General features: G+C 39.4%; 1 protein-coding gene and 1 long non-coding RNA gene across 4 annotated transcripts; one reads left to right on the forward strand and one right to left on the reverse strand.

Annotated features, from left to right (window-relative positions):
* Nucleotides 1-26,675: 26,675 nt before the first annotated feature.
* LOC110938038 lies at nt 26,676-29,393 on the reverse strand. 3 transcript variants are annotated; one of them, XR_004890881.1, is made up of 4 exons: nt 29,032-29,393; nt 28,460-28,864; nt 27,045-28,182; nt 26,676-26,976 (listed from the first exon to the last, which is right to left on the reverse strand). It is a non-coding gene; the product is annotated as an uncharacterized LOC110938038 (long non-coding RNA). The 3 variants fall into 3 exon arrangements; XR_002591164.2 differs by having other exon boundaries at nt 27,045-27,297; nt 28,034-28,864; XR_004890880.1 differs by having other exon boundaries at nt 27,045-28,864.
* Nucleotides 29,394-56,284: 26,891 nt separating this feature from the next.
* On the forward strand, nt 56,285-56,845 carry LOC110934202 (ethylene-responsive transcription factor ERF017). Its single transcript, XM_022177385.2, has one exon. It carries the CDS (start codon nt 56,285-56,287, stop codon nt 56,843-56,845), a length of 561 nt encoding a protein of 186 aa, XP_022033077.2.
* Nucleotides 56,846-72,089: the final 15,244 nt, after the last annotated feature.

Below are 72,089 nucleotides of genomic sequence, written 5' to 3' on the forward strand. Positions count from 1 at the left end.
CCTTCTGATGCAGCACGGGATGCGTTTTGGGCTGCAAATGCCGTTGGGGACCCATACAACCCGAGGATGTCAAAGGCCTCACGACTTAAAGACCCTCTGGTGCGAGTGATGCACCATGTGTTTAGCCACACTATATGCGGTCGCATGGACAGTCTTGGTAACTGTCCAACACCAGATTTGATTTTTCTATACACATTGGTTGAGAAGGCACCCAACAACTTAGCGGCGCGAATGGCTGAATACTTTGTGAAGTGCTCAGGGAGGACTTCTAACAGTCAAATACATGGCGGTCAGTATGTGACCGAAATTGCGTACAACGAACACCTTATGACTGAGGAGGTACTTCAGGGTCTCACTCTGATAACCGAGGGGGTTCATGTTGACATCAGGCCACTGAAGGCGATGGGGGTAATTGTTGAGACTGATCACGGGGATAGGTTGAGGGGGCTCAACAACGAGGTCTGGGACCCGTTGCCCCCACTCCCAGCAGAGGAAGAGGAAGAGGGTGTAGAGATGCAGGAGCAACACGGACCACACACACCACCGCACCACACACCGCCACACCAGCCGCAGCACCATGAGTACTACCAGCATCAGGATTGGCCTGAGTTTTATCAGCAGTTCCAGCAGATGCGTGTTACGCAGGAACAGCATGGTACGTACATCGACCAGATTAGGACCAGCCAGGACCAGATCCGGGCTAGTCAGGATCAGCTCAGGGCCACGCAGGATCAGCTGAGGCATAGCCAGGAGAGCTTATACCAGGGGGTGAGTGCCGGATTTTCGTACCTATTCGGGGAGATGCACCATGCATATCCCGACTACTTTCAGCACCCTCCACAGTTCCCACCGTGGAACCCACCTGGTTATGGTGGTGCGGGCCCATCCTTCACGAGAGACGATGACGGTGACGACGAGTAGGAGTTGGTGGTGATGTTCGTTGGTGGTTTTTATTATTATTTTAGTACTTGTCATTTCGGGTGTTCTTTTTGCTTAGTATGTCGAACACCCTCGGATTGTATTGTATTTTCAAAACACTTTACTTTATGTTGTGTCTTTGTTTGGATTGGTAGTATTTATGTACATTATGGTTTATTTGTGTTTATTCTGTTACTGTTCTGTTTTGCTGTGCCATATGACATACTTGCAGATTTTGGCCATCAAGTCTTTGACCGGAGCATATGACAGACACAGCTTTGGAAGTCTCGATTCATCAGATATCATCTTGAGGGGAGTACTATTATCCTTTTTCTCTATATTTCGGGTTTCGCATTGGGGACAATGCGAAGTTCAAGTGTGGGGAGGGGGTTAACTTTGTTAACTTTGTTTGTCCTCATATATATATATATATATATATATATATATAAAAAAATCAGAAAAATCATTCAAAAATACCTGTATTTTGTATATATTTTAGTAAATAAACCGGTTGGTTGTGTTTTAGAAAGCTTCGGACTTGATAAAAACTCGATAAGCAAAATATTTTTGAAAAAGGAAACCGGAAAGCGTGACAAACAAAGAAAGACTTACATGATAGTTTTCACACTTTTACCCATTCCATCCGTTACGTGAGCATATTTGAGCCTATTGTTATATATTTGTTCATTTCGGATATAGGAGTGAGCCGGATGTTATGTGTAATATAGAACTTGTCACTAGTATGCTTGTTAAAACCATGAACTTGTGGATTTGTGTAAAAGTGATAGAGGCACTTAGATTACCCCTTTGTTGTAAACCTTGTTCTTTGTGTTGTGCTCCTCGTTCACCTTATATTACCCTTTAGGATTAACCATGTCGAGCCTTCCCGTTTACCTTTGTTTACCCATATTATCGCCCACTTAGCCAAATTTAGCCTTTGTATGTTTTAAACCCTTTTTAGTGTTGAAACTCGGACAAAATAATCGTTTAACTAGCGTTTGTTTCAGTTTATTGTATAGTTAGATTAAAAGAAAACACCCTAAAATAGGGTGAAGTTGATAAAATCGAGCAATTTTGAACACTTAAATGTTAAAATTTCGTTGATAAGCTCGATTGCGCAATAGTCGCCTTTTTAAGGCATTTGTATGTATAGTTGTATACGTTGTTGCTAGTTAAACGCTACTACCGAGTTTTAACCATTTTCGCCACTTTATATGTCTACTTCCATACCCTTCGCCCAAGCCTAACGTTACAACCCGTAAAGACCTCTTGATTTACACTTATTTGCATGTTAGTTGGTGGAGACGAGATCTTATGACAAGCTTATGATATTGCATGTTTCATTGACGAGGCATTGAGTGTTTGCACATACACATTATATGTATGTTTCATAAATAAAACCGAGTGTGTGTGAATATTGTGAGTCGCGTGAAGATTAACATGTTGAGTCGATTAAATGTGAAGTCACGGCTTTTTGGTTGTCGCTTTATAATTGCATATGCTTGTTGGGTTTGAGTCTTTTGATGTTGTCTTTCGACAAACCGGCTAACCGTTTATAGTAGTTTTCAATAAAATAGTGTGTAAATTATCGTTCTTGTTTGCTTCCGTCTTTTATTGCTTTTTAGTTCAGCTTGCTTGAGGACAAGCAAGGTTCAAGTGTGGGGAGATTTGATATTCGCTAATTTACACATATTTTAGTCCCCCGTTTTACCCCTATTTTATGCGTTTTCGGCCGTAAAACCGTCATTCGGATACTTAATTATCTACATCTTTGTTTACAGGCCTAAAACAGCATACGGGACAAGATGATAGCAAAAACGAGGACTTTCCGGACAAAACGACGAAGCTACGAAGATTCTGTGAAGAAAACTGACCTGGGCGTTTGGAACGGTCATGCGACCTCATGCACGACCGTGCATATCCGGTGATCCTGAATGACCCGGCAGTGAACGAGGCGTGCAACTCCGCGTGCAAGGCATTGAAGGCCAACCCGAAAAGGCACGGTCGTGCCTTATGCGGAACGGTCGTGCGGATCCGACGTTTAAACAGGACCTCGGAACTGAACGACCGAAAGACAAGGCGTGCAACTGGATTTCGGTGAGGAACGACCGTGCCAGCTGAAGAACGCCCGTGCGTGTCCGAAGACCAGTCAACGATCTGTGACGTCATGCAGTATGGTGGACCACCACCAATAATTGCTTAAAGTGCACGGTCGTGCGATCGGAAGAACGACCGTGCAACATGGAAAAAGCATAAAAACAGAACAGAACTATTCTATTCGGAACTCTGGAATTTTGGAGAGCTTTGCAGGCGATTTTGAGGCTCCAAAGGCTTCTGCTTTCACTCGGATTCAAGCCACATTACCCGGTTTTGCTCATTTACTATCCGGATTCTTAATCTTGTGCTTGTTTATGGTTGGGTTTTCTAATCTTTCCATGTTTTTGTTTATCTTTCAAGCATTTAGATTAATATTTATGTATTATTGTAGCCTTTGGGCAAAAACACAACAATCCCTTGCTTGATTATAACCATTAGTATGTTAATCTATGTTTGTAATGACATTTTGAAGTGTTTTCTATGATTATCTTTGATGATTAGTTTGCAACCTTGTTATTGATATTGATTTCTTGATTATAAGTAATTGTGTTGGATGATTGGTGCTTGGTTAGGTAGGATAGTTGCAAAATGAAGCTTATTTAATCATGTATTAGTAAACTTTTAATTTGGTTAACTAGTTTAACTTGGTTAAAATGTGGGCACCATGATACTCTAACGGGTTAGTGGTTTAATAAAATGTAATTATTGTTAATCAAGAAAGCTTGCCCTCACGGAAGGACTCTAACGGGTTAGATGGTGTTGTTATGAATTCTTGCCATGATTTGTTAGCTTAGTTAGTAGTTTCGGCCAAAATTGCTATCTTGGTGAATTTATGCGTAAGATTTGTAAAATGAACTTGATTGTGATTTAATCTAGTTTATGCTTGTCTCGGTGGTTGCATTGTGTTTATCGGTGTTGCTTTCCTTGATTAAGTGAGGTTAGAAAACTCCTAACGGATGACTAACTTATTTTTAGGAGATTTTTGTAGACATTAATCAATCGCGCGTTAAAGAACAATTTTAGGTGGTTAAAGTGTGTTTATCATTTTAACTTTCCGAATGATTGTCATGTTAGGATTCCCGAAAGGGATACTAATTGTCTTAAATTGGAAAATTGACCGAATGCTTCTAGTGCCAAAACCGACTTAGTTGACATGCTTTGGTTGTGTATTAAGCAAGGCTATATATATATAATTTACTATGTTTTATAAATATTTGTTTATGCTTATGTTAGTTTAATTAAAACCAAAACAACGTATGTTTTTACCGATAGTTTAGCGACAAAGGTCTAGTATTATTTCTCCGCCCATTTCCGTGGATCGATACTTGGTTCTTACCGATACTTTACTACATATATGACGGGGTACACTTGCCTCTTTCGTGTGTGTTTTGATGTAAAAGTAATAATCACTTTTATAAATTTAAAACCAATTCGTGTGTAATTTCATTGTAAAAATATGTATAGTCGCGCACGTACCAGTCAACTTACCCATGATCTATCCGTTTAATAACATAAGTTTTTATATACTTTATTTTAAATTTTATAAATAAAATTTTTTTTGGAATGTTACAAGTAATATCACCTAAGTCAACCATGTGAGTACATTCTCTTTTTAAATCTTTTTGTAAGTACATTTTTAAGAGTCAAAATGTTTTACCAAAACCTCAAGTGTTTTCAAATACAATTACAGTGATTAAGTCTTTGTAATTCTACAATTGCTGCCAGTATTAGTATTATGGGGTATGTATACAGTACTTGATAACCTTCACAAGTGGGCACGGGTATCCAATGTGTGATATGACCATAGTCACAGATCCGTCGAGTGACACGTACTGACCGAGTAATTGTGTAGATATAAACATTGTAATCGCCCTTAATACTGTAATGTGTAAACAACTGATGCTTTACCAAAATGGAATGTACTTGCCAGTATTTCTTGCTGATAAAATGTTTTTAAAACGCGTTTCAGGTAACACAATGTGAAAGCCAATAGAAGCCAGCTAGAGAGCACTGAAGGCTTGGAAAAGTGGCTATAAAAGTTACCTAAATAAAAAGGAGTTTTTGTTTTCAATAATTAGGGTTTATCCCTACAAATGTACTGACAAATGAACTTGGGTTTTATCCCAAAGATTTGTTATAAAAGTTTGGTGTTTAACTCTGATAAAAATATTTCCTAACTACGGTCCTGATGTATTCCGCTGCCAAATTAATAAACACCAATACCACCCATCTGAGCTCGCGGCGCCCGCTTCCGGGGTAGGGGTCGGGTGTAACACCCCTTGTTTTCGAATGTCAAAGTCAAAGTCAAAGTCAAAGTCCAAGTCAACTTTGACTTCTTTGACTGTTAAGGTTTCTTTTTACCTTTTTTTGTATTATGTGGAGTAAGTGTTGTCTAATGAAATGATCGAATGTTCAATCAATACGACCGATTTACGACTGTGAATAGTAGGAAGTAACAATGCGATAAAGTTAATCAATCAATAACCAAGCTAATCGATTCATCAATCGAACTCGAGACTCGAATTATGCAAACTCTGGTGTTATTATACGTGTGTGTGTGCCTTATGTGTTACTTGTGCGTGTTTACTTATATGTTTGGTGTGGTATTCAAGCGAATCAATCAAAAATCGAATCGAAACTCGAAAAGCAATCGAACTCAATCGAAGCCGACATCGAAACGTGACTTATAGAAGATTGTATGTTAGATATAGTAGCTGGGACTGAAAGTAATTTGACTAGGAACTCTATCGTATTCGTATCATCGTCCATCGAAATCGAAACATCGAAAAACGTCGCGAAATACTCAAAGTGGGTCGCGGATCGAACAGGAGGCATCTGGATCGAACAGGCCAGCCGATCGGCTAGCATCTTCCTAGCCGATCGAGCAGCCCATTCGATCGGAGCTCCTGGCCGATCGGCTGCCACTTTCCTCTTTTGGAGCCTATAAATAGGGCTGTCATTGTCACACTTTCCATTTTTGGAAAGCTCTGACCGAACCAGCCTTCTTCTTCACCTTTTCTCAGATTTCTCTCAACTCCGGTAAGTTTTCACTCTAATTCTTGTACGTTTTTTATCACTACATGATTCTACACCTTTCTATCTTTCAAAACTTGATTTCTAACCGTGAAATCACCAAGATCTAAGTGTTCTTGGGTGATGTCATCATGGTGTTCTTGAAGAACACCAAACTTTGGCCACATTCAACCATGAATAGCTTAGATCTGACCGGTTTCCACATAAACAAACTAAGATTTGTAAGAATCTTAATATTTTTATGAATAATTTCCAACTTTCTTCAACCTTTTACACTCAAAACCTTAAAAACCGGTAGAAACGGAGCTTGAACCGGCTAACTAATCATTCTAACAGTTAAGAGGTTCAAGATTCGGATTCTATATACAAGGTTTACCGACGATGGGTTAAACTCTAAACCGACGTTCCGAACCGTTCACCGGCCGGGCTTGGGTGATTCCTGTCCGAGCCGAAGAAACGAGTAGGAACGGAGGATATCATAGTTCAACTCGTTATCAAACTACCTCGATATGGCAACAAGTGATCAAACAGCCAAGTGTTAGACGAAAGGCCAACCAGGTCAGAAATGCTGGCCGAACGGCTAGGCTGTTCAAACAGCCCAGCCGATCGGACATGCCAGCCGATCGACCGGGCCAGCCGATCGGCTAGCACATGGTCTCACACTTTTCAAATTTTATGAAGTATGCTATTGACGAAGTGATGTTCGATCGAATGCGCTACTCGATTGGTAAACATTACTCTTCGGATCATGAGATACTATGCTTCAACACTTAATTGTTTTTACAACTCGTTCGTAGTATGGAGTGCCAGCCGATCGAACAGGCTGTTCGATCGAGCGACATCCTGTTGAGCATCACTCTAAGGTTCCCAGCCGATCGATTAAGTCGGCCGATCGAACGGACCGTTCGATCGATCGACCTGAAAGGTAAGGACATTTTTGTGTTCTCATATACTACAACGAAAATTTCAAAAGTTCAAAATCCTCAAACACAAACACACCAGAGGAAGAAACAATCCACTCGAATGGCCCAGCCGATCGAGCCTACCGGCCGAACGAACAGGACTGTCCAATCGGACATACTAGCCGACCGAAGAGGCTGTTCGATCGAACCTGCCGTCCGATCGACCAGCCTATTCGATCCATCCACATTTGTTTGCATTTCCACGTTACTCATTGTTGTGCTATCGAACTATTCAGGCTAACCTTACTCTCAGTGCTCCCTTCAATCCATAATCAATCACTGTGAGTATACTCGATCCCTTTTTGCTCTTAGCACTTTTGGGTGTTACATACGTTGCTTATATCAAAACACAAATGATCACACTACTCAAACTATTGAACGCTAACCAATATGCATGTAATACGTGACTTAATGAATGCTTGTTGATTGTGTTTACACGTGGAATGCTGTCTACCTGCCTTAACGACGTAGTACTATAGTTTGGACTCAGCACCCGTTCACACGGGGGTTGTTAAGGACAATTACTTGCATGGATTACGGTGGTAATCATGTATTGCGAACCGTCTCGGACGGTCAACCCGCAGTCATTGGTATTGATAGGTCCATGTCGATAATTAACATGCTTCGTTTTCCGCTGTGTACGTGCTGGTTATGCGTAAACTATTCGAACTCTATATGCTACTATCAAACTTGTATGCTCACCTTTACATTTTATGTATTGACTTTACTTTAACGTATGTGACATGTAACTAGGATGCTTATTTGCTAGGAAGCGAGGCTAGAATAAGTTTCTAGAAGCCCCCAACAAATAGTTGTTTGCCGAGAACAAGCGTCTGGGGCATAGTTGTCTGTAGATCTTGTCCTCTGGCGTTACAACCAGAAAGTCAACAGAATAGGGGTCTAGAAGCAGATAAACAATTGCTGTAATAATATTCGAATCTGAGTTGTCGGAACGGAATTTCTTGTTTGGATGATTATTTGTAATGACATGTTTGTTTATTCGGGATACGGTATGGGACGTATCTTTAACTGAATTATATAAATAGTTGTTATGAAAACTTCTGAACAATCTGTTTCGCTCAGTGCCATGCCCCGATGATTCCGCCATCGGTTGGGGTGTGACATCGGGGGCTGCGATAATGGTGGTGGTAGTGCGATAGGGATGGTGGTGCAGTGGTGGGGATGATGATGATGGTGGTGGTGCGGTGGTGGGGGTGGTGGTGGTGCGGTGGTGGTGGAAGGTAGTGGTGGTGGTAGGATATCTACAGGGAGAGAGAGAGAGAGGCAGTGTGTGAAATGTGTGAAATTGTTTTTATATATAATATTAAAATCATTATGCATCAAAGACTTGTTCATTACGATCTTGTGCATATATGAGTTATAATTTTGGACTCAAAGGGTTACAAAAAGTAGCTATAGGGATTCAGGACATTAAACATTCTGATTTTGGACTCAAGTGGTTAACACCCCTAAAACACAGGGACTCAAATGGTAATATTCTCTATAATAAATGGAAGGTTCTTTTGATGAGATGTCATTCACAGGGTCGTACCGTTAGGCTTATTAAACTAGGCTACGGCCTAGGCTACCCAAAACAAGGGCCTCCAATTTTTTTCTTTTTATATTAGTTGACTTGTTTTTGGTTCATTTAAACAAAGTTTCTAGTCCAAAGATATAAGATTTTACTCCAGAAGTTTACACTTTCCACGCACGCTTCATGCCAGAATCCAGAAGCAGCGACACAACACACCAACCCTCGTTACTTGCGATGCCTTTTGAGTAACCGATGTAAAAGTAATTGCAGATTGGGTGAAATCAGGGCCGGCATTAGGGTAATCAAACGCTATGGTTATTCAGTGTCTCAAATCTCAATCTCAATTGCAGATTCTCAACAGGTAATGACTAAATTCATCATCTGTTAATCTGTATGTGTGTATTTATATATTGAGCAACCCTAAAAAATCATGAATGATTTACTCTATAATATTTACGATTTTGATTTGGTATTGTCGATTCTGTTGATATTTTTTATAGGATTCTCAAGTTTTCAAGAATAAAAAATGGGATTGGATGATTGGTGATTTGTATTGTTGATAAGCTGGCTTCGAAGGCACTACTCAGGTTAATTATAGAAAAGGGTTGATTTATTGATTTTCTTTATACCAATTCAACAAGGCTCTGACTTTCTAGTTCACTTAGGGCCTCCAAAAACATTGGACCTACTCTGGTCATTCATACAAGAGAATTCTTTATTACGGTGACATGTAGCTCTACTTAAATTATTTTTCATATATTTAGCCACGTAGCAAGTTTTGAGAGACTAATAATTCGTTAGACCTAATTTTAAATTTCACCTGAATCTTTTAGGATCCATACTCATATATTTCATTAGACTACCCATTTCTCATTCCTAACTTCCAATTTCAATCGCTTCTTTCTCTCCTTGTGAAACCCTAATTTATTATCCTTGCCATTGCAAGGTCTCTCGCTCCTAACTATTTTTCATCCAAGTTGTAGCACATTTCTTAGTGGTTTTACAATGCGCTGAAACTGTCCAAACTTTAAACTCCTTCATCGGTGCACTAACAACAAACAACTCATAGAAGAAGACGATCACGTATTCTTACGCATGTTCTTCCGTTTCCATCTAAACTAGTTTTTTACTACCGCCGCGTTGCGGCGAACGTCTTTTGTTGTTTAGTCTATGTTTACATGTGTTTTGAATCACTACAAGCGCGTTGCGCACGGAACCGCTGACAACAATAAAAAGAAAATATAGAAAAAAAACACTAAAAGATAGCCAAAACAAAATCAACCAAAGAAGTTATATGGTAATAATGTTGTTCGTATGAAACCTTTGGTCAGAGATGAGCAAATGATATTGGGTACCGGTACCGAATTTCCCGAATCGAAAGATCTTAAGTACCAATTCGGTACGACTTTTGGCGTTTCTGGTACCGGTTCGCTACTGATGTGTGTAAAATGCAACATATAAAACACATCATTTAAGGCATAAAACTAACCCTTTTTAAGTACTAATGTTGGAAAAAGAGTGTTTTTGTCTTCCTTTTGTATTTTCAGGATGAAATGAGCTCAAAATCACAAAAGAAGCAAAAAGACCACTAATTCTACCATAAATACAAAGAAAAGGAACAAAAGTGAACTGCCCGGACCCTCAACGGCACCTCCCAAGACAAAGAGAAGAGAACAGAGCCTGAACACGCCCCGTGTCCAGTGAACACGGGGGCGTGCCCAGGAAGCAGCAGAAAAGACAAACCAGTAGAAGCTTCCATTGCTCACCACGGGGCCGTGCCCAGCGGACACGGGGGCGTGTTGAAAGTACAGCAGGCGCATTAATTGTAATTCGCAATTACAATTAATGAAGAGAGAGAATGTCAGACGGGCACGGGGCCGTGTTCAGCGAACACGGGGCCGTGTCCAGCGTTCTGTTCAGCCTATAAATAGAGGAGCTTGGCTTCATTCTCTCTCATCCCTTGGCACACCACCTCTCTCACACTTCATCCACCACCCACCACCACCATAACACCATCATCCACCACCATCATCCATTGTCCATCATAGAGTGTGTGAGTCGTCTCGGGATCCAAGATTGATCGTAAGAGTTCTTGAAAATCAAGGCCATGTTTGCCTAAGTCTCTTACATCACTTGGTGAAGACAAGTGTTTAGTATAATACTTTTTATTTTTAATCTTTTGCACTTTTTATTTGGTTTTGTATTAATGACTTTAATAACTAGTTACTTATGTTGAAGGTGATCTTTCCTTATCGTTTGTCCGTGGTGTCTTGGCATTATTTTACTGTCTATATAAAATAAAAGATTTTCACCATTCATATCTCCACGGTCTATATGGAGGTATGTTGGCTACCTGGTCGGGGGTTAAGGGAACGGTTTGGTAAAGGTCTTGCCCTTGTTCAGCGTTTAGAGGTCCTGCTTGGGACCTGGGTCAAATTTAGTAGGATCTCCTTCAATGCCCATAGGTATTGGATGGCGGGGATCCAAACTCTTTGACCCCCTCATAAGCTAACTACTATTAATACTATAACCCGGCTATTTAGGACTGTATCCCTGCTGACTCAGACTACTTAGCCGAGGGTAACGTCGCCGCCAAAAGCGGGGCCTACCATAATTTGCATTAATAACTTAATTCATTATCTTTCAATAATCCAACCCTTTAGGATTGTATCCTTGCTGACTCAAACTACTGGGTTGAGGGTAACGTCACCTCCGAAAAAGGGGCCTACTACAATAACTAAGATAATCTCTTAAATAAGTGCAAAAGTGCGAAAATAATCAAAGGTTATACTAATACACGTGTCGGATCCAAGTGATTCATCTTGTCTATCTGTTTTTATTTTATTTTATTTTTCAGCATTTAGTTAGTTTTTATTTTTCTTAGTTTAAAACATTTTTCTAACCTTTTGATTTGATTAGACGTTGAGGATAAACCGGTATTAAAAGCTCTTGTGTCCTTGGACGACCTCGGTATCTTACCAACACTATACTACGTCCACGATGGGTGCACTTGCCCATATGTGTGTTTAGTGTTAGTAAATATCGTGTTTTATAAATTTAAAACTTGGCTAAAAGTGTAAAAAGGGCTTAAATATATATCTAAAAATATAACACACTTCACGCACATCAAGTTTTTGGCGCCGCTGCCGGGGACACAAGGATTTTAAGAAAGTTAGGAATCAACGGCCTAATCATCTTTTTATTTTTCTTTAATTTTTTAGGATTTTTTTAGATTTTTCAGCTTCTGCAGAGCTCAGCACGGGGCCGTGCCCGCTGAACACGCCCCCGTGCCCAATCATTGGAACTGGCAATCCTGTTTTATATCAGACAGTAGGCTGAACACGGGGCCGTGTCCACTCAACACGCCCCCGTGCCCAAGATTCAGTTACTGAAAACAGAACCGTTTGATCCCGGCGGTTGGTAACTTCTGATACAAACATGAGTAATAGTGATTCTTTTTACTTTCGGCACTCTTATGGTTTGTGGTGTCGATTATGTGGAGGCGAACACGAGGAATTAAAATGTTTCTTCCTCACTTATAGGCCACACTATATAGACCCACCAATTCCTTGTAGCCTTAAGAGGGGCGAAAGTAAAAATAAACACTATTTCTCCCTCGAATGCGCCCAACCGGATATTCTAGGAGATATGCTCCTTGACGAGCTATTTCAACTAGAAGAACTACTTCTAAATTGGTCAAAAGAACTTAGGAAGGATTTCTTAGATCCATCCCAAGACGATGACCATGAGGAAATGTTGGAACCGCATTCTGACAACTTCGTTGCTCCCGAAAATACCTTTCCTAGACAAGACGTGGACGATAGTCGTCCCTGTGCCGATTGTGCCGTGAAGGACTCCCCATCGACCTCGTTCGGTGCATACATAGACCTGAGCGATTCGGCATACACCTTCTTTAACAAGAGCCCGGGAAAGGGTTGGACTTGTCCACCTAGAATGAAAATAGGAATTACCCTCACCGACAACCTCTTGCGTTCTCGCCTTAGTATAGGACAATTAAGGTATCTTAGGCACTATGGGGTTGTTCCAACAAGTCAGGAGCCACCCGATACAAGTTAGCTCCTTAGAAAAGACAAAACTCCATAACACAGTCCTCCGACACGGGGCCGTGTCCGGTCAACACGACCCCGTGTTCGCTCAGAAGATTTTCTGCTGATTCTGTCAGAATACGGACAAAATGTGTCAGGATTTTCTCTGCACACGGGGCCGTGTCCAGCGGACACGGGGCCGTGTTCAGTGTGCTGTCGTTTTCTTTAAATGCAGCCTGAATCCTGCTCATTTTTGACCACTCTACCAAGCAGAGATCCCTGGAATCTTCACATATACCATCCTAGGTAAGTACCAAAAGAAGGTTCCTAAGGACCATCTTATCTTTTCCACTTTTGTTCATTTCCTCTTCTTCCAAAAATTTTTCAAACCCTACCTCCATGGAAGCTTGGAAACCCATGATTCCAACCTTCTATGCAAGGTTTGTAGGAATTTTCGCTATGGATTCTTGTCTAAAGTTAGTTCCATAACTGTGTTTTTAAATTATCTAAGCTCATAACACGACAAAAGTATATAGAAATAATTTAAAAACTTAGAACCATTAGACAAAAAATTCCTGCAGACAGTGAACACGGGGCCGTGCTCACTGAGCACGCGGCCGTGTTCGAGGTACTGTTTTGCAAAAATTTAGTTCCTCGGCTTATTTCGCAGAAAATGGCCAGCCGGAACAGCGGAGCATCTTCAAGGAATAACCGAAATGGAAGGAGATCGTCCACCGCAGAGGATTCCCTAGTAAACTACGTTTACGCTTTAAGGGAAGCCGTGGACGAATTGACGAGTGTAGAAGAAGCTTTGGTGGATCGCGTTAATCATCTGACGATAAGTTTGGAGGGCTGCCTGCAAGAAGTAAACCTCCTGCACCAGAGGATAAACCTTCTTGCTTCCCCGCCTTTGGTTCCGGTGATTACACACAGGGCGTGGAATGTGGTACCCGAGGTTATCATCCCAGCAGAATGGCACGCCTTGCACCAAGTACCGCAACCAAGGGTAGTGCAAGGAGTCCCGGTAAGCGCTCCTCCTCAAGATACCGAAGAGAATGAAGCTACCTTCTACCTCCCAAGGGAGATAGAAGAATGGCTTTGAGTGAGAACCAAGGAGCCATGGGCTGAAGAATGTTTCTACATCGGGAAGCTATTCCCGAAATTTTCCCAAATAAGTAGAAACTTTATGATAACCTTATGTACCCCTTAGTTAATTAACTATATTTATGTAATCTCTCTATTAGCAATGTCATGATGGTTTTTATGATTTATGGACTCATGGTGGTAATGGATGAAAAAGGGAACGAGAAAAAATGGAACCATGCAGAAGAACAGAACAAACCGACAAAAATCTCCAAAACAGAAGGCTCCACACGGGCCGTGCCCAACCAACACGGCCCCGTGCTGAGCCCCCTGCAGGAAATCACCCAGTTCAGGTAACTGGACACGGGCCGTGTTCAGCGAACACGCCCCCGTGTCCAGGCTTCTGTTTCAATTCTATAATTTTTGTTACTGGCACTTGACCACGGGGCCGTGCCCGGTCAACACGGGGCCGTGTCCAGAGCGCCAGTAACACAAATCTTTGTTTTTAAACACACTTTTACATATTCTAATCAACCAAAAACTATATTTTTGGACACATTGAGGACAATGTGTAATTTAAGTGTGGGGGGGGATGCTAAAACCTTGGAATTTTGCAAAATCCTAAAACAAGCCTTACACAAAACTCTATTGGAACCGCTAAACACCCCAAATTTTTTCAAAAACTTTTTCATTTTTTATTTATTTACTTGTCTTAGTTTAAGTTGGGAATAACAAGTTATAAAAGGGTTATATTTTTACAAACTTACAACCGATAGCGTCGTGATAAAAAGAACTAACATAAGAAAATTATGAAACGGTATAACAAGTCTAGCTAAAATTCGATTATATATGCTTGGTCACATTAAAAAACCCATTCCCACAAAAAGTGAGTTTTGAGCCTTTATTGAGCATAAAAATACACATATTTAGATTAAATGCTCATTTTTCGTTTCTTGTGTGAATAGCCGCTCGGTCTTTACAAATCTAGAACTTGCCACGACGATACATTCCCGGTCCTTACCAACTTAAACCCAAGTAAGTAAATGATGGAGGCATTAGGACTAACTATTTTTCTTTCAAAACCATTATTTTTCATTTTTTTTTTACCTACCCAAAATCCCCCTAGAAAACCCCTTTGAGCCTAAACCTTTCATTTCATTACCCCCAAAACAATTTTCTACCCACCAAAAACCTTTTTCATTTTTTTTCACTTTTATTTTAGTAACAAACTCGGTTTTTCATAAACATACCCTTTACGTGACGAAAAAAAAAAAAAAAAAAAATTTATTATATATGAAGTCAAAAACAAACATAAGCTACAAAAAGCTTGTTTGGAGAAATACTTCAAAAATAAATGTCACAAAAAAAAAAAAAAAAAAAAAAAAAATAAGGTATTTCATGAAAACCGACACTTGTTACGATTTTTCGCCCTTTTTACTAACCACTAACCAACCACCCACCTTTAAACCCAAGCCTTTACCCCAAAAGTCCTCTTGATATTTACAAAGGTAAAAAGTTAAAAAGGAGGAGGATTGATCGCTTGGCAAGCATATGGAAAATGTAAATCCGTGCCGCTCTCGAGCGATTCACTTAAATATACACCTTCGGCCGAGTGATTGAGTGATCTCCCGTGAGGTATGTGAACTTGTATATAAATGGAATTTTAATAAGGCATGCTATGCCCAAATAAGTAGTTTATCTTATGAAAAGTTCAAAATAAACCATGACGAATAAGATTGTAAATAAAATAAAAATAGAACCTGTACAAACCTTGGATTCCCGACACTCTAGGACAAGTTAAAAAACTTCTCTTCTACCTATTCCATTTGGGAGTGTAAGCCACATTAAAAGAGTTTTGCTTGAGGACAAGCAAAAGTTCAAGTGTGGGGGTATTTGATGTGTGTAAAATGCAACATATAAAACACATCATTTAAGGCATAAAACTAACCCTTTTTAAGTACTAATGTTGGAAAAAGAGTGTTTTTGTCTTCCTTTTGTATTTTCAGGATGAAATGAGCTCAAAATCACAAAAGAAGCAAAAAGACCACTAATTCTACCATAAATACAAAGAAAAGGAACAAAAGTGAACTGCCCGGACCCTCAACGGCACCTCCCAAGACAAAGAGAAGAGAACAGAGCCTGAACACGCCCCGTGTCCAGTGAACACGGGGGCGTGCCCAGGAAGCAGCAGAAAAGACAAACCAGTAGAAGCTTCCATTGCTCACCACGGGGCCGTGCCCAGCGGACACGGGGGCGTGTTGAAAGTACAGCAGGCGCATTAATTGTAATTCGCAATTACAATTAATGAAGAGAGAGAATGTCAGACGGGCACGGGGCCGTGTTCAGCGAACACGGGGCCGTGTCCAGCGTTCTGTTCAGCCTATAAATAGAGGAGCTTGGCTTCATTCTCTCTCATCCCTTGGCACACCACCTCTCTCACACTTCATCCACCACCCACCACCACCATAACACCATCATCCACCACCATCATCCATTGTCCATCATAGAGTGTGTGAGTCGTCTCGGGATCCAAGATTGATCGTAAGAGTTCTTGACAATCAAGGCCATGTTTGCCTAAGTCTCTTACATCACTTGGTGAAGACAAGTGTTTAGTATAATACTTTTTATTTTTAATCTTTTGCACTTTTTATTTGGTTTTGTATTAATGACTTTAATAACTAGTTACTTATGTTGAAGGTGATCTTTCCTTATCGTTTGTCCGTGGTGTCTTGGCATTATTTTACTGTCTATATAAAATAAAAGATTTTCACCATTCATATCTCCACGGTCTATATGGAGGTATGTTGGCTACCTGGTCGGGGGTTAAGGGAACGGTTTGGTAAAGGTCTTGCCCTTGTTCAGCGTTTAGAGGTCCTGCTTGGGACCTGGGTCAAATTTAGTAGGATCTCCTTCAATGCCCATAGGTATTGGATGGCGGGGATCCAAACTCTTTGACCCCCTCATAAGCTAACTACTATTAATACTATAACCCGGCTATTTAGGACTGTATCCCTGCTGACTCAGACTACTTAGCCGAGGGTAACGTCGCCGCCAAAAGCGGGGCCTACCATAATTTGCATTAATAACTTAATTCATTATCTTTCAATAATCCAACCCTTTAGGATTGTATCCTTGCTGACTCAAACTACTGGGTTGAGGGTAACGTCACCTCCGAAAAAGGGGCCTACTACAATAACTAAGATAATCTCTTAAATAAGTGCAAAAGTGCGAAAATAATCAAAGGTTATACTAATACACGTGTCGGATCCAAGTGATTCATCTTGTCTATCTGTTTTTATTTTATTTTATTTTTCAGCATTTAGTTAGTTTTTATTTTTCTTAGTTTAAAACATTTTTCTAACCTTTTGATTTGATTAGACGTTGAGGATAAACCGGTATTAAAAGCTCTTGTGTCCTTGGACGACCTCGGTATCTTACCAACACTATACTACGTCCACGATGGGTGCACTTGCCCATATGTGTGTTTAGTGTTAGTAAATATCGTGTTTTATAAATTTAAAACTTGGCTAAAAGTGTAAAAAGGGCTTAAATATATATCTAAAAATATAACACACTTCACGCACATCAGCTACCGATTTTTACCTTCATATACTGGTACCGTAACTGGTATTTTCGGTACCAGTACCGATTCGGTATTGGTTGGCACTGAGCTCATCCCTACCCTTGAAAATGAAAAAAGAAATCATTAAAAGTTGAAGAAAATCAATAAAAAAAGTTGCACGATACCGTTGTTGTTCGTACGGTACCCGTGATCAGGGATGAGCAAATGGTACCGGGTAGTAGTACCAAATTTCCCGAACTAAAAGATTTTCAAAGTCAATTCGATACTGACTTTTGGCCTTTTTTGTACTAGGTTGGTGTCGGTTTTTACCTTCATGTTCCGATAACCGTACCAGTATTTTCGATACCAGTATTTTGGAGTTCCTGATACCGGTTCGCTACCGGTTTTTACCTTCATATACCGGTATCGTAACTGGTATTTTTGGTACCAGTACCGATTCGGTATTGGTTGGCACTGAGCTCATCCCTACCCTTGAAACTAAAAAAAGAAATCATAAGTTGAAGAAAATATAAAAAAAAGTTGCACGATACCGTTCTTGTTCGTACGGTACCTGTGATAGGGATGGGCAAATGGTACCGGGTAGCAGCACCGAATTTCCCGAACTAAAATATTTTCAAAATCAATTCGATACCGACTTTTGACGTTTTCTGTAGCAGGTTGGTGTCAGTTTTTACCTTCATGTACCGATAACCATACCAGTATTTTCGATATCAGTACCGGTTGACACAAGTTTATCCAACTTAAAAAGTAAAAAAGAAATAAAAAAAACTATATATAATATTATAATAATAAAATTACTATTCATGTAGGTCCCTCTCGGAGGATGAGGTTCAACCTTAACCTTGTTATACTAACCCACTAGCAAGTGCGGAATCCAAGCTAGTGAGCAAACCGGGATGAAACAAGCACAAACACAAACACACAAAGATTCACCGATTAACACCACTTGTATTAATGCGAATGAAAGGTTCCGCTTACAAGCACAATGTTCACAAATGTGTTTTGCAAACTCTCAAAGTGTGTGTGTGTGTTTCGGACAGAATGCTCTCAAGTGTCTCTCTATCCTTCTGTGTGCATCTATCTATCAAGTCTATCTGTCTAACACACTGCATGGGTATATATATACCCAGCACAGGTTGCCTTGTCCGAAGGATCCGATAGATGGTCGAAGGATCATCTATCGATCACAAAGCCTTCGAAGGATTCACAGGGACCTCGAAGGATGATCTTTCGAGGTCCATCAATCGAAGCATATCTTTCGAGGAGATCGAAGGATCCACATCATCCTTCGATCTCTTATCCTTCGAGACAGACAACCATATACAAACATCTTCTAACTGTTTGGCCAAGTCAAACCAGGAGGACGGTTGACTTGGTCAACTTACAGGACTAACAAGGACATCGTTTACATCGTGACTGAATACAGACAAAGTACAGACACAAGTGCACCAACAAACTCCCCCTTGGCTGTAGCTTTGTCTCGATCTACGATGTTTGCAAATTTGTCTCGATCTTGATCATCTTCGATCTTCATGTCTTCAAGACCCTGATGTCCTTTCAAGTCTTCAATGTCGGAGGATCTTCAAAGTCTTCACGTCTTGAAAGCAGAGAGTGTATCAACAAACTACCCGTATCATGTAGGAAGTGTGTTGATAAACTCCCCTTAACATAAGCTCCCCCTTGAGTTATGCTCGTGAAACACTTTAATCTTTATGTAGTGAGATCCTTGTGGTGTTGATGATGGCCAGCGGCAACTCGATCATCTTCATCTTTTGAGCGCCTTCACGTCGTGTCTTCATTCCAAAGCTTTGTCATCGACCATGTTCTCCTAGCCTTTAGAATCTGCACATGCAAGAAATCTAAACGCGTAATGAGAACAACTGCTTGGAATATAGTTAGCATAAACAAATGACACACGAATGACCATGTCACAATCAAACACCGTCCGACAGTTTGAAAGTTTAATAAATTTGTCAATTCTAGTTTCCAACTTTCAAAACTTGCAAATTTCGACCGTTTATGAAGATTTAGTCAATTCGGTTTTCGTTCAGGTTTCAGGTAACAAAGACTCGAGATCCAACATCGTACGATCGAAAATAAAATAGAAATAAAATCTTTTTGGCTTTTATAAAGTTTATATTAAAACACACCTAAAATCTTTTTGGTATTTTTAATATTTCGAAATGAAAAGACTGAAAGCAGTAAAAAAATGTATATATACAGACATTCTTTTTGCGAGTTTCGAGGGTAAGAGAATCATATCAGTGTACGGTCATGCCAAAGTGCTCTTGTTGTTCAGTTAGTTAACATTAAGATAAGCATCCTATAACAATTATCGGTATTGTTGTCCACTTAAGCTCAACTTATCAGATGTAATCATGGCGAGGGGATACGTTAAGGTATGATTTATACTTACCGACCGGTGTTCATCCACATCACGACACATTCCCGTATCAAGGTATGCACGAGAATTCATCTTACCGGTGAGTATACCGATTATCATCTGTTTGACCGTATATGATGTGAGATTCTCACTTATTTTGATTGAAAACAAGCCCTATGTGATATAATCACTTATTGATGAGGAACTTGATTTTCATATGCATGAGGGCACAGGAGCAAGTCCGTGAACAGGTCAGTACTTTCGTACAGCAGAGAGACGAACTTGACTCCCGGATAAATGTGATATTTTATCACTTATTAGTTTGGACATGTGATTGTTTATCACTTATTGAGGTCGAATGCAGTATGCAGTATGTACACGTATGTATAGTATCATGGAAGATCTAGACTTGCGTCCCCGTTATTTTTCGGTAAAAGATACAACCATGATACCCAGATGATAAACAGCATAAAGACCGAATATCTCAGAACCTCGGCAATCTATCAAACGAAATTTCGGTACTAAGACCATATGCCAATGAATGGTTCCCACCTGGTCTTCAGTCGATTTAAGATTTATATCACCCTGCACACTTTAAAATGATTGTGAGCCTACCGATACATCTTATATAGAGCTGCTTATCGTTTTTCATTTAAGGTTTAAAGAGGTTTGGATAGACCACTGATGTACTATCATTTTCTCTTTTGCTCGCCAGGAAACTCATTTTTGTTTTTCTATTGTTTTTGTGTTTTTGAAATTTTTCGATGTTTTTGGATTTTCAGATTTTTGGATTTACTCCCCCTAAAATCAATAAACTAAGAGAAATGTAAAACACAAAGATATTTACAAAAATGATTTTCCGATGTTGGTTTTACTCTTGCTTGACCTTAATGCCGTTTACCAATAATAAAAAGTCAAATCTTGATTTGTCAAATGCATTGGTAAAAAGGTCGGCACGTTGGTCATCGGTGTGGACCTTAACAACATCGATTAGCCTTTTCTCAAAGCAATCACGTATGAAGTGATATTTGATTTCGATGTGTTTGGTCTTTGAGTGCTGCACAGGATTTCTAGTGATATCTAAAGCAGCAGAATTGTCAACGTAAATAGGAGTAGTTAGGAATTCAAAACCGTAGTCGCGCAATTGTTGTTGGATCCAAAGAACTTGGGAGCAACAACTTGAGGCAGCAATGTATTCAGCTTCGCATGTTGATGTAGCGACACACGTCTGCTTCTTGCACTGCCATGTGACTAGGCGATTTCCTAAAAACTGACATCCAGCCGTTGTGGATTTACCGTCGATTTTGCATCCGCCAAAATCAGAATCACTGAAAGCGACCAATTCAAAGTTATTATCCCTAGGGTACCACAGACCGGTGTAGGGTAAGCCTTCAAATAACGAAAAATCCTTTTAACAGCTGCAAGATGTGAGGCCTTCGGGTTAACTTGATATCTGGCAAGCAGGCACGTTGGGTACATTATGTCTGGCCTTGATGCTGTGAGGTACATAAGAGATCCGATCATTGCGCGATAGTTTGAGGGGCTAACAGCTTCACCCTTCAAGTCTGGAGTAATTCCGTGATTTGTTGGCAATGGGGTACCAATGGGCGTTGCATCAGACATCTGGAACCGGCTCAAGATGTCGCCAACATATTTAGTCTGATGGATGAATATCCCAGACTCAGTTTGTTGCACTTGTAGGCCCAAGAAGAAGGTCATTTCCCCCATAGCACTCATCTCGAACTTATCCTGCATAATGCGCTCGAAATTCCTACACAAGACATCATTAGTAGAACAAAAATAATATCATCAACATATACCTGTACCAGAAGAAGATCTCCATCTTGTTCTTTGATGAAAAGAGTACAGTCGATAAGACCTCTATGAAAACCGTTCTCCAGCAAATAGTGTGATAAGGTTGCATACCAAGCTCGCGGTGCTTGATGAAGACCATATAGAGCTTTGTTGAGCAACCAAACCCGATCGGGATGGATAGGATCTTCAAAACCTGGAGGCTGTTCGACGTACACCTCTTCTTCAACCACACCATGTAAGAATGCACTTTTCACGTCCATCTGATAAACCTTGAATCCTTTAAAGGACGCATAGGCTAGAAAGATTCGAATTGCTTCGAGACGTGCAACAGGTGCATAGACTTCGTTGTAGTCGTTCCCTTCAATCTGACGAAAACCTTGAACGACTAAACGAGCTTTGTTCCGGATAACAACTCCGCGGTCATCCTTTTTGCATTTGAAAACCCAACGGGTACCAATCTTCTTGTATCCAGCAGGTTTCTCTACGAGTTTCCAGACACCCAGCTTCTGGAATTGTTGCAGCTCTTCCTGCATTGCTTCAACCCAAGAGTTATCTTTCAAGGCTTCTTTCCAAGTTCTTGGCTCTTCCTGTGAGACATAACACGCGAAGGACCAATCGTTTTGTTGCCCGGATTCTCGAATAGCCGCATACAAGCCTGCATTGTTGTTGTTTCGCAACATGTTTCTTGTTTGAATGCCACTTTGCACATTTCCAATGATGTTTTGTTGAGGATGGGTATTATGAATCCTTGTTTCTGGATTATCTGGAACTGGAATATTTATACCCAGGTTGTTGAGATTGAGATCAACAACTAAATCAATGCCCGGAATTGACGAAGAGGATGATGCAGTAGCCTCAGCTGTTCTATAGGCATCCACTGGAGGAGTACCCTCTGAAGTACCATGAACTGCTGTTGTTAGGGCTTCTTGATCTGCATCTAGAAATTCATCATCCTCTGAAGATTCGTTCAATTCGTTTGCATCATGAAAATCCTCATTGTTGAGAGTATTATTGTTCACCGAAGAAGATGGTTCTTGATTAACAAGAATTGGACGAACCACCGGTGAAACTGTTGCATTGTCACTCTCGAAAAACATCCTAGCCGCAGCACTTTCTTCAACGGCTTCAACATTGATCGAATTGAAGTCATCGTACTCAAACATCCAAGGTTGACCCGGACATTTGACTGGCAAAGTGTGCCTTTGTACTCTGACCTCAGACCATTCTTGACCCTTTTAGTCTCTAGATTCCAGACTCGTAAGTTAGGGGTGGCATACCCAAGAAAGTATCCATCAATTGCTTTTGCCCCAAACTTTCCATTAGGATCGATGATTGTGCGTGGAGCTCCAAACGGTTCAAGATAAGACAAATCTGGTTTCCGTTTTTGAAGAAGCTCAAAGCAGGTCTTGTTGTGCCTTTTGACTGTAAGGACTCGGTTCAATGTGTAACATGCAGAGGCCACAGCTTCAGTCCAGAATGGAATGGGCAACTGCGACTCTACCAACATTGTCCTAGCAGTCTCGATCAATGTGCGGTTCTTACGTTCCGCGACGCCATTTTGTTGAGGAGTATAAGCTGCACTAAACTCATGAAGAATACCCTTTGAAGTGCAAAACTACGTCATGGCATGATTTTTAAATTCAGTACCATTGTCGCTACGTATCCGCCTAACCTTTAACTTATACAAATTCTCAATCTGAATGATCAAGTTTTTGATAATGCCAAAGGTTTCACTCTTGTGTGCCATGAACGCCACCCAAGAAAATCTTGAATAATCATCTGTAATCACGAGGCAGTATTGATCACCCCGAATACTCTTGTGCTTGACAGGACCAAACAAATCCATGTGCAAACCTTCAAGAGGAACTGCCACCGTGTTGATCTTCTTTGTAGGGTGCTTCTTCTTCGTTTGTTTTCCCGTCTGGCACGAAACACAGACGTCTTGACGATGGAAATTTTTGAGAGGAACACCATTCACCAATTCATTTGAAACCAAATGATTCATTTTGCGTAAGTGAATGTGACCCATTCGTCTGTGCCAAGAGATAGTGTCTTTTTCTGTGGCTTTGGAAACGAAACAAGTTGCTTGTGCAGACGTAGTAATAGCTTGGCTCATATCAAGGACGTACAAATCATTTATCCTTGGAGCTGACAGGAGAATCCATTCTTTTGGAATTTTGAAGCCGGGCTTCAGCACATAACATCCATTAGCATCAAAGTGTACTGAGAACTGCTTGTCACAGATTTGAGAAACACTAAGAAGATTGTGATCAAGTTGTTGCACAAAGTTGATCTTGTCAAAGCTGACAATCCCGTTGGATATCATTCCTTCACCCGTGATATATCCACCTTTATCTCCAGCAAAAGCAACATAACCTCCTCTAATAGATTTGACGTCGTAGAGAAGCTTCATGTGGCCTGTCATGTGCCTGGATGCCCCACTATCAACAATCCAATGACTACTGATAGTTCCTCCTGGAACACCCTGCACATGAACTCAAATGAATTAGTTGGAGATGGGGACCCAAGCCATTGTGGTCTTGGGTCTTCCATTTTCATCAATGACAATAACTTCTTGTCTTTGATGGTTGGTGAATTGTGATGGTCCCCCTGATTCAGTAACCGATTTTGGTCTCCAGGTCTGTTTTGTTTTACCAGTGTCATTCTTTAAAATTTTAACTTCTTGATTGTCTGAAGTTTTTGAATTGTCTGGTTTTACAGAAACAGATGATTTGTTAACCACATCGGTTTTAATTGCCTTTTCAATTTTCTTGACCTGTTGGCGTTTCTGTTTCTTTTCCCTTTCTTTTACAAGGCGGGGATCTTGTTTTGCAGAAACAGTTTGCCTTCGGTCAGTTTGGTCACGGGGAACATCAACCTTTTCTTTTTGTTTATGAAGATATGGATAATTTCTAATTATATGTCCAATTGTTCCACACTCAAAACATGATCTTCGTTCAACAAACCCCGAAGTATCATGTGATTGTTTAGCCGATGATGTTGAACTTTGTGAACTCGAGGTACTAGGCTTTGAACTGTTTTGTTCATTTCTTTTCAGAACAGTAGCTTTCTTGACAAAATCTAAGTTAGATTTATTTTCAAACGTTTCAATTTTGTCCGTTCCCGTCGATTTCACAAAGTTTACATTCTTGTTTTTCTTCTGATTCGGCTTCTTTTGAGTTTGAGCCGGTGATTTTCCTTTTGGCTTGGTGTGATTTTGCTGTTTCTGCACTGTTGGTAATTTCTTGTTGCCATATTGTTTTCGAATTTCGTCCTTTGGAATAGGAGGACACTGTGTAACTGTAACACGTGGTCCTGACTTTCCCAAAAACTTACTAGTCGAATTCTCAAAGACTTTACTGATTAAGGATTGATTAACATTCTTAATAGGAAAATCTTTGTCTGAATAAATCTTATCATCACCAACAAGAGTGTACAGCAAGTTCACACTCTCCGACTCTTTTTCAGACGAGGACTCGATTGCAACTGTCTTAGCGGGCTTTGCAGGTGGATCACATAGAATGTGATTCTCAAGAGGTATGTCCTCATTTTTAACTACCGCATCAGACTTTGCTGAATCAGTATCATCAGATTCATCATCAGAAGAATCAGCATCCTCAATCACAACTGGAGGATCCTGATTCTGTTCAGCAGTTACAAATGTATCTGCTGACACATCTGAATCTGAGGATACTTCTTTCTGGTATCCGAGTCCTGCTGCAAACTCTTTCACATCTAGAGGCACAGATGGTTCAAAGAACACCCTGTCCTCCTCATCCGACATGGCATCATAATTATGTCTCACTGGTGGTGGACAATTCTTATAGCCTATGCACGTGACGTCCCTTTTCTCCTTTTGGACATCAATGATGTGATTCAACACATAGCTAGAACTCAAATAACTGTCTAACTTGAGTTGGATTGCCTCACTTTCTGTTTTTACACAAGCCATTTCTTTTTGCATTGTCTCAAGACGAGATATATACAAATTAATGTCAGTTTGTTTTCTGGAAACCATTTTAGTTAACTCGGTTTTATCTTTCTTTAACTTTTCAATTACCGATTTAAACTCCTTTTCATGGTTTTCATAAAACATATTGGCTTCTGTGCATTTGGAAAGGTCCACAGTCAATTTCTGATTGTGGATAAAAGTCACATCATACTTTTCTTGCAAAACTTCATGCTTACTTTGCAAGTCACACAGATTCTCATTCACTGTAGTATGTTTGTCTTGCAAGTCAAACAAACTAGCTTGTAAAGCATCATGTTTGTCTTGCAACTCAGACATACTTTTCTCCACATCAGCACATCTAGCACGCAATCTATCACAATTATCACAGTTAATAACAGTGGGTTCATCAACACAAGAAAACTGGGTTTTTAGTACGCGCAAAAGCGTCCTAAAATGCTATTTTATAGGACCTTTCATTTAATAGGACCAACGGTAAAAGCGTTTCATGTAAAGGGGTCGTAATAAGTCCCGGAACAAAAAAACGTCCTAACATCTCAAATAGGATTATGAAACCAATTTTATGGTCGCGTAATATGTCTTTGAACAACCAAAATAGTGTCCTAATAACATATTAGGACATTTTTACAATGTTCTAACATGTGCTTACATACTTTTAATCTTTTGATACACTTACAAGCGTCATTGATAGGACCCTTATGATGTAACATTATAACTAATTTAGTACCAAGAAAAGGGTCCTAATATACCAAATAAGATTAAAACCAATTTTATGGTCGCATAATGTCTATAGACAATTTATATACACTACAAAAAAATTGTCATTTAGCAACATACAAAAAGTGCCACAAAAAAGCAAAAAAAAAAGCCACCAAAGACTCCCGTAGGAATTGGTGGCACACAGAAAAAAGTGTCACTAGAAGCGCTGACGCTAAAGCCTTTTAGTGGCACTTATTCAATCTGCCGCACAAAGTTTTTGGGCTTTTAGTGGCAATTTTTTTTTGCCACAATATAAAAAAAGACTTTTGTGGCACAACTTGTGACTTTAAAATGTCATCCTAGTTACATAATTATACTAGTTTTAGTGACACCTTTTTTCGCTACCGTAAAAACTTTTTGTGGCATAAATTGTGTCGGTAAAAATTGCTCTAGTTGAATATATGTACTATTTATAGAAGCACATAATTCTGTCACAAAAATCACAAACAATACAAAATATAAAATAAAAGTTCAATAAAATTGTCAATGTAGAAATCATAATATTATAACTTCAATAAGTTCTGTCGAAAACAAATTACAAATGTTATTAGAACATTGTGTAATAAATAACGTATTCTAATTTCCAAATGTTTACACAAAGAGTCTAGACGTTCTTTTGGGTGATAATTTCACTGTCATTTAACTTAGCTCGTTTACACAAAGAGTCTAGACGTTCTTTTGGGTGATAATTTCACTGTCATTTAACTTAGCTCGAAAGCTTCTTATGATATCTACTCTGCCATCATCACATCACGCTTATCGTCGGGTCATCCACTGTAAAGGCAACAATACCCTACAATTATGAAGACAATCAGCACAAAAATTAAATATTTAACTGTTTATATAGTAAACATATTATACCTTGTGTGCAGCCCTGCTGACTTGAGTGGTAGCATCACTAATGGCAATAACTGTATTGCTAAGAAGACTAGCAACTCCTTGTGCCACACCTGGGATAAGCCCAACTAGACTCTTGACAAAACAATTTTACAATATATAGTTTAAAGGGCATACCACAGTACCTATTATTTTTTAACGATAAATTTGGATCACTGACGAACCACTAGAGTATCATCGTGCCACAATCATATCCACCTTTGCTGGGCAATAATGCCTATACACCAATTCAGGAGGAAACCCGATAAATCTGGGAAAAACCTATTTGTGGGAATCGAACCCATGACCTAATGATTATAAACCTCATCCCACCCCAAAGATACCACTAGGCTATAATGACATGGGCAGTACAGTACCTATTAAATTCAGAATTTGGTGGACATTGGTTGCCTTTTATCCCAAAGCAGTTAAAGCCAGTCGAATTCTATTATTATAATGCATAAAACTTAAATAATATTATTACCAAAAACTGAAAAATATTGTTTTATAATAATAATTAACAACTTAATTATCAAAAAAGAGTTTAAAAATTCAACAAATAGAGTTTGCAGGTCAATCCACGCTGATTTGTACTAAAAAGTGACCCGTTTTCAACCTAAATTTATTTTGAGTTGTAACCCAACCAGCCTATATTGCCATCTCTGTGTAAAACCATGAGCCTCGGCTATACACTAAAAAGCAACATTGCATCACCTACTTATAGCTCCTGATTGGAACTGGCAAGAAATATTTAATATTAAGTCCCACACTCCTCGCCAAACCTCTATCCCAAAATGCAAATGATAAGATAATGTCCACTACTTATACAAAAGTAGAAACATAAAAGTAATTACCATATGGACTCAAACCTTTAACATCTAACATAATAATAAATATATCCTAGCAGACACCATCTAACAATCAATTATCAAATAATTTTTTTTAAAATGAAAAAGGGATATAATAAAACAAACCTTAGTTCTTCAAGATTTAGAAGCCAAATACGTGTAGAACTATAAATGCCTACTATGTAGATTTCTTGTAACTTCTGAAGCCTGCTCATGCCACTGAATTCCTTAGTCAGCTCTCCAAGTTTAATGCAAAGCATGTACAAGGCTTAAATCTGAATTAAAAGATGACAACTCAGAAAACAAAGTTATTTGGATATTTCAAGAGACATTGTTTGTTTGAGTAACAATTAAAACACTTGCTTCTAGATTTATCATTTGTATAGTTCTTATGTGAGAGTTGATTTATATTGCACAATCATAACTATTTCAAGTTTTTTTTTTTACTTTTCAATTTTCATGTGAATATAGTTGGTTGCCATTACTTATTAATCAATAAACATTACATCTTTTTGATAAATATTAGGAGGAATATTAGGAGCAGCAGATTACACTGCAGAACAAGTATAAAAACAATGTTTTGAGTATATCGACAACCACAATCGGGCTCTTGTTGCTTGCCAAAACCTTTCTATTTCTATCAACAAAATCTGTTGTATTCGAGTATTTCAACCCTCCATTTGTATCATTTTCAATATCGAAAGAAACCCATTTCTCGTTTGTGTGTGTTCTTCTCTGGCTAGCAGCAGAAACCATTTCAATACTGCTACCACCACTCATCTTCACAATTCACACCACCCAAATCAAGATCTATAATATCATCATTAAACACAATTTCCTCAAACACTAGTGTTCCTAAGTTAAATCCCACTCAAGAAATTGAATAAATCACTCGGATCTTATCCGAATTTAACCCGAACTCACGAATCAAGTTGATTCAAGTATTGTGCACACCACCTGCTCGATGAAATGTCTAAATCAGAAATCCAATAACCAGCTCATAAATAATAATCTTTTAACCAACTTAAGTTCAATCGATGGCCATAAACAGCACGAAATCAAATAAAATGATACTAAATCAAGAACTGTGTGCTTATGAAACTAAATTGGAATGAAAATCGTACCTTTGTGTGAAATTTGAGTAAGAAAAGTGTGGCACCGACAGAAATGGTGTATAGGATATTTTCCACAAGGGTGCCAGAATCTCCCCTTTAGAGCCGCTACATGGGGATTTAGGGAATTCACGAAGTTCACTTCAACAGGTGGTTGAATCGGAGGGAGAAAATAGATACCCAGTACACGAACTTTGAGATAGGAGATGGATTCATGGCGAACAAAACTTTAACCATGTCCACAAGGTTATTTTGCACCACATCTGGTGGTGGATTTTTGAAGATGAAGTGTTTTACAATTGGGGAGCGAGGGAATTAGGGTTTAGAATGGAGACAAGAGGGAAATGGAAATTTAGAAATGAAAATATGAAATTTTTGAAAAGTTTAAAGTACGAAAATTTAGGGCCTAATAAACTATACAATTTGGTTTTTATATTGAATCAGATTTGATTTATAAACGATTTAATCGGGTGTATCTAGCGATTCAATTGGCCGGTTTGGATCGGTTTTTAAAACACTTTTGGTCACGCAAACTAATATATTTATACTTACATAAATTTATAGATATAAAGTTATAAAAAGTAAATTGAAATTACATATATATATATAGGAGAAGGATCCGTTAGAAACCACCCTTTATTGCGAGAACCGCGGGAAACAGTGTGAACACAAACAGTAATTCTTAAAAAACACCCAATTTTTTTTTACTATTTTTTTTTGGAAAAATCGCTATATTTTGTTAATAAAAAAATCAAAAAAAAAAAAATCAAAAAAAAAAAATCGAGTAACAGTTATCCATGCACATGTGCATATGTATCATTTCTTTGACAAATTCCGTAATTCATTACAAATATTAGTCAATTGCACTTTCATTTACACTACCAAGTGTAATACACTGGTTTTTACGTCAACAATATTAGAAATGCACATGTACATCTATATATCAGCATGAAATAAGGTGTTTTGGTACACTACTTTGAATACACTTTCTCTTTCATCTATCATTCCATCCATAATACACAAACATGCACATGTGTATATGTATTATTTATTTGACAAATTTCGTAACTCATTACAAATATTAGACAATTGCACTTTCATTTAAACTACCATATGTAATACACTACTTTCTACATTACCAATATTAGAAATGCACATGTGCATCTATATGTATTAACATGAAAAAAGGTGTTTTGGTACACTACTTTGAATACACTTTCCCTTTCATATATCATAACATTCATAATACATTACCATTACCTCCTACCATCCATAATACAATATCATTACCTCCTACCATCCATAATACAATACCATTACCAATATTTTCACTTTATTACGTGTATATCAACACCATTTATACCATCCAAACATCATATTACATCATAAAGTAACAACTATAGCCAAACCATCAACCACTAGATATAACTAACAAAAAAACATGTATATGGGCCTACTTCTCCATTCAAAATCACAAACTTTTTGTAACAAAAACATGTTATATCATGGTTATACCTAATGATGCACATGTGCATTTTTAATATTGGTAATGTAAAAAGTAGTGCATTACAGATGGTATTGTAATTTTTTTTTTTTGAAAAGTAAACTTCATTAAAAAGAGAAAGCCGACCCAAGCCGGGCCGACAAAAAACTACGCACAAATATTACATATTTACAAAAGAAAACCAATCATTCCAATCAATCCCTTTGTACTTAGATCTCGAGGAAAATCAAAGAAAACTTAAAGCCTTGATCTCACTTATTATACCTTCAATTCTAACCGGAGAATTTGAAAACTTGATAACGTATTGTAAATTAAAGTGCAATTGTCTATTACTGATAACATATTACAGGATTTGTTGAAGTAACGATACATATGCACATATGCATGGATAACTGTTACTCGAAAAAAAAGGTTTTTTTTGTAACTAAATATAACGATTTTTGTTAAAAAATATTAAAAAAAATAAAAAAAAATTTGAGTGTTTTTTTGATTTTTTTAGATTTTATTTTGTGTTCACATTGGTTCTCGCAATAAGGGTGGTTCTCAAATGAACCTTACCCTATATATATATACATATACATATGTATATTTGTAAAAATATATAAATTACATGCTTTAAAAAGGTAAATTCAAAATTTTAATTTGAACCATACAAAAAAACTTATTGAAACAACTAACATTAAATAAGACGTAACCACTTAAAATCTAACATGGTTCATTACGACACATATATTCTACTATTGATCATTGTGATCCATTAAGGCCCAGTATGGTTCATTAAGACACATATAATCCACTATTGTCCATTGTGACCCATTAATGCCCAATATGGTCCATTAAAACATGTATAATCAACTGTTGGCGATCGTGATCCATTAAGACCCAATATGGACCATTAAGACAAATATGATTTACTGTCGTCCATTGTGATCCATTAAGGCCTAATATGGATCATTAAGACATATATGATATAACAGGGATTAGTTTGGTACCGAATGTACCAGTACCGAACATACCAATCCCGAAAATTGCCAAAATTTGGTACTAGTAGCGGTATAGAAAAAACACTCGGTATGGGACAGTACGATTTTTGAAGGTAAAAATTGATAAAATACTGGTATCATAATGATGAACTGTAAGTTACGATCCCGAAAATGCTAAAAGGTGGGTACTAAAATTTTAGCGGCGCCGGTCCTAGTCGGGCCTAAGCCGACCCCCATACCTTCTAGTCTCACAACTCACACATCTCACAAAACCATCAGACCTTCTCTCTCGCGACTCAAGAAAACCATGCCAGATCTCTCACCAGATCCGTTTCATGACCAGATCTGTGAGGATTCCACCGCCTATTCCCCTCCGCCTTGTTACGCTGCTTCAATCGCGGCTTCTCCTTCATTCCAGGTATCATACTTCTCCAATTGAATCGACAACTTTTAATTTTTTTTCTCAAGAACTCAAAACTACCCATGATTTGTCTTTTATTCAGAAATCATCAACCTAAAATCAAAGCTTTGATCTTGATTTTGTTTTTAGGGATTTGCTGACGTAAGTAACCATTGAATCAAGATCAATCAGTGATGAGTGTACCAGTTGATAGAAGGGTCGAAACTGAATCACCTTTCATGGTTCAAGGTTAATTTCTGTTTTGTAGCCCTAATTTTGGTCACAATCTCAATTGGGTTTTCTTGATTTTGGGGATTTGGGTGTTTTATTTCAACTTTTCAAGATTTTTTTGATCTGTGTTTGTTGTATAACTTGTTTTATGTTTGAAAGTTTGTGTTTATCTTTGTAGGGATATGTGTGATGATTCTTTAAATGTTTTAGGTTTGCAGGTTCGAGAAGATTGGAGAAGAAGACAAGGACGGATCCTCGCGTTTTATCATATTGGAGCTGCAAGAAAACTTTGTTTCTAATGTATTACGCTCTCAATTTGGTTCGTTCTCTACTCCCTTTGTTTATGTATATTTTGTCTTATTTAATTTGTTTCTACTCCGGTAGCTTATATGATCGTGAGCTGAGTTGAAAGACGTCAAAGCTGATATGTTTCAAGGTGATAATTAACCTAAATTTGTGTGAGACTTGGTTCCTTAGGTGATTGGTTAAATGGGTTAAAAAATGGTTTGTACCGTGTAACGACGGCTACCCAGTGAAAATTTGTGTTTTCTGTAGCAAATTGTGTTTTCTATACAAGCCTCACTAAGCTTAATTGCAAGTAAACTGCTTCTGTTGAAAATCTTTTTAGTACAACTAAACTTTAAAGATTAACTGCTGCATTTGGTAATTATATATCTCCTTTCTATATAGAGGGGTATTAATTCATTCGAAAAACAAATAGACAGAAGTTGGTGTATGTTAACATTAACTGATTAATTTGGTTAACCGAATCTGATTTTAGGTTTGGGATTGAGCAAGAGTACACTTTGCTTCAACCAGATGTGAAGTGGCCTTTGGGTTGGCCTGTTGGAGTGTCAATATAGTCAAAGTAAGAACTTATGCTTATTCAATAGCATATATTGTTATAAAAAATGATCTTGTATTTTTCCTTTTGGCTGCTTTTAGCAGCAATTGAAGTGTCAATATAGTCAAAGGGCCAAATTATACCAGTCAATCCTCCAAATATGCCGCTGGGTCGTATTTCAAAGTCTTTTATATGTAGAGATCTGATATATTATATAATTGTCATGCTACTAATCCTGTACGATATATATTTTAAAGGACATGCACAACTGTCTCCTGGACATTTCGCCAGTTCTATGAAAAGGTATGGATTTTGTGGCTTCTTTTTATTAATGTTAGGATTTCATCTCAGTTAGGTTTCATGGCTATCAAATTTGTATACATTTTAGCAAATTTGGATATTCGATTTCATTAATAACAACTCAAAGTAAGAACACATTTTCTGAAATCCATATGGCAAAGTGTAGTGGTGAAAATAGGCGGGTTGGTTAATGGGGCATGGGTCTGGTTGACTTACAAACCATCTTTTATCGTCCGATTCGTCCGTAACGAGCATCGTCCGTCACTAGCGTCGACTCTGTAACGAGTCGTAAATGTATAATATTTTTATTTTATCGTCTGAGTTGTCCGTAACGAGCGTAGTTAGTGACTAGCGTCGAGTCCGTAACAGTTATGATCTATTTTTTTGAACGCGTAACTGAAACTAACTCTGTACTTTCTCTTTATTTTACTTGAAAATTAATTTTTCTGACCTTAGAACAGTGAATACATTCTTTGTTGTATTATTCAGGTAATTGTTATTTAAGTTTTCTATCTTTAGTGCAAAAGGAAACGGAGCAGCACGAGGCTGCTAAACAACAAGCTGAATTCGTAACAAGCTCCAGCTATCGGAATATGGTGTCAAAGATGAACTATTGTATGTTGGCTGCATTAATATTTTATAACGACCAATAGGCCCCAAACCTCAAACCAAACCGGAACCAAACAGTTAGTAACGGTTTGCTTTGGTTCAGTTTTAATTTTCAACGGTTCGGTGCCGGTTTTGGTGATCAAAAACCGTGACCAACGGTTTGACCCATAAACCGTAAAAACCGGACAGCAAACTCCGAGGAAGGACATGCAGGATCAAATTACTTGCAATATATATCTATCCCATTAGTCCTCATAAGTCAATGCCTTGGTGAAGTCATCAAAAAAGCTTTAAACATACACATATGCTTAAAGTAAATTTTGACGGGAGAGAAGCTCTCCCATGCCCTGATTGTTAATTTTCTTAGCTTTGAACATCCCCGATGCCGGTTTGTTTGTTTAATTTTATTCACAGCAACATGTTTTTTTTCAATGTCAATATCAATAAATGATGTTTGGTATATGTACGTTTAGAAAGTCTTTGTGATATTTTTAAATTGAACAGAAAGCACACAAATTTTGATGAATGTTTGATATAGAGGTGGCTTTTTGACCCATATACTTATAAATGAGTTGAATTGGATTTTGTTTCATCTCGAATGGCTCTAAGTAGTTTTTTTAACTAAAAAAGAAATTGGGTCAAATAGGTTGAACATAACAAGAGGTGTCTATTGTCTATATTTAACTTACTGATCATGGTCCAGGTATGTTTTTCTAACGCCGGTGTGAATTTAGTAAAGAAAAAAACGATGGGGACATCCGCATGTCAAACGAACTTTGGCATGACATAGCTCACAATTTGGATTTCTTGTTTTGATGAAAATTAGATTTTGTTCTTTATTTGAGTTTCATTAGCATAATTAATATATATATATATATATAATATTTTGTTGCTTCAACTTAGAAAGTGGAGAGTCATCTAATAAGAATGTCGAATATGATCAATAACCATACATATTCAGGTTTGTGGATTTTGAAATTTGTTTAATATTTTGTTTTATTAAAGACTAATTTTTTTTATTGACTAACTTATTTGATAGGGGTACAATAAGATATTAACATATGGAAGTGTACACTCATATTTCGTTCGTACTGATAGTAAATGTGTGGGGTGATATCGGGTCCTTAACTTACCCATCATCATTGCTTAACACTCAAGTGAATATTGTGTCCAAAACATCTTTACTAGACCAAACTTTCACAATTATTGACTTGTGAAAAAAAATATATCCAAAAACCGAATTCTAGAAAAATAATAATCCAAACTTTCTCTTATGTTACTCGCTTCCATTCAGGAACACATAAGGTGTGTTGTTATGGTTCAAAACCGAAACGCTCCGTACATAGACCTAAACTAACCAACCTAAGTGATATGTTTCCCGCCGCATCGCGCGGGTAAACGACTAGTTACAAAAAAATGTATGTAAGCGTATCTCATATGCACATATTGACATATTATTTAGAAAAACACGAGTAATAAAAAAATGGTTTAGACAATATAATATTTAATAATATTTTGAATTTTTAAATATGTAGTAAGATTTTTTTTATTAAATAATGTAATTTTATAAATGAGAATATTATTTGAGTGAGAAGTTTTTGGATGATATATTTTGGGTTGAATTTATGTTTTAGAATCAATATTTTGGAGGGAATTTTTAAAGATCTAGTAAGTTTAACCTTTGATCACACATTTTTCCCATGACATCTAATATCATTCCGTTACACAAAAATAAAAAAGTGACGATGGTATGACAAATATTTATGTAAAGCCACATAAATTATTGTAATTTTAAGTGTGGTTATTGTTTAAACTTTCGTCACACAAAATAATACATGTGGCCATATGTATTAGATTATAGCCACGTTATCAAACATGAATTGGCCACACTTTTCTAGTGTGGCTATTTTTTCTCAAAGTGTGGCTAAAGGTTCCGAATACATCCGTTTTTGATCTCATGAATCAAATATTGTGGTCGTAGATTACATTTGGCCACACTTTTTTACCATGTCTATTAAGTATCACAATTTTTTTCGTAAAGTGTGGCTAAAGGTTCCAATAGATGTGTTATTGGTCACATGAAACAAATATTGTAGCCGTAGATCATATTTGACCACACTTTTCTAGTGTGGCTAATAAATGTCACAATTTTTTTTCTTAAAGTGTAGCTAAAAGTTTCACTACATGTGTTTTTTGTCACATGAAACAAAAATATGTGACCGTATATCAAATTTTGCCACACTTTTCGAGTTGTGACTAATAAATGTCACATTATTTTCTAAAAGTGTGGCAAATGGTTTTGAACTGGTATACAATGCACATTAAATAATAAAATATGTGGCTAAAAGTATTTTGAAATGTTGTGAAACATTTAAAAAAAAGTGGCAGAGCTGTTTGAAAAAGTGTGGCTAAAGCCCTGTTTTGGCGTAGTGTTATAAAACTCTAGCGAATAAACGTCCTATAAAACTTATGTTTTACGACTCAAATATCAAGTGTCCTGTTACGGTGTTTAGGGCTGTAAACGAACCGAACGAACACGAACAAGGCCATGTTCGTGTTCGTTCGTTAAGAAAATTAACATGTTCATGAACTGTTCACGAACGCATACCGAACATAAGTTTATGTTCGTGTTCGTTCGTTAAGGAAATTCAGTTGTTCACGAACAGTTCGTGAACACTGGTCTCGAACACAAACGAACGCAAGCAAATAAAAACAAACGCAAACGAACATTAACTTGAAAATAAAAAAATAAAAACATTGTTATCCTTAAACATTGGATAGAAGTAGTTAAATACAACCATCAAATGATAATCAAAATACAAGAAGTCTACTAGACCACCGAACGATGAATCAAGTTTAACTAATTTAGACATAATTATCCCCAAAAATGTCTTAAAATGTCCAAATTTTAGCTAACTTAGAAAAAATATGGTTTCAAGTTTTCAATATGTTTAGATAAAAGATTTATTATTATTATCATTATTTTTTTGATATAATCAAACGGAAACGAACGAACGTAAACGAACATATTACCGAACGTTCACGAACGTAGTCGAACGAACGAGACATGTGTTCGTGTTCGTTCCCTAAGCTAACCGAACGAAATTTTTTGTTCGTGTTCGTTCGTTAAGCTAATCGAACGGACATAAACGAACTTCCCGCCGAACGGTTCACGAACTATTCGCTGAACGTTCGGTTCATTTACAGCCCTAACGGTGTATTATAATAACACCATAATGATTAAGCGTCCTATAAAGGTTAAAGTTATAAGACCCTAGTGTCAAGTGTCCTATTAAGTTATGTTATAATAGAACTCTAGCGAGTAAGCGTCCTATAAAACTGATGTTTTATGACTCAAATATCAGCTGTCCTATTACAGTGTATTATAATAACATCACAATGATTAAGCGTCCTATAAAGGCTAAATTTATAAGACCCAAGTATCAAGTGTCTTTTTAAGTTATATTATAATAAAACTCTAGCGAATAAGCGTCCTATAAAACTAATGTTTTATGACTCAAATATCAAGTGTCCTATTACGGTGTATTATAATAACACCACAATGATTAAGCGTCCTATAAAGTTTAAAGTTATAAAACCCAAGTGTCAAGTGTCCTATTAAGTTAAGTTCTAATATGACTTCAACTAGAAAGGGTCCTATAACACTGAACATTTATGACTTAACTACAACGTGTCCTATTAAGTTATGTTATAATAGGACCCCATATGATCAAGTGTCCTAATACAGTACCACATAATGGGACACTAACAATTAAATGTCTTATAAAGTACTTTATTAGGATCTACATTTTAAGTGTCCTATTAAATTATATGATAATAGGACCCCAAATGATCATCCATCCTATTAAATAGTTTTTTAGGACACCGGTTCAGTAGAGTATATTATAATACGACCCCAAAAGTTCATTAGTCATATTAAATAGTTTTTTAGGACCCTCTTTTACAAGTGTCTCACAGAAAAGGTCCTAAAAAGCCATTTTTGTTGTAGTGTACATACCTGACTTGATGAACCGTCGACATTAGCCATAAAGGCTGAATGGAGAGAAGGCGAAGCATAAGCAGCTTGATCCACCAGAATAGATCTTCTTTGAGTTTCTGCTGCAGCTTCCCCCAAAAGTTCATCAATATCTGCATCGATTGCTGCATTTGATGTCTCACCCACATGATCATCACCAGAACTGGATGATTCTTCATCAACACTCCTGCTGTACCCAGAAGAGTCTTCATCTTCAGAAGATTCACCACCACTGGCGGAAGATTCTCCACCACTGGTGTGAACTAACTCCTTCACAACTTGAGCAAAGCACGTTGTTCCATCTGGAGCATCACCACCCAACTGGATTGACCAGTCACAACCTTCATCCACCTGAACTGCAAGTGCCCGGTTGGTTTGGTTGTTGACAGGCACCAATGTACGCTCATTGTTTCTGTTCTGGTTCTGCTGGTTGCCTTGGTTTCTGAAGGGGTTTTGGTTCCCGTGCTGTGCTGGCTTTGTGCATTCCCTTTTAAAGTGACCCCGTTCACCACAGTTGAAGCACTTCACTGCCTGTTTATCGAACCCATACTTGGTGTCTCTCTTACTTTCCAAGCTGGTTCTGCCAGTACTTTCCATCCAATCCTTTGCCCTTCTCACAGCACTAGCAAAGGCCCACTTGATATCCATCAAGTCCATCTCTTCTTTATCAATCTGCCGATAGTCTTCTTGTGTCAGATTAATGTTGCCAATCTGACCTTCTATTAATCCACAGTACGCGCTCACTACAGTGTTAAGTAGCTCCATGTGTTCCTTAGCTACTTCTACACTGACTTTAGAGAAGCTTGAAGTGTCGAGCTGGACTGTATTTGGTTTTGATTGTTGACCAGCAGATGATGTTCCTCCATAACATGCACGTTGTTGTTGAGCAGGAGGAGGAGGAGGTGGTTGTATTGGATTTCCATACATGTCTGTGGTGGGAGGTGGCTTAACAGGAACTTGCACCGGATTGCCATACATATCCGTGCTTGTGACAAACGCCGTTTGTAGTGGAGCATGTGGACCGGTTCTTGCAGACGAAGTACTGGAAGTTCCATAATACATTTCTGGATTTTGTGGCAATGGAACTCTCTTCGCCTTTAATGTTTCCTCCTGATCCTTGTTTTCCAAAAGCTGCACGAAGTCGTTGATATTTGTAGTTCTCAACACTCCGTTATACTTCAGGATTTCCAAGAAACTGCTCCATTGTGGAGGCAAAGCATCAGCAAACTTCTTCACCACTTCTGCTTGAGTTGTTGCTACACCAAAATTATTCAACTCAGTAAGCAAATGATAAAACCGGCTTGTCATGTCTCCCAAAGACTCCTTATCCATGCACGTGAAACAGTCGAATTCTTTCTTGAGAAGATCATGACGCAATTGGCGTGTTGCTTCATTCCCTACTCCTCTGGTTTTCAACCCGTCCCACAACTTCTTGGTTGTCTTGAAACTGACAAACTGGTGGTAGATATCTTTGCTCAACGCCTGAGTGAGAATGGCGTATGCTTTCTTTTCCAGATCATACGTTTTCTTTTGATCTTCAGGAAGATCGGCAAACGTAGCAGTATCTGAAGCAGCAACTTCTATAGCTTGATCGAAGTCTGTGGTGAAACGTATCCACAGTTCGGTGTTTTGACCAAGAACGTATGTACGGAATCTATCAACCCAGCCCGGATATTCATTTAAATGCATCAACTTCGGAGGTCGATTCAAACTTCCGGTTTCACTTTCGCTCAATAAAATACTTTGGATGCTCGGAGTTTGATTCGATACTAATGCCCATTGACTTGAAGATATGGCATTTGCTTGTGAAGATGTAGACACCGGAGACTCGGCCCATGAAGGTGATAGACTTGTGCACGTGTACTTTCCACTATCGGGAGCCGGTGTACCCCACCATGAGGGAGTGGAACCTGAACTTGTATATTTTCCACTGTCTGGAGCCGGATTCCACCAATTCGGATTCATGATGAATATCCCGAAAGATCACACACAGCCGAAGGATCCTGGTTCGAAAGATCTGAAAAACAGAAACTTGTTAACAATAAACAGACCACAAACGAAAGATCAACACTTGTTCGAATGATCAACAGTGTTCGAAAGATCACTGTTGACTTTCGAGCAATGGTTTCGAAAGACTCAAAATTTCGAAAGATTCACTCTTGAAAGATCCTTATCTTTCGAGATAAATCCTTATCTTTCGAAATAAATCCTTATCTTTCGAACAACTATCTTTCGACTAGATTCCAGAAACGAAAGATAATGCTTAGACTTCGAAAGACTACTCGAAAGATGCTTATCTATCGAGCTGTCTTTAATCGAAAGATGGTCTTTCGAGGTCGAAGGATATCTTTCGAATGCTCACTGACACACTGACACTGATGTGAAAGGTTGGTGAAAAGGTGATGGGTTGGTGAAGGTCAACTTTCGGCAAAAGGTATGGTCAGACTGTACCTTCTTACCAACTCAGAATTTTCAAACAAAAATTACCCAAACTGGAAATCCTTATCCAGAACCAGTCACCGGATTATGACCGGAGTTTGGCCGGAAATCACCAAAACACTTAAAAACAAGTTTTTAAGTTACCCAACCCGCTTATGAACACTCCCGGTTAGTTTAGAACACGTTTTTCAGTTTAAAAATGCAGGAAAACCACCAAAAACGGGTGCTAAACCAAGTGTCCAAACACACCAAGAACTTGAACAAACCCGGTTTTAAACAAGGTAAAGAGCCTTAGCTCTGATACCACTTGTAGGTCCCTCTCGGAGGATGAGGTTCAACCTTAACCTTGTTATACTAACCCACTAGCAAGTGCGGAATCCAAGCTAGTGAGCAAACCGGGATGAAACAAGCACAAACACAAACACACAAAGATTCACCGATTAACACCACTTGTATTAATACGAATGAAAGGTTCCAGTTACAAGCACAATGTTTACAAATCTGTTTTGCAAACTCTCTAGTGTGTGTGTGTGTTTCGGACAGAATGCTCTCAAGAATCTCTCTATCCTTCTGTGTGCATCTCTCTATCAAGTCTATCTGTCTAACACACTGCATGGGTATATATATACCCAGCACAGGTTGCCTTGTCCGAAGGATCCGATAGATGGTCGAAGGATCATCTATCGATCACAAAGCCTTCGAAGGATTCACAGGGACCTCGAAGGATGATCTTTCGAGGTCCATCAATCGAAGCATATCTTTCGAGGAGATCGAAGGATCCACATCATCCTTCGATCTCTTATCCTTCGAGACAGACAACCATATACAAACATCTTCTAACTGTTTGGCCAAGTCAAACCAGGAGGACGGTTGACTTGGTCAACTTACAGGACTAACAAGGACATCGTTTACATCGTGACTGAATACAGACAAAGTACAGACACAAGTGTACCAACAATTCATTCACTTCTATTTTTAATATATAGATATAGATAATGATAATTACTGTTCATTTCATTTGTAATGTAATATTAATATATAGTAATAATAATAGTAATAGTAATATATAGTAATAATAGTAATATAGGTTCAAATCTCGTATCTCTCGGTTTCAAATCACCAATTTACTTGTAACTCTCAGTAATTTGGCTCTTAATTAATCGTTTCATTTTGTTATCAACAAAATTTTCTAACTTAATCGTTTTTACTACATGATCGTCATTTACGTGCATTTATATTCAATTCATTAGCTAATATGGTATTTGTCTTAAGTTCAGATCATTCATTGAGCATGAAATCAAAAAATTTAGGTTTAGGAGTCTAGTTTGTTTGAAATGAATTATTTATGTTTGATCTGAACTTATAGAAATGTAGATCCGAGTTTAATTTGATAAATATTTTGTAAGAAATGGATGTATGTGTTAATGAGTATGTGGTTCATTTAGCAAAATTAACCTATCAAATTAAAACCCCATTGTTTCGTTTTAATGAGAATAGGGTTTCCTTAAGTTTTTCGTAATTGTTCGTTTTCTAATTTGTTTCTTGTCGTTTGGTTGTCATTGCCATGGAATTATTGTGAAAAAGTTATACAGAGTTGAAATAGCATTTATAAAACGCTCGGAAAAAAAAAAGAAATCTGGGTGTAGTATGTATGTAGTTTTCTCTTTTATGATGCCTGCTACTACATTTAGTATGTAGTTAATATCAAGAGAATTTTGGGGCTTCTTTTTCTTATGATGAGTTGTTTTCCATTGATCATCATCACCTAATATGTGCTAAGTTTTTAATTCATAACTAGGTTTTTTTCAGTCGTGCGTTGCGGCGAAACGGAGCAAACGATAATGTAAAACAAACGTTATTTGAAAATGTAGAATGTTGTTTAAAAAGTTAAACCGTTAGAATCGATTCAGTTTATCATCTTATCATTTTACGATAGCAAATAAATACTTTATTTTTGAATATAAATTCTTTTTTAATAAAACCTATATTAATCGAGGGTAAAAAGTAAGCTCAACTACGTACTTAAGTTTTTAGAAAAAAAATTAACGAACATAATTTATTAAAGAAATATCAAATTAATTGATAAAGTAAAGGTAAATTCAAAAAAAAAGAAGAAGCAAATATTATAGAAAACAAAATAAATGATAAAGAAAATATGGTTTTAGAAAAGGAAAAATAAAAATACGTTAAAAAAGCTAAAAGTAAATAAAAAAAATAAAATGTATTAAAAGTTAAAAATAAATATTAAAAAATATATTAATATAATAAAATATTAAAAAGCTATATATTATTTTAAAATTGAAATTACTATTTATCATCCTTCAGAAACTATATATATATATATATATATATAATATATAATTGTGAGCCTTGAATATGGTGGTTGTTTTGCTTGGATGTAGAAACTAAAGGCTTTTTGTTCATCTTCTTGTTGTCGTACATTTGTAAGTCTTCCTACCTTTAAATTTGCAATACAACCTGATCATATAGAGCATCGTTAGTTTAACTCAAATATGCACACTCATACACATATAAATTCTGACCTATATGGATTTTATTTTTAGTTATAAGTTCAAAATTTGTAATCTTTTACATTATTTCACCTACCTACCTATGTAAATAATTAATAAAATTTCTTCTTTTAAATTGTTAAGAGGACTAGCCCACTAGATATGGTCAAATGCTTCTTAGAGAGAAAGTCTCATGTTCAAACTCGGTCGTATTTAGAATAGCTTTTAATTTTTTTAATTTTGTTTTTTTTTCTATTTTTACGATAACTAACGAGCTAACACTCCGGGATTTTAAATTATTTTATATACACCTACAACCTTAGAATTCATCAACCTCCACAAGCTAAAGTTCCAGTTGAGTCTTTTTTGTTTCACATCAATGTATAGATTGTGTTTACGGTCATGTTGATCAATTGTCTCATACACGTCTATCATGTTTGTACCTTCACCTTTCCACTCTTTTGTTCTCGTTTATTTTTTCATTTTTATCATGTTCAACATCACTTAATTTAATTTCATTGTAAAGCTTGTGATGGTGCTACAACTATGTGTTCGAGTCTTGTATGTGATATAACAAACAGTTCTTCTTGAAAAGGTACTAATATTTGTACAAATGAATTTTATTTTTGAATATTATGAATTTCTATAGTTCAATTCGTGAAATAATTTGTTTCCTGCACTCAGGACTATCTCAAATATGTTGTGAATAACTAAGTTTCGTGTGTAATTTTTTATTCAATTCTATATCAATATTCCTGTATGATTTCAAAGTCTATCTGAATGTGAAGTCAAACATTTAGGTTACTTTGGAGTGGATGTGGTGTATTTAATATCGACATTTATCAAGCAGATGATATGCGCTACTTTTATTAAATACTTCATTGTCTTGAGGTCTAATATCCTTCTCTTGATAATTTAATTATTTCTATGTGACATTTATAATGGTAACAAAAGTTGGTTATCATGAAAGGTGACTTTGGTGATTTCCAGTTTCTTCGCATCTAGCCAAATGTTGTGTGATTAATCTCTAGTGTTGATGCTACTATGTTATGTTCAGGAGGTTGGTTTATATACACTTTATGGTCCTTTTCTATATCAATTAAGATTGTTTTAGCAACGAACTAAATTATTTTGATTTTTGATTATCGCTTATAATTTCATAAATTAATAGTTTTCTAATCATCTCGGGCATTAAAGTTAATGTGTATATACTTAAGATTTTGTTTTTTACATGGCTACCAGGGTTTGGATTAATAATTGATAAACGGGTTGGAGAAGATAGCTATATTGGTTAATGAATTAATCACTTCTAATGAACATATATCATTTCTGCAAAAAAAAAAAAAAATTATGTCGTTTGAATTTCTTAACATGGTTTCCGCATTGTTTTCTTGTTCATTAGCTAACTTGGTTGTTATCTTCATTGCTAGTCTAAGTCAATCAATATTAACTTTGTTATGGCAGAGAACAAAACAACATATGTTCCCTATTTAGCTTCCGAGTAAGGTGATTTGGCTAATCTATCTAATTCTACTTTGTAAGTAGAAATCATTTGATTTCTTATTTTATGCATCTTACTATTCAAAAAGTGGGTTTGTGAGATATAACTTTGAACATCCTTATGTTATTAGTGTTCTAAAAGTAGAATAATATAAATATATAGCTTGTAAGGGTAGGGATCTTAAGAGAAGTCCACCCTATATGAGAAACTTGAGAAGCATTCTGGACCACACATTTTTCTAAGCCTTTCGTAATATACACATATGTATAGTTTAAAATTGACTATATACATATATGTATATTGAGTTATACACATATGTATATAGTCAATTTTAAACTATACATATGTGTATATTACGAAAGGCTTAGAAAAATGTGTGGTCCAGAATACTTCTCAAGTTTCTCAACTAGCATATCACTTCTCACATGATCCTTTTCCTAGCTTGTAATACAATTAATTATTTGTTGACCATCATGTTTTACACACTTCTAGAATAAGGTAACTTAATAATTCTATATGCCTATGCCTAAAAAAAAGTCAAAACACTACAAGAAACTACCACTTTTAGCGGCGACACGAAATGTCGCCGCTATTGGTCGATCCGCGTCCCGAAGTCTGAAACCAAACCCCAGCCGTTGATCCTTATCCTGATCTAACGGTTGGGGATTTAAAGGGCATTAGTTCCACACGTTATGTAATCTCCGGCAATCTATCTCAGGCGATCTTTCCTGCGAATTCTCCGGCAAGAGCATTAGCGGAGACGGTATCAATAGCGGCACCAAACTGGGCAATAGCGACCCATCATTACCGGCGACCCTTTAGCGGCCACGTGTCGCCGCTAAAGGCTAATAGTGGCGACAAAATAGGGCAATAGCGGCGTCAGGCGGCGACACCTGGCGCCGCTAAAGGTGCCATTTTTTTAGTGAAATTGCACCTTAGCCTAGTTTTATCTATTGAAAATTTTCATGAACCACACTTTTTAAAAACTTGCGCCACATTAGTAGTAATTTCTTTTCATTTTTGAACGGCTAACGAATTATGTAAATGGGCTGTTAGCGAAATTCACTAGATCGGGATACACTAGCGTTCGAACGGGGAAAAACCCTCACCTAGGGCCAAAGCCCATGAACACTCGCCTGAAGGCACGATAGTGCGGTGAGGTAAAACCTGCTCAGTTCAAGGATCGAACTAGCTATCTGCTCCTATTCGCCTAGTCTCCCATCATCAACAGATGCCGCTAAAAAAAATGGGGAGGGAAGGAATCGAACCTGAGTCCCTAAGAACACCAAATCTCTCACTTACCACTCTATCAGCACCTTATTGGCATTAGTAGCAATATCCCTTTCTGAATATGAAAATGGAATGGGGATGTATTTGACTTTTGGGGAGACATTTTTAGCATTCCTCTTATTTTTTTTAAGGGCAAGGAATGATGTGTCAACCACCGTGACACCAGGCGTTGTGGTTAAGGTTGACTACTCGACCACCGCCAGCCCTTTGGCTTTCCTAGATGCGCGGAAACCCGACCTCCACCCGTCCAAAGGCGCGACAGCGGAAAAATCGGTAAGATCTCGCCTCCCATCCAAGATGAACCGGCGCCAGTTATATTCGCCCTTCACCTGGATGCCGCAGAAAATAATGGGGAGAGTGGGAGTTGAACCTGGGTCACAAGGAACATAAAGTCTTTCCCCAACCACTCCACCACTACTTCATTGGCAGCATTCCTCTCGGGTTGAATATGGAGAGACTTGAATTTGGAAAGATGTATACCAATGTTTCTTTTGTTCTATTGGGCAACTTTTTGGATGTTTAATCCAAAGGCAATTAATATGACAACGAGACAACATAATTTGGCACCTTTCTTGAAAAAAAGTTAACTTTACCTATGTATGATAGAGATGGCAATATAGACACAATTACTTATGTGAAATAATTCACTAATTAGGTAACTGGTCAAAAGGGTTAAAAATGGCGCAAAGTAGAACCCTTGAGAATGCCAAAAACAATCAAAGGTCCGCAACGAGGATAAAAAATGCCCCCCTCTACACACTCTCTTTTGTTTTGTTTTTTTATTGGCAACTAGTTGGGAGCCTCGCCGTAATAAGACAGGGGTATTAAAATGTGAGACCACATATTTTTTACCACATTAGATTTGGATAAACTACGACATATATTTACAAACGTAGATTATTTAAATTAGTATAGTGGTCGGTTAAAAACAAATTTAAAATTATGTTCTAAGTATCTTTACTAGCAGGGGTAAGTAGGGTTATCTCCGCAGGGAATACTTGGTTAGTGTTTGATTGTAAAAGCCTAAATTAACTAAATACTAAGAAAATTTATTCTTTTTATTGAGTTTTGAATGTTTTGATTGATTATGATTAAGAAAGTTATCAAACTGTAAAGAAAAACTACCCCGTCTGGATTTTCGGTTCAATGATTTACCCAAACCTATTTAATTAGATAAATACCAAAAGACCTTTTTAACGGTTTAATTCGAGTGATAATCAAAGACAAGTTTTAAATAATAACCAGTTCAATTCAATTATCAAATCATAAGCGCCAAATATCCTCTTAATAACCAAACTACTCACGATGCAAGAAAACCAAATGCAAATGGTAAAAGATGAATAATTGCAACACACACATTTCGTTTACACAAGATAAACCACAAGTATCTTTCAAGTAATGAAAAACACCCAAAGAACTAAACTGTAGGTCCCTCTTCGGAGGATGACGAACCTTAACCTTGTTATACTAACCCACTAGCAAGTGCGGAATCCAAGCTAGTGAGCAAACCGGGATGAAACAAGCACAAACACAAACACACAAAGATTTACCGATTAACACCACTTGTATTAATGCGAATGAAAGGTTCCGGTTACAAGCACAATGTTCACAAATGTGTTTTGCAAACTCTCAAAGTGTGTGTGTGTGTTTCGGACAGAATGCTCTCAAGAATCTCTCTATCTCTCGGTGTGCATCTATCTCTCTGTGTCTCTTGTGTCACTTTAAAATGAACACACTGCATGGGTATTTATACCCAAACACAACAGGTCTGGTCGAAGGATCATTCAGAATGACCGAAAGATCATCTGTCGATCACAAAGCCCTCGAAGGATCCATATTTACCTCGAAGGATGGTATATCCTTCGAGGTTCAACAGTATCCTTCGTTGGACATCTTTCGAGCTCATCGAAGGATAGACATAATCCTTCGATGGCCCATCTTTCGACTCAGACACTTTACAAACATATTCCTAACTGTTGGTCCAAGTCAAACCAGGAGGACGGTTGACTTGGTCAACTTACAGGACTGACAAGGACATCGTTTATATCGTGACCGAATACAGACAAAGTACAGACACAAGTGCACCAACAAACTCCCCCTTGGCTGTAGCTTTGTCTTGATCTTCGATGGATGCAGATTTGTCTCGATCTTGATCATCGTTGATCTTTGTGTCTTCAAGTCTCGGATGTCCTTTCGAGTCTTCAATGTCGGAGGATCTTCAAAGTCTTCACGTCTTGAAAGCAAAAAGTGTATCAACAAACTCCCCGTATCATGTAGGAAGTGTGTTGACAAACTCCCCCTTAACATAAGCTCCCCCTTGAGTTATGCTCGTGAAAAACTTGATCTTTATGAAGTTAGATCCTTGTGGTGTTGATGATGGCCAGCGGCAACTCGATCATCTTCATCTTTTGAGCGCCTTCACGTCGTGTCTTCATTCTGAAGCTTGTCATCGACCATGTTCTCCTTGCCTTTATAATCTGCACATGCAAGAAATCTAAACGCGTAATGAGAACAACTGCTTAGAATATAGTTAGCATAAACAAATGACACACGTATGACCATGTCACAATCAAACACGTCCGACAATTTGAAAGTTTAATAAATTTGTCAATTTTAGTTTAACTTTCAAAACTTGCAAATTTTGACCGTTTATGAAGATTTAGTCAATTTCGGTTTTCGTTCAGGTTTCAGGTAACGAAGACTCGAGATCCAACATCGTACAATCGAAAATAAAGTAGAACTAAAATCTTTTTGGCTTTTTGAATTTTTCAAATGTAAAGACTGAAAGCGGTAAATAAATATATACATACATTCTTTTTTTTTTGAGTTTCGAGGGTAAGAGAATCATATCAGTGTACGGTCAAGCCAAAACACTCTTGTTGTTCAATTAGTTAACATTAAGATAAGCATCCTATAACAATTATCGGTATTGTTGTCCACTTAAGCTCAACTTATCAGATGTAATCATGTTTAGGAGATACGTTAAGGTATGATTTATACTTACCGACCGGTGTTCATCCACATCACGACACATTCCTGTATCAAGGTATGCACGAGAGTTCATCTTACCGGTGAGTATACCGATTATCATCTGTTTGACCGTATATGATGTGAGATTCTCACTTATTTTGATTTGAAAACAAGCCCTATGTGATATAATCACTTATTGATGAGGAACTTGATTTTCATATGCATGAAGGCACAGGAGCAAGTCCGTGAACAGGTCAGTACTTCCGTACAGCAGAGAGACGAACTTGACTCCCGGAAAGATGTGATATTTTATCACTTATTTGATATGGACATGTGATTGTTTATCACTTATTGAGGTCGAATGCAGTATGTAATATGTACACGTATGTATAGTATCATGGAAGATCTAGACTTGCGTCCCCGTTATTTTTCGGTAAAAGATACAACCATGATACCCAGATGATAAGCAGCATAAAGACCGAATATCTCAGAACCTCGGCAATCTCTCAAACGAAATTTCGGTACTAAGACCATATGCCAATGAATGGTTCCCACCTGATCTTCAGTCGATTAAGATTTATATCACCCTGCACACTTTAAAATGATTGTGAGCCTACCGATACATCTTATATAGAGCTGCTTATCGTTTTGCATTTAAGGTTTAAAGAGGTTTGGATAGACCACTGATGTACTATCATTTTCTCTTTTGCTCGCCAGGAAACTCATTTTTGCTTTTCTATTGTTTTTGTGTTTTTGAAATTTTTCGATGTTTTTGGATTTTCAGATTTTTGGATTTACTCCCCCTAAAATCAATAAACTAAGACAAATTTAAAACACAAAGGTATTTACAAAAATGATTTTCCGATGTTGGTTTACTCGTATTTTACCTCAATGCCGTTTACCAAAATTAATTTTAATCAGAAATGATTTTATTGAATTTTGGAAAAATCAGTTGGCATGTCGGTAAGCGGTGCGGACCATGACAACATTGACGAGTTTCATAGAGAAACAATCACGTGTGAGGTGATATTCGAGATCAATGTGTCAGGTCAAAGAGTGCTGTATGAGATGATAATAATTCATAAAGCAGCTTAAAAATCAACAAGTATAGGAGAGATTAGAAATTTTAAAAACCGTATCCTGCAACTGTTTCGTGCATTGCAAGGAATCTGAGCACTCTCCCAAACTGGATATCCACCCGGTGTGGACTTCAAAGTCGATTTTGTAGCTACTGGAGAATCTCTTCACAGCAACATGATCAAAAACCTTTGGTTCCGGCTGGTCTTCCACATTGCACCAGCGAAGGTCTTTGTCTTCCTCTTGAGAAGTAGTGTGTGGTTGTTCAATCCACGCCAAGACATTTGCACATCCGGTGTAGTTCGTTCAACAAACACATTTTCTTCAATCACACCGCGAAGAAATGTACACTGCACGTTTATCTTGCTGATTGTGAACTTCAGACGTGCTTCTAGTGCGTACAATTTATTCAAATCTTTCCTGAGTACCCGATCAAGAACCATAACAACCAAATTTTGGCACGTTCTTCATTTGGTCGAATTTTACAACTTCATTCAGCCACATTCTTTCATCAGACATTTTTGTCTTCTTTTCTTTTTCCTTCCTCTCCATCAATGACAACAACATTCTCCTAGATATAACAATATTTCGGAGCCTTATGTCGCCAATCTTGTGCATGGACGCTCCACTATCAACAATCCTAAGACTATCAATAGTTCCTCCTGGAACATCCTGCACACTCATTCAGAAATTAGTTGGAGAGGGGGACCCAAGCCTTCACAGACTTGGGTCGTCCGTCATCATCAAGAATTGTAACATCCATTTCCCGATGATTCGGAATTGATGCAGCTCCCCCTGAAACAGTTACTGGTTTTGGTATCCAAATCTGTTTCTGTTTTTCATGTTTAACATCAGATTTAACAGATTTTGTTTGGATGACCTCCGATTTTAAAACTTTTTCAACTTCTTTTCTTTGTTTCTTTTTCTGTTTCTTTTCTCGTTGTTTAACAAAACGAGGGTCCTGTTTTGGTGAAACAGATCGTTTATGGTAATCATTACCATGGGGGGCATCAATTTTTGACTTTCTCTTGGTGAGATATGGACAATTCTTAATGATGTGTCCATACTCACAGCATTCAAAGCATGATCTCCGCTCAACAAACCTCGGAGTATCATAACTGTAATAGCTGGATGATGAACTTCGTGATCTTGAGGTACTTGGTCCTACATCACAACCGTTTGTTTGTTGTGTATAGTTGTTTTGACTGTTTCTTTTCAAAATTTTACTTTGTTTAACAGAATCCTTGTTGGATTTGTTTTTGAAAGTATCAATTTTATCAGTCCCTCTTGATTTCACGAAGTTTATCTTCCGATCCTTTTTCTTGTTTTCGCCCTGTTTGCCTTTTCTATTCTCTTGGGCGGCATGATTTTGTTCATGGGGATCATCAACCTTTGCTTTCAACTTATGAAGATATGGACAATTTCGAATTATATGTCCAATTGTACCACATTCAAAACAATATCTTCGTTCAACAATCCCCGAAGCATCATGTGATCGTCTTGCCGACGATGATGAACTTTGTGATCCCGAGGTACTAGGTTTTGAACAGTTTGGATCATTTCTTTTCAACACTGTTGCTTGTTTAACAAAATCTAAGTTAGATTTGTTCTCAAAAGTTTCGATTTTGTCCGTTCCCTTAGATTTCACAAAGTTCACATTCTTGTTTTTCTTTTGGGTCTGTTTCTTCTGACCCTGAGTCGGTGCTTTTCCTTTAGGTTTGGTATGATTTGTCTGCCTTTTCTCTGTTGGTAATTTTTGATTGCCATATTGTTTTCGAATTTCAGCCTTTGGAATAGGAGGACACTGTGTAACTGTAACACGTGATCCTGTTTTTCCCAAAAACTTACTTGTCGAATTTTGAAAGACTTCACTGATTAATGATTGATTAACATTCTTAATCGGAAAATCTTTGTCTGAATAAATTTTATCATCACCAACGAGAATGTACAGCAAGTTCACACCCTCCGACTCTTGTGCAGACGAGGACTCGATTGCAACAGTCTTAGCGGGTTTTGCAGGAGGATCACATAGAATGTAATTCTCGAGAGGTATGTCCCCATCTTTGACTTCCGCATCAGACTTTGCTGGGACAGCATCATCAGATTCATCATTAGAAGAATCAGCATCCTCAGTAATGACTGGAGGATCCTGATTCAGTTCAGCAGAGGACACACATGTATCTGCTGATACATCTGAATTGGATGACACATCTTTCTTATATCCGAGTCCTGTTGCAAACTCCTTTACATCTAGAGGAACAGACGGTTCAAAGAACACTCTATCCTCCTCGTCAGGCAATGCATTATAATTATGTCTCACTGGTGGTGGACATTTCTTGTAGCCTATGCATGTGACATCCCGTTTTTCTTTCTGAACGTCAATGATGTGATCCAACACATAGCTAGAGCTCAAATAACTGTCTAGCTTAAGTTGGATCGCCTCACTTTCGATTTTCACACAAGCCATCTCTTTTTGCATAGTCTCAAGGCGAGATATATACAAATTTATGTCAGTTTGTTTTCTGGAAACCATTTTTGTTAATTCGGTTTTATCTTTCTTCAAGTTCTCAATTACCGACTTAAACTCTTTTTCATGGTTCTCATAAAACATGTTGGCTTCAGTGCATTTTGAAAGATCCACGGTCAACTTCTGGTTGTGGATAAATGTCACATCATATTTCTCTTGCAAAGCTTCGTGTTTGCTTTGCAATTCACACCACTTGGCATTCAATGAAACATGTTTGTCTTGCAAGTCAAACAAACTAGCTTGTAAAGCATCATGTTTGCCTTGCAACTCAGACATGTTTGCTTCTAGATCAGCACACTTAACTCTTAATCTAGCACAATTATCACAATCTACAGCAGTGGGTTTATCGGCACATACCTGACTGGAATCACTCTCAGGTGTTGGCCTTTCTGCATTAGAATTAATAACCTCCCTTGATGATTCACATTTGGATCCATCCTCGCTCGAACTTGAACTTGAAGTTGTATCACCCTCAACTGAAGTTGAGACATCTTCATCTGAACTTCTGTCATGTTCAGAACTGTCATCATTTCCCAAGGATTCACCATTGCTTGCATCTTTGACAATTTCAGCATACAACGCCGATTTTGTCTGACTACTGTTCTTTGTATCAAGAGATGACGGTTCTACAGTAGAACGGTGGTGTTGTAAACCAACTGGGGGTAATGGATTTCCATACAAGTCTGTGGTTGGAGCTGGCTTTACAGGAACTTGTATTGGATTGCCAAACCAATCTGTTGTTATTTTCGGTTCACTTTGCTTTTGATTAGTAACCGATGCCCACATTTCTGCAGTAATTCGAGGTGGTGTGGGAGATTCGGCCCATGATGGAGATAAACTTGTACACGTGTATTTTCCACTGTCTGGAGTCGTTGTACCCAACCATGAGGGAGTGGAACCCGAACTTGTATATTTTCCACTGTCTGGAGCCGGAGTTCCCCACCAACTCGGATTCATCTTTGATAAGAAAAATAAATTCTATATCAATGTCTCGAAAGATGATGGCCACCCGGAAGATCACACAGAGCCGAAGGATCCTGGTTCGAAAGATCTGAAAAACAGAAACTTGTTAACAACAAACAGACCACAATCGAAAGATCAAATCTTGTTCGAAGGATCAACAGTGCTCGAAAGATCACTGTTGTATCTCGAACAATGATTTCGAAAGATTCACAAACTCGAAGGATTCACTATTTGAAAGATCCTTATCTTTCGAGTATATATCCTTATCTTTCGATGAACTGTCTTTCGAATAGATTCCCTGGTTCGAAGGATAACACTCTGACTTCGAAGGATGGGTCGAAAGATGTATATCTATCGAAGCTTCCTTGATCGAAAGATGGTCTTTCGATGTCGAAAGATATCCTTCGAAACCCACTGACACACTGACACTGATGTGAAAGGTTGGTGAAAAGGTGATGGGTTGGTGAAGGTCAACTTTCGGCAAAAGGTATGGTCAGACGTACCTTTCTACCAACTTTGAAAAAGTTACCCAAAATGGACAACCCTATCCACAAACCAGTCACCGGAATAATGACCGGAATTTGGCCGGAAATTACAAAGTCTCTTAAAAACAAGTTTTTAAGTTACCCAACCCAACCTTGAACACTCCCGAAAGGTTTAGAACGCATTTTTATGCTAAGAAGTCCAAGAAAAACACTAAAAACGGGATCTAAATCAAGTGTCCAAACACACCAAGAACTTGAACAAAACCCGGGTTTAAACAAGGTAAAGAGCCTTAGCTCTGATACCACTTGTAGGTCCCTCTTCGGAGGATGACGAACCTTAACCTTGTTATACTAACCCACTAGCAAGTGCGGAATCCAAGCTAGTGAGCAAACCGGGATGAAACAAGCACAAACACAAACACACAAAGATTCACCGATTAACACCACTTGTATTAATGCGAATGAAAGGTTCCGGTTATAAGCACAATGTTCACAAATGTGTTTTGCAAACTCTCAAAGTGTGTGTGTGTTTCGGACAGAATGCTCTCAAGAATCTCTCTATCTCTCGGTGTGCATCTATCTCTCTGTGTCTCTTGTGTCACTTTAAAATGAACACACTGCATGGGTATTTATACCCAAACACAACAGGTCTGGTCGAAGGATCATTCAGAATGACCGAAAGATCATCTGTCGATCACAAAGCCCTCGAAGGATCCATATTTACCTCGAAGGATGGTATATCCTTCGAGGTTCAACAGTATCCTTCGTTGGACATCTTTCGAGCTCATCGAAGGATAGACATAATCCTTCGATGGCCCATCTTTCGACTCAGACACTTTACAAACATATTCCTAACTGTTGGTCCAAGTCAAACCAGGAGGACGGTTGACTTGGTCAACTTACAGGACTGACAAGGACATCGTTTATATCGTGACCGAATACAGACAAAGTACAGACACAAGTGCACCAACATAAACAAACAAGGTTTGAGTTTCACATACACAAACCATCCACCTGGAGGTAGTCACAAACGATTCTAGCCACTCATTATCATGACTTGATCTTCTAGGTTGTTGTTGATCTTGATTGCATGAGAGATTCGATGAAAATTGAGGTTGGGAACTTGAAAATTCGTCCTTGGGGGAGGGGGCCAAAAAAACTAGAGTTGAAGGTACTTGTGTTTGGCGTTGAAGATATCTTTAAATAGGGTGAAGACTCAAACTTTCGCATGCATGTCTAATGTTTGGCGCAAGGTTGCGCTCTGTAATGTGTTGAACGTGGCACAAGGGTGTGCCAGACTGGCACCACCTTGCATCAGTCATTGGTTTCATTCACTATTTTCGTTTTTTCAGCTCCTGTCTTGCGTATAAGCTTTCAATCCTTCATAATTGTTCTTGAAAACCTCCCGTTAACCTCAGGTACTTGCGAATCAAATCAAAATCAAATATTATAATTGGTTCACAAAAAAGACACCGAGGTCTGTTCATAGGAGAACAAAGATCCATAAAATCGCATAAAAAAACCAAAATACATCACATTCTACCTAGACAAGAGCAAACCGAACACCACACCTGATATCGCTCAACTGTTTTAATGCACAAGTTCAACTACTTTTAATTTATAATAGGTATTGTGGTTTGGTTTTCATTATATTTATATGAATTTCGATTACAACATTTTTTTTACACTCTTCTATTCATGTACACACGGGTTTAAAACCTATAAATATAAAGAAGTTTTTAGAAATGTGTAATTGACATTTGTAACTATATATAATATTAATACGTAAATTGTAAACGTAACATTACCAAATATAGGACATTCAATATTGTATATAAAAAAGTTTTTAATGATTTGTAATTTGTATTTTACATTTGTAAGTTGTAAATGTAAAACTAATACCTAAATTGTAAACGAAACTAAATATAATATGGATTTATTTAACATGGATCTTTCTTAACTTCAAAATTTTTGGTACCCAACTGCGTGTACCATAATATATTAAGAGTAATAGGGATGTGAATACTATCCTTTGTTATATGCTATTTTTTTATTGTTTTAACTTTCAGTTTCATCTCTTGTCTTTTATATAACATACTCTTTTAATCAATTTAGTTTTTAATTAATTTGCTTTTTTCTCTAATAAATGACGTTCGTTAACATTTCATATACAACGAAATCAATATTATCAAGCAGGGTGGTATAGTTTTGATTAATTTTAGAAATTAAAATATATAATCATTCGTATATGATTGATTTCAGAAATTAACATGTAATGATTCGTATATAACTGATTCTAGAAATTAAGATTTTTAGGTCCGCTTTTGATGTTTAGTATAACTGTAAAAGTCAACGATAGCAACTTTTTGGATGATTATCTGGGCTGTGCGAAAAACAACAGAATTTTTGTGAGATTCTCTTTTTTTTTTTTTGAACCCCGTGTGAGATTCTTTTAAAGGTCGCGTTGACATTTCACTTATCAGTCGAAGCCTTATTTCGTCTTCTTCTGCGCTGACCTTTACAAGACACACATATATATCAAGTCGTATAGTTATGAAGTGAGTAAGAGTAACAAACACTAAAAAAAGATTCGGTAATGATGAAACCTGAATCACAAAGAGGAGGATCTTCTTCTATGCATGAGCCAAAGTATAGAGGTGTGAGACTGAGGAAATGGGGGAAATGGGTGTCCGAGATCAGGATGCCCAACAGCCGTGAGAGGATCTGGTTAGGCTCATACGACTCACCCGAGCAAGCGGCTCGAGCTTTCGATGCGGCAGCCTTCTGTCTTCGTGGGCATGCTGCCAAGTTCAACTTTCCTGACCAACCACCCAACATTCCTGGTGCAACTACTCTTTCTTCATCCGAGATACAAGCTGCTGCGGCTCGCCATGCTTACTCGGTTCCTGATGCGGCTCGCCATACTTACTCGGTTCCTGATGCGCCCATGGAGATGCACTCAGAGTCCTCATCGTCTTCGGTTGTCTTACAATATAATAATATTAATAATGTGATGGATTATGGCATATTTCCAGGGTTTGATGACTATTTCATGCAGCCACCACCTATGGTGCCTCAGTTCCCAGATTACAATGAGGATAATTCAAGCGATGATGGGGATATCTCGCAAGGCCCATCATTCCTCTGGAACTATTAATCAGTTCAGTCGTACCATGAACCATATATATACTTATATTACTACATGCATACATTAATAAACATGCATACACTCAATTACCAGAAAATTAAAGACTCTGAATTCTGGAAGAGTGACATGTACTCCATGCTTGTGACCAGCTGGTCAGTAAACATCAAGTTAATTATAATGTTTTCATGCAATATGCTTTCATTAATAGATTGCTCACTCAGTTATATACACCTACTATATGTAATATGCTTTCTTTAATAGATTGCTCACTCAGTTATATACACCTACTATTGAAAGTAAAGTTTAGGTTTGTGTGTCAAAGTCATCATGTGGTAACATGAGAGTTCAAATCATGCATAATGCAACTGTATTTATTCTAGAAAAAAATAGGTAGTCCTTTAGTTAACTTGTTAATTACACTATATACTAGACTGATCAATAATGTTAGTTATGGTGTAGATGTTTGCGCGTGTCTAAAATAAAGGCACCTCAATCATTTTACCTTTGTAAAACAAAACTAAAAAGTAAAGAAAACCCTAGAAAAAAAGAAGAAAAAAACTCATGTAAAGCTCATCTCTTCTCTCCCCTGTCCTATATGTGGCTATTTAACAAGTGAGTAGATCCGAGCTCGACACCCCATATGAACCAGTTCGGCAAGGCTCGAAATATTCCTACCAAGCTGAAAACTGAGCTCATACTCCGCTCACTTACAGCTCAAGCCAACTTGCGCTAATTTGAAAATCTTACTCATTAGAAAAAGATTAATACAAAAGAACCGAGCAAAAAGAAAGTGCTTAACCGAACGAAAGGGCAGTTTTGAGTCTTAACTCATTGACACCTTTCTCGTAGCACGGGCCAAGCAGCCAAATCAATACCCCGGAAAAGTCGACATGATGTTGAGTCGCTGTAGGTTGACACAAGCTGCTAACCGAGATCTGGGTGCCTGTTAACGGTTGTTAACTTGCCGATCGAGGAAGCTGGGTTGCAGCTGTTAACCGAGATTAGTCGGATAAGAGAGATTGAGAGGCTAAGAGAAAGACTTGAAAAGATATGGACCATGTGTGACATTGAGAGGTCGAGACTCTCCATGGCAAAATGAGTCACCCTACATGGGTTTGGTTTTCTAATCTGCTTCCTATCATCCTATCTATGTGGCTTTCATATATTGGCTTTCTAATTTTTTAATTATTATCTGTGGGCTTGTTTAAATTCTTATTTGTAGGTTTAGCTCATCTTGACTTGATAACTTATAAGAGCCAAGCCAACTAAATCGATTCAAATCAGCATAAGCAAATATTTACTCGACTTCTTTTAAGTTAAACATGAAAAAAGGTTAAGCAGCACGGACGGACTTAGGTTTTCTATCAATCCCCCTAAAAAAGTTCAGATTTTTTACTTAAAAGTTGTGAACCAATACATGTTTATACCATATGTATTTTATACTTTCGGTTTTTTTTACACCAAAGGTTGTTAGACTCAAATTAAGATCTATGAATATTGTTTATAAAAGACCTAGTTTTGATATTTAAAAAGGGCTACGGCTCATTATTGCATGTTTGTCTTCTATTTTATGGATTAATTTGGTATTGAGAAATGTAATTAACTTAACTGAGTTTATTTTGGTTGCAATAGTGTAAACAATGACTTATACTTCCACCACTGAATAAACAACTACACGGGCTAATTTTATTAAACTAGTAATCCTTTTGAGCTTTAAAACTCTAAACACAAATTAGTTGGATCGAAAGGACATTTGTGTGAAATGTATTTGTGTTTTAATTAGAGTAGAAATCTTTTTTTTTTTTTTTTTTTTTTTTTTTGTGTTTATTAATATCAAAGAATGGTTGGAGATGAGGAACATGGTAAATTCATGTTTCATTAGGGATATTTGTTCACATTATTGTTATTTTGTTTGGTTAACATCTAATTGTTAACTTTTATTTAGACAAGAAATGCAGAAAGCAAAAAATAGTGAATGCCATCTGATCATGTAAAAAGGGTTTGTCATTTATCCATCTATGATTTAGAAGTGTTCTAAAAATAAATAAAATAAAATAATAAAGCTATTTATATGATGCAATCTAAATAGTCAAGCACGTCTTATATTACGATGAATTTGTGTTTTTTGAAACATTTTTATATGAAACATTTCGGGATTTTATTTACTGACAAACTCACTTTTATAAACTTCAAATTAATTTATATTGAATAATAATTTGTTTAAAACTTATGTTAATTGTATAACTTAAAAACAAAGTTCAATATCTAACCAACCAACCAACACTTTCGATACAGCACATTAATATAGCAATAATTACAAAATATAGCAAAAATTACTAAATATTGCATAAGGGTGGACGGAGTAGTCAATCACTAGTTGAGTGTTTAAGTTATTCTCTAGCCAATAATATTATGTCATGTCAAGTCCCCATTACACTCCTCATTTCGCACTCAATCACTGGCAATGATCAAATACATGGAGAGTGGTAAAGAATTAAAAAAAAAAAAAAGCGATTGGTTGAAAAGGGTTAGGACTCACCATTAAACCCCCCCCCCCTCTCTCCTCCTTCCCTCCTCTTCCCGCATCGGTGAGTATACACCGCCCAAACCATTCCACGCTCCCCGATTCCTCGCCGGCATCCATTCACCGATCGGTGAATGTGACTCTCCGAGTCACCCCCGAAACCACCTAAGTACAAATGCTAAAGCATTAGGTGCAACATTTCGTAGTACCATTGTTGAGGGTTATGCCACGTGGAGTAGAGATACTTAGAAGACATCACCCACTTGCACTTGAGCAACTGTCTTCCTGCTTTCAAAAAAAATTTGCTTTAGAAAAAAAAAAAGAGTTAATTATTGTTTTCGTCCTATAGTTTGTCAAAAATCACTATTTCAGTCCACTAATTTAAAAATTGCGATTTCAGATCATGTGGTTTCACTTTCGTAACCATTTAAGTCCACCTCATAACTATTTCAGTCCTTGTACTAACAGAATAAATGGATTGAAATGGTTACGAAAATGAAACCACAGGGACTAAAATGGTTACGAAAGTGAAACCAAAGAAACTGAAATCGCAATTTTTAAACTAATGAACTGAGCTAGTAATTTTTGAAAAACCACGGAGACGAAAACAGTAATTAACTCAAAAAAAAAATCTACTATATGTTTCCTTCCCCCACGCTTTAGTCTGATGCGTGTACACACTTTCTTTTTCATTTTCGACATGTGGGTGAAAACATATTGTTGCCATATTTAATTAAAAAGTATTTTTGTAAAATCATATTACTCATAATACCACAATTAGAAAATTTGTGCGACTTAATAGCTCATTTGATAAAGACACAAGTCTCTTGAAAAAGGAGGTTTTAACTTTAAACTGTGCAGAGAGATATTTGGTGTAAAGTAAAAAAGAGAAACAATCAGGATCGAATTTCGTAGCTTGTTATTTGATGAGTTTATGTTTCTTTAGTTTTTATCCCTGTAAAACCTATTTGTTGCTGCAAAATTTAAATAAAATTTTAGTTGTAAATTGTAATAATATCTTACATGGTTCGCCTACTTGATCGGTTCCAGGTGTCGTCGTACCCATGGAAACGCACGACTCCGCCTGAAGGGGTATGGTCCCAGATCTCGCGTCAGCATCGACCGCGAGTGACCATTACCCTTATCAAAACCCCCACTAGCTAACAACCCACTTGTGCCCATGCGGGAACGCATCGACACAAGGGTTGAATCCAATCTATCTAGTAACAAAGGAGGACCTACATGGAACAGGAGAACGGTAGAGTGATGCGACATAGCATCACATCTGGTGTACGAAAACGGAAGTATTCACAGCGACGCGGCATCGCACCGCGTCCAGTGAACACTTCTATCAATACAGGAAAGCCTTACCTTAGGCATAGAAGAAGATGAACGTAGTGGTACGGCTGACACCGCACCATACGGACATTTTCGTCACGACAAGGGATGCAGGCAAGACGACGATGCGGCTAGCACCGCATCTCGCGTATTCCTTGATCACAAGTAGGAGACGCGGTAACTTCAGATGTTACCGCACGTAGCGATGCGGCTTGCACCGCATCCTATGTACTCAAGCAAGTGGTACTGACACCACAGTGCAAGTGGCACCAATGACAGTTACCTGTCAGGGCTACGTAAGCAATGGACTGACGTGGCGTAACCTCCATAACCGACGAGCCTGACACACCTGAAAAGGGGCAGCACGTCGTCAGTCCATCCATCATCATCCTCCTCCACTCCTCGGCTATAAATACCAACCCCAAACCAGGTTTGAGGTATCTTCTCACAACTCTCTCACTACTACTACTATCTTACTTTGCTTCCCAAGCAAACTACTGATTCTCACGCCGGAGAGTGGTAACAAGGAGCACCCCCCACCCCATCCTCCTTGTTACGAGTCACGGCTTGTTTCCTTGTGCAGGAGATCAACCACCGGTGATCCAGCCAGCGATCCTCGAGAGGAAGGGATTAACCCTTCTTGACGAGACCAGTGAGTTAACCCTGCCCGGTTAACCATTGTTTCATCATTGGCGCCCACCGCTACTCTTAGCATTTTCTAATCCATCCCTTTTTCCTCTCTCACGATCATGACTGATCACCAAAACAACACTGCGGATAACCAAAATCCTCCAATCCCAAACCCGGTAGGGGTCAATGCCTCGACCTCCCAACCCGGACACATTGGCACGTCCACACAAAGGAGCCCCTCCTTTTTGTTCGGACATGACTTATCACAGTTCCCATCTGTGATCCCACCAGGCACGACCATTCATGCCTGGTACGAGCAGCAGGCAGCTACGCTGACTGCAGCATGCTTGTACTGAAGCGAATATACGAGCTGGGCTTCCCCCAGCACCGCACACCCCTGTTGAGCGTATTTTACAATACGACGGCAGGATCCATTCACGCCCGGCTTCAAGAAGCCGGCGTGAAGAAAGGGGATCGTCTTACTGTTCGGTCCACACCCTCAACGAGGATGATTCCTCATATGAGTCCCACACCAGAGGACCGGTACACACCCGCCTTGGCCCCCATGGCGAGGACAGGAGGCGATCAACCTCCAGACGCGGCCCCGGCATTCAGAGCCGATTGGGCCCACAACCATACACCGAAGGGTACGGTCATACCGACCCTGACGACCATAGCTACCGCGGTGATTCGCATGACACCAGTAGCAGACCGGGAGGACGCAACTATGTTCCTCCCAGTCACCCCCGCAACACATACCTTAGGGCGGCAAAGCGCCCTGCAAACGAACCATACAGGCCAAAGGCAGCGGCCGAAAATTCCAAGTTCGGCACGCGGATTGCCAACGCCCATGTCACTACGACAAAGTTCCCATTCAACGTTGGGAAATACAATGGTTCGACCGACCCGGACGACCACATGAACGTCTTCATGGGCGCGGGCATCAACGGCCAGTGGGATGAACCCACTTGGTGCAATTTTTTCCCCCAGACCCTTACGGGCCTGGCCAGGGCATGGTTCGATTCTTTGCCAGTGGGATCACTGGATTCATTCGAGGACTTGCGTACCAAGTTCCTCGCACATTTTTGCCAGCAGCGACGCCACGAACGAGATTCGTGTGACGTCATGAACATCTGGCGAAGGAACGACGAATCGCTCGAAGCATTCGTCGTCCGTTATAATAAAGAGTGCCTGGAGATAGGTGACGTGGCAGACCAAATGGCACGAAACCACTTCATCCGGGCCGTCAAAGACAGAGAGATGATCATGACCATCTCTGGCAAGGAGGGCTTGCCCAAAAAATGGGAAGATGTCATGACTGCGGTCAAGAAATACGCCCAGACACAGCGGTCACTCGAACCGCATGTGGCAAAGGCGAAACCCCAAGCCGAAACATCCCAACAAGGGTCCAAGCGTAACAATAAACGCAACCGGGACGTTGGAAATCGCGATATTTCCAAACCATACTTCCCGCAAACCAACACGTTCGACCCAAAGAACTACAACCCCGCCCGAGACAATCGGGCGTCCAAGAAAGAATCTCGGGACCGCAACTGGACCGAGATCACCATGTCGCCAAGTGAGGTCCTCCTTGCGGACCCACAGTTCTTGCGACCGGCCCAACCAATGAAGTCCAAGAAAAATCAAGACCTCACACTCTACTGTGAGTACCACAAGGACTCGGGCCACACCACCAACAGCTGCATCAGTCTCCGACTGGAGATTGAGCGCGCCTTAAAGGAGGGGAAACTGCAACATCTTTTGCCAGGTGGGCAAAAACCCACCAAGCGCATTACCCCTCACGGCGAAGGTACCTCCTCCGGGAAGCGAACCATGCACGTGGCTTCCACCCACATGATCCACGGAGGCAAGGGCAGGCCGCGGAAAGCGGCAAGAAGGCCGGAATGTGACTGGAAGGACGAGCAAGTCGTCTTTCCAAAAGTCCGAGGCGGACCGCGCGATAGGCGCGCCGTCGTCATTTCAGGCCAACTGGCACACTACTGCACCGAGCGTCTATTCATCGACCCGGGCAGTACATCTGATATAATCTACGAACAATGCTTCAACCAGTTCGACCAGGAGGACAAAGATCGGTTGCAAGCAGTAGATTACCCGTTAACCGGGTTCGCAGGGGAAACTGTCTTTCCCCTAGGCCAGATTACTTTTCCTGTGCGTCTTTCCAGCGGAAACCGCACAAGGACAGAAGAGGTAAACTTCATGGTTTTACCTCACACCTCCAGATATGACGTACTCCTTGGGAGAGAATCCCAAGGAGATTTCAATATGATTACGTCGGTCCCCCACTCTGCGGTTGGTTTCCCAACCGAATCGGGGGTCGCGATAATCTATGCCCGCAGGGACGTCATGATGTCGGACGAAGTACGTCCGACCAAGGTCGCAAGGCCCACCCCCAATGACCAGCCAGAAAAATGGGTTCTCAACGCGAGATACCCAGAACAAAAGGTCACATTGGGTCACGCCTTGTCCCCGACCACCAAAGCGCTACTGAAGCAGCTCCTCTTCAGGAACCAAGACATCTTCGCGTGGACACCCGCAGACATGACCGGGGTCCCACGTGATATTGCGCAACATCACTTGAATACCATGCCAGGTATCAAGCCAGTGATCCAAGGCCAACGCCACCTTGGGTCAGCTAAAAATCAGGCGATGCAAGAGCAGATCGAAGAACTGCTCTCCGCAGGCATCCTGCGGGAAGTTAAATACCAGACTTGGTTGTCCAACCCAGTCATGGTAGAAAAACCATCCGGGGGCTGGCGCATGTGCGTCGATTACAAAGACCTTAACAAAGCTTGCCCCAAGGATTGTTACGCGCTTCCAGAAATCGACGAAAAAGTCGATAATCTCGCACCATTCAGGTGGAAGTGTTTCCTCGATTGCTACAAAGGATACCATCAAGTACAAATGGCAATCGAGGATGAAGACAAAACGGCATTCCGGACTCCCACCGGAAATTACTGCTATACAAAAATGTCGTTTGGGTTGCGCAACGCGGGCTCAACCTACCAAAAGTTGATGAACGACACTTTCCGCGGCCAAATAAGCAAAAGTGTCGAAATCTACATGGACGACCTGGTCGTTATGAGCATGGAAGAAGATACCATGCTCACAGATATCGAAAGAACATTCCAAACTCTGCGAAGCGTTAACATAAAGCTCAATCCAGGGAAATGCTCGTTTGGAATGGAAGAAGGCAAATTCCTTGGGTTCATCGTGACTAAAGATGGATTCAAGGTAAACCCGGAGAAGGTCCAGGCGATCGAGCGCATGCCATCGCCTTCATCGATGAAGGATATGCAACGGCTAGCCGGCAGGCTAGCGGCACTTAACAGATTCTTAGCCAACCACGCAGCTAAGTCTTATCCGTTCATCAAGACACTGCGGAGCTGTTCAAAGAAAGAACAATTCCAGTGGACCGCAGAGGCTGAACAGGCCTTCCGGGAAATGAAGGAGTGTTTGATACAACTCCCAACTTTAACCGCACCACGCAAGGATGAGCCACTCATACTATACCTATCCGCCGCGGACAACGCGGTGGGTGCGGTACTAATTGTGGAGCGAAAGGGGGTTCAAACACCCATCTACTACATCAGCAAGATGCTCAACGACCCAGAGACGAGGTACTCAATAATGGAGAAATTGGTGCTAGCATTAGTGCACGCTTCGAGACGGTTGCGTCGCTACTTCGTAAACCACGTCATTACAGTGCTAACCAATTACAGGATCGGCCCGATCCTCTCCAAACCCGACATCTCTGGGCGATTAGCGAAATGGGCCATCGAGCTGGGCGCGCACACAATACATTATAAACCGCGCCCCGCGATTAAAGGCCAGATCTTAGCTGATTTCGCCGCCGAAGTACCGGTGAATCGCATCCAAGAATGCGAAGAAGCACAAACTCCTGCACCAACGCCACCCTCCTCAGAAACATGGGCACTCTTCACAGATGGTGCCTCCAACGACGAAGGGGCGGGTGCAGGTCTGCGACTCGTCAGCCCTGACGGCCAAGAACTTACATATGCAATCCGCCTCGAATTCAAAAGCACAAACAACGAGGCAGAATATGAGGCTCTGTTAGCGGGGCTACGTTTAGTAGTCAAAATCGGCGTGCAACATCTGGAAGCCCACGTCGACTCTTTGTTAGTTGCAGGCCAAGTACGCGGCGACTATGCCGCAAAGGGGGATATCATGATCCTCTACCTCGAACAAGTCCTGCAACTAAAATCCAAATTCGCTTCATTCAATATTCGCCATATTAATCGAAGCGAAAACAAGTCCGCAGATGCACTATCAAAACTTGCATCTACCAGCTTCCAACACTTGGCAAAGGAGATACGCATCGAAATCCTGCAAAATCCTTCGGTACCCCTGCGCCAAGTCAACGTCATTCAATACGGTTCAACATCATGGATGACACCTATTATCGCATATCTACAATCCGGTGTGACTCCCGAAAGCAAATCAGAAGCACGCAAACTACAATACAAAGCGTGCCATTATCAGATGGGAGACGGTATCTTATACCGCAAATCATACCTCGGACCACTACTACGATGCGTCAACCTCCAGGATGCCACATACCTCATTCGAGAGATACACGAGGGCATATGTGGCATACACGCTGGACCACGCATGGTAGTGGCCAAAATCATGAATGCCGGGTATTACTGGCCCGGCATGCACCTGGATGCCGTCAAAGAGTTGCGCAAGTGCATCGACTGTCAACGTCATGCTCCAAAAACCTTGCGGCCAAAAAACAACTTAGTCCCCGTCACAACCGCATGGCCCTTCCAGAAATGGGCAATTGACGTTGTGGGACCTTTCCCTGACGCTCCAGGTGCGGTTAAATTTATCATAGTGGCGGTTGATTACTTCACCAAATGGGTAGAAGCAAAACCACTCGCCTCAACCACTGCTATGATAACCAGAAAGTTCATTTGGGAACACATCATCTGCCGTTTCGGATTACCAATGTGCATTGTCACCGATAACGGCACCAACTTCGCTGCCGACGAATTTCAAAAATGGCTAGAGGAACTACACATTGAGCACATATTCTCCTCAGTCGCACACCCGCAAGGGAACGGCCAAGTCGAGAGTATCAATAAAAGCCTAGTCGACGGGATCAAGGCACGGTTGGGAACGGCCAGGCGTGGCTGGGTCGATGAACTCCCAAGTATCTTATGGGCTCACCGCACAAGCCCAAAAACAAGCAATGGGGAAACACCCTTCAGCCTAGTCTACGGTTCAGAAGCGGTGATCCCCGCAGAAGTAGGTCTCCCCTCTCCTAGAATGTTGGCTATTGAAAAACTAGACAACAACATGGAACGCAGGATCGATTTGGACCTCTTGGAAGAATGGCGCGAAAACGCTGCCATCAACGAGGCCAAATATAAATCCAAACTTGAAAAGTACTACAACGCGCGCGTCCGCGTTTGTACTTTCAACCCAGGAGACTACGTCCTACGCGACAATAAGGCATCTAATGCCGAGCGCCCAGGCAAACTCGCCCCCAAGTGGGAAGGACCCTACCTCATCAAAGAGGTCTTAGGGAAAGGCGCGTACAGATTGCAAACACTAGAAGGCGAACCTATCGCACGCACATGGAATGCACAACAGCTTCGACGCTGTTATATGTAAGCCATGTTCTTACATTTCTCTATGTAACCTATTGGGCCGCAGGCCATTTGCAAATCAATAAATAAGCAATTTTCTACATTATTGTTTGTTATTACTATTACAAATGCGTGTTCCACTTTGCGGTATCCCAAAAACAGATTGGCAAAATCTTCATTCGTGATACCCATACAAAGTGGTAACCACACACAAATATTGTAATAGGCCAGCAAAAGGCAAAAAGACTTGCATGTTTTATCCGGCCGGATACACAAGTTTTTGTTAAACACTTAACACAATTCCTGAGCCCAAAAAGGCAAACAATGGAATTGACGCGGACTCATACGACAAAGGTATGGAGTACACTCGACCCCATTCACAAATGGGTAGAGTTCCGGTAATATAAGCTTTTACAAAGCTTAAAGCAATTCTAAAACCCTCACACGGTAAATAACAGAATTAATGCATACACATACAACAAAAGTATGGAGCATACTTGACCCCGTTCATAAATGGGTAAAGTTACGCATACACACGTTCAGACATGCAAGAATTAAAAACACTTGTACAAACTGAACAAAGAAACTTTATATTCAAAAAATTCAAGTATCCACATGATGCTTACTGAATTTACATAAAGTTCCTATTCTATACAAGAGGAATACAAAAAGGAGGCACACTCGCCAACCTAAACCCTATTTTGTACCGCTGGTCCCCGCATCTTCTCCGGCACCACCAGCGGGTTCTTCCTCTTCCACATCAGGATAAAGCATCCGCAAGCGGTCAACATAGTCCGCAACCTCCAAACACTCGTCCAGCTCCCCTACACAGGCAAGGGGCGTGTCATAAAAGGAGGCTACGGCCGCTTTCAGACGACCTTCGGTATCCACATCACGGAACCCGGATGCCTGATCAGTATAACCGCCTGCGGATAATACATTGATATGCCCAATGCAGCGGTTATAACCAGCCTTGAAGCCAGCATCACGCGCACGTTCCTTAACCAGGTCCAAACCTGATGAGGTCTCAGGGGCATTCATTATAGCCTCGACAATCTGCAATAAAAGGATCATAAGTCTTAAACTACTAATCCAAGCCAATGTAAAGGCAATGGATACTTACACGCGCGATGCCGTGAGTCCGCAACCACTCACGGTCAGCTTCCAGTTGGTTAAAAGAGGACACCAAGGCATCCTTGGCCTCAGCAGCGGCGTCCGCCCGCTTCTCCGCAGCAGACACGCGGGCAGTAAGGTCCGTAACCGCGACCTCCCGGGCCTGAACCTCAGCCTGTTACAAGAACAGCAAACAGTACACTCGATAAATATTTTCAAAACAATAAAGGAAATATACAACAGAGGTAACAAAACATACCTGAAGGCTGGAAACAACCTTATCTAAACGAATGCGCTCCGCATTCGCCTCTTCCAGAGCCTTGGAAGAACGGCTCTCCTTCTCCGCGGCCTCTTCAAGGGCCTTTGAGGCACGAGCCCCGGCTTCTTTGGCCTCTTCAAGCGCCTTCAAAGCGTCGGCCTTCGCCTGCAGCGCTTTAACAGAAATGGCCTCAGCCGCAGCTTTCTCGCTGCCCAAGGCAACGTTTGCCGCCTTGACATTCGCCAACTCCTGCCGAGTATGAAACAGAACGTTATTCTGCTTAGCCCAAGATTCATTCCATTTCTTGCGCTCATTGGACAACTTTTCGTTCCAACTCTTGCGCTCATCAGCAAGGAGTTTAGCAAGTGTACGCACCTGTTTCAGCTGGGCAGTGGCAGCCCACTCAGAAGTCTGCTTCTGCTTCTCAAAAGCAGCTTTGTCCTTCTCCAGCTGCTCCGCACCCGCACGGGCAGCCTGGACCAGCTTTTCCGCTTCTGCCCGCATACGAGCAGCATCTTCCTCGCGCCGACCCAGCACTTTATAGTCTTCCAAAATGGCATTCGCCACAATGGAAGTCCCTACCAACATTGTTGAGAGCTGGTTTATACGCAACTCTCGAGGTGCGGCACGGGCGCGCTCAACTTCAAAGGGGGTCCCCAGACCACCCAAAATCTCCTTACAGGCCGCAGGATCATTCGAAATATCATCCCCCTGCATAACAGTCCAGGGGGGTCGGTGATACACCATACTGCGACCCGGGGAGTATGTGCGGTAATAATACTCCAATTCAGACTCCCCAGGCTGAATTGGAGGCCCGTCATAACCCGCACCACCAGCAGACGAGCCGCTACCTTTCTCCCCAGCAGGAGACTTCTGCGGCTCAGCATCCTGCTGCCGCACCTCAGCATCAGACTTCTGCTTACCGGCATCTGAAAACCTCAAGTTCAATCCATCACCCTCATCAGGAGAGATCAGATTGTCAGAGGAGTCCACAGTATCAAAAATCCGGTCAGCAGTCGTCTCCACCGTCTTCTCCAAAGGGGGATCACGAACTGGCCCAACAAAAGGGGTCGCAGGCTCCTTGGGCGCGACCGTCTCCTTCGTTACACCCGCACCCGCGGCAGCTATAACAACCCTCGGTAAAACCGACATCCTCTGACACTCTAATATATATTGTAAATATATCAACTTGTCTTTATATGCACCCCGTATGTGAAAACCGAGCCCCAAGATAGATTATACTATATAAAATAAATAAAAACAATAATTATTAAGTTGAGGCGGGCCGCGTAGGGCCTCACCTCAAGTCCATGCGGGCCGCGCGAGTAGTAACCAGGATTTGCCAAAACCCTAAACTCAAGCGGGCCGCGTACATGGTGGATTAAGTCCATGCGGGCCGCGAGTGTCCGGAATTGTGGCGTGACCCGGAGCGGCCACGTGTCCAACTCGTGTCGAACCTATAAGATGACCCGGATCAGCTAAGCCTAGGCCCTAGGCCATGCGGGCCGCGTAGAACCAGGCCCAAACTCCACGCGGGCCGCGTGGGGACGCGATTTCAGCAATATAAATAGGAGGCATCGGGCCTTCAGTCTGCTCGCTCAAATCTTTTCTTTCTTTCTTAATTTCTGAAGTAGTATACACTATAGCCGGGCATTATACCCCCTAAAATAGCGAAGTTCTGCTACGATGTAAGTATTATAACCCCTGGAGACGTATTAGATACGCTGCCCGATTGATCTAGGGTTCCGTAACGGCTGTCGTGGTTCTGCCCGACGTGGTCGTTGGAATGCCGTCTCGGGGAGGGTATTACTAATGTTAAAATGGGTTATTATACTAACACACGTGCATTTGTGTAATTTATAGATTATCTCCAGGAAACCCTTACGAAAAACCTAAAACAGCAATGTGAGTTAATCCTATTTTTATATACTCATTTTTGTGAGTTGATTCGCTTTTTGTAAACCTTTTTGTTTACTGTTTTTACAAAACCTCACTTAATTGAATACATACAAAGCAGTTATTGAGTATTTGTGAAGAATACAATTATAGTGGGTATGTTGGGGTTTTGTATACAAAATGGGTTACTGGCGTGGTAACATCCCATATGTTGAGTATGACCGTACCACTGATGTTAATTGTGATGTCTTGGATACAAATGTAATTGCGGATGTGCCCTCAATACTGCAAATTGGTTTTTACTCAAACTTGATTAAACTGGGATTCACTCACCAGTATTTCCCACTGACAAAATGTTTTTAAAACGCGTTTCAGGTAACAAAATGTGAAAGCCAAATAGAAGCCAGCTGGACAGCACTGAAGGCTTGGAAAAGTGGCAATAAAGTTACCTAAGAATAAAATGGATGTTTTTATTCAAATAAATAGGATGTATTCCTATGAAACGTGTGTATAGAAAACTTGGGTTTTTACCCATATGTTTAATGTTATAAACATGGTGGTTTACTCTGATTAAAATATTTCCTAACTACGATCCTGATGAAAATTTCCGCTGCCAAATTGAATAAATAAATGTGATACCACCGAAACTGGTTCACGGCCGCCCGTTCCCGGGAGATAGGGATCGGGGGCTGTGACAGAAGGTGGTATCAGAGCTATGCCACTGATTCAGCCACAGAAGTGTTCTGCTGACATCAAAATTCAAAGTGTTAGGAAATAAATTATGGAAATACGTGTATAATTGTATTTCTTGCTATGTGTTATCTGACTATTTGTTAGTTTACAGTATGAGTGACCAAGGACCTTCTGACGCCTATCGTCAACTGTCTGGTTCGCCTAGGAGCGAAGGCACCTCCTCTTCTCAGCCTGCCCTCTCAGGGTATTCTGCTGACACAGAAGAAGGGATCTTTGTGTTTAAGGCTCAGTCTGAAGAGCCATTTCCTCAGAAAAAGAGGGGATGGTTCAGTAGGGGAGCGCACGAGCGTAGGAAAAGAATGAAAAAGTTGTAGGAACAGCGAGTGTTAGCCGCAGCAAAAAGAGAAACTGATGCTTATAATCAGGATATGCTCAATAGGGGTATCGCTAATATCCATATTTTAGCAACCACTGCTGCTGACCCAAACCTGGAACAAATGCTAGCACCACAACCACAAAATCCTGATCAACCCATGGAAATAGAAAACCAGATAGAAATGCCTGATTTCAACCCGGAGGAGATACCTAGGGTACCTGCACCTGATCCTTTAGACCCAAACAATTACGACCCCTGGTGGGACGATGTTAGGGACTACGTGCAACAAAACCCAATTCAGGAAAATGTGCCAATACCCAACTTAGGAGCTTACCCAGGGTTAGATCCTCAAGATCCCTACAACATTAGTGATGCATATGTTAGGGAAATTTTAGAAAATCCATACCCGTACCAAGCCCCTATGCCTCCGTATCAGGAACCCGTACCTCAGTTTCCAAACCCAGTCCTAGAACCTGCACCCTCAATGAGTGCAGAAAATGTCCAGGAACTTAGGACTTTTGGGGAAGAAATTTTAGAAAGCAGTGATCGTATGCGACAGGTGGGAGAACGCCTCGTATGGAAATACGATGAGCGTAATATGGATTTTTGGATGAATCCATATCAGTGAAGGTGATGGTAGAAACAGTAATAATAATAATAATAAAATAATATATGTGTGTATGTGTTAGAAAAAAAAAAAAAAAACTACGGATGCATACTATTAGTATTGTAGCTTTACATTTCAGTCGGTACTGTAATTTTTATTTATGTGCTGGTGTGTATTGATGCAT

Source organism: Helianthus annuus, chromosome 4 (assembly GCF_002127325.2).
Source record: "Helianthus annuus cultivar XRQ/B chromosome 4, HanXRQr2.0-SUNRISE, whole genome shotgun sequence".
In the NCBI taxonomy this organism is placed as follows: Eukaryota; Viridiplantae; Streptophyta; class Magnoliopsida; order Asterales; family Asteraceae; genus Helianthus; species Helianthus annuus.

What these genes read in the sequence shown, in the direction of transcription:
- LOC110934202 (XM_022177385.2), top strand. Translation starts at nt 56,285, where the DNA reads ATGATGAAACCTGAATCACAAAGAGGAGGATCTTCTTCTATGCATGAG.